We start from the raw sequence: 72,089 nt of genomic DNA on the forward strand, positions 1-72,089 counted from the left end.
GTAGCAATAGCAAGACTAAATACACACACACACACACACACACACACACTTTATAGCTTAATTGACTCACACTATCTCAGAACCATTAAGTTCATTTAAAACTAGAAATCTTTAAAAAAAAAACTAATGGTCAATTGTTATCTTTCTATTATATGCAATTTGACACGCGTAAAAAAAAAGAAAGACCGCTCATTCCTTTCTTGACTTAAAATCTCTTTGTATTAGTTACATATTTATAAAACATTTAGAAAAATGTGAAAGGTTTTAATGATAAGCTTTATTCCTGAGTTTATGCTGCTGCTAGTGATAAGAATACCTACTTTGTGGTGAAGAGAAATAACATTTAAACTGTATATTTGGCAGAAGAACTGTTTAAAGTGTTTATGAGAGGAACTGTTACATTTCCATATAATTTCTTTTCTTTCCAGGCTGACAGCTACACATTTTAAGATATCTGGAAGAGAAGTATAACTGAGCATTCTACTGATTATAAATTCCAAACTTACATTACATTCTATATTTTTGTTAGAAAAGTACTTCAGAACCTATACATATACCTATAAATCAATAACAGTTTCAAAATACAACTACATTTTAATGGCACACAAAAAAAGCACTAATCAAAAGTGCAAGAGAAAACAAAAAGTGCAAGAAATCCCATACTGAATAACATTTGAGGAGAAGGAAAATACAACTTCACCAACCTGGTGCCATTTAGCATATAGAATGATGATCCAAATTTTTAAAACATTTATCAATCTTCCAATTACAAATAAAATTTAAAAATAAAGTTTCAGGAGATCCATCTGAAAAATATAATTATCTCTCACAGTAGTTAATAGCACTTACAAAGGTCACCAGTGCCTGCAATGTACCAATTCATAGGTTTCCTGTGTATAAGTCAGTGTGTCAGATGTGCTGACAGCAAATACATATTCAGAACATTACAGTTATTGCCAGTCCAAGAAATTCTTTTCTATAATTATACTCTCAAGAAATCCAAAATTCTACAACTCATCTCTCTTACAATATTGGATTTTAAATTCCAAACATAAATTGTCTAAAATACCTTGTGCATATTTCATAAAAACTTAAAAATATGGCCGAAACCGGTTTGGCTCAGTGGATAGAGCGTCGGCCTGTGGACTGAAGGGTCCCGGGTTCAATTCCGGTCAAGGGCATGTACGTTGGTTGCGGGCACATCCCCAGTAGGGGGTGTGCAGGAGGCAGCTGATCGATGTTTCTCTCTCATCGATGTTTCTAACTCTCTATCCCTCTCCCTTCCTCTCTGTAAAAAATCAATAAAATATATTTAAAAAAAAAATATGATAGGGAGTTGCCAAGTGAACAACTACCAGTACCTCCTCTTGTATGTGCTCTTTTACAGTAACAATCATTGACAACTGAAATCTCCTTTATAAGTATATTTTTTAAAAAACAAAAACTGGGTATGCTTTGTGAATGAGCATTGCAAATGCTTGCAATCAAATGTATCCTGTTCTACAAAATCCTGATGTGTCTGATAACTTAAGTTATATTCAAAATATAAAGCAATTAAGTCTACTAGCACCAACAACCATTTAGGAAATAGTAATGAGGGTTGTTTGAAAGCAGCGTGACCCAGGGGTCCTAAAGTACTTAGCATAAAATTCCAGGCCTTTCAAAATCAGCCACAAGATAATACTTTTTATTTCTTTACCACTATACATTTTCACATCTCAGTGATTATACATTTAGCTAGCTCTACCAGAAATAATTCCCTCTCCTACTAGAGTACATCTATATATATAAAATGCTAATATGCTAAGTGTCCCTCCAACCAGTTGCTATGATGTGCACTGACCACCAGGAGGCAGACACTCAACACAAGAGCTGCTGTGATGCATACTGGCCATTTACAAAGAAACGGCACCACAGATCTGGCGCCGACAAAGCAACACTTGGCTTCCCCCAAGTGGGACACAGGCCCCACCACTACCCTGGAGTGACAGCCCACCAAATTGCAGCCAATGCTGCCAGGACCCCATGGCGTAAAATGCGGCCCACAGCCCAGTCCAGCCCAGAAACGGTGGCTATGGGCACCGGGTAATGACATCACGTAGCAACGCCCGGCTTCCTCTCCCTAGCAACTAGCCTCCTTACAGTTTCTTCAGCCCAGGAACACGACTTGCTTTATAGCCAAGTGCAAAAATTTTACACTGTAACCAAATTTCTATGAAGCGTTTTCATGTGCCTCATCTCATTTGATCCTCACAGAGTCCTGGAGTAGGTAGATAGGAGACTCAGTAGAATCCTATTTTCTTTCATTAGCCAGAAAATAGAGATTTAGCAAGTTTATAAACTTGACCTGACTGAAAAGAAGAAATGGTGGAACTTGAAAATGACTTCAGGTTTTCTCAGTGTACAGAATATAGTCAAACACTGCTGCAGTTTAATATTTTACCCTTTGTTCTCCCTGCGTGATCTACAATAATAATCTTTGTGTTGATATTTACTGCTGTGTTGCTGACAATTACCTGAAAGAGAAGTTGGGGTGCTTCACTGGGCTGGAAAAAGTTTAGCTAAATCAGAAAACAGGTCTAATTAAGCAAGTTTATCTATATAGACTAGAGGCCCGGTGCACGAAATTCGTGCATGGGGGGAGGGGGATGCCCCTCAGCCTACCCTGCACCCTCTCCAATATGGGACCCCTCTCACAATCCAGGAATGCTGGCTCCCAACCACTCGCCTACCTGCCTGCATGATTGCTCCTAACCGCTTCTGCCTGCCAGCCTGATCACCCCCTAACTACTCCTTTGCTAGCCTGATCGAAGCCTAACTGCTCCCCTGCCGGCCCGATTGCCCCTAACTGCCCTCCCCTGCAGCTGGTTGCCCCCAACTGCTCTCCCCTGCAGGCCTGGTCCCCCCCAACTGCCCTCCCCTGCAGGCCTGGGTCCCCCCCACCTGCCCTCCCCTGCAGGCCTGGTTGCCCCCAACTGCTCTCCCCTGCAGGCCTGGTCCCCCCCAACTGCTCTCCCCTGCAGGCCTGGGTCCCCCCCAACTGTCCTCCCCTGCAGGCCTGGTTGCTCCCAACTGCCCTTCTCTGCCTGCCTGGTCACCCCTAACTGCCCTCCCCTGCAGGCCGGGTCCCTCCCAGCTGACCTCCCCTGCCAGCCATCTTGTGGCAGCCATCTTGTGTCCACATGGGGGCAGCCATCTTGTGTGTTGGAGTGACAGTCAATTTGCATATTACTCTTTTATTAGATAGGATAAAGCTCTCACTGGGACCAATCGCACATGTGTATTTCCATCTGTCATTGTCCATCGTGAATTTGGTTGACATTTCTATTATAGAGAAAGAGTGAATAGTGATATTAAAATATTTCTTCTAATTAATTTCCTTTCAATGTGCACAAATTTGTGCACCGGGCCACTAGTCCTTATATATTGGGACTTACCATGTGGGAATGCAAATTATATGTTTGAATGGCTATCTGTCCCAGTAGACAACTATATGAATTATGAATTGCTTGAAGGCCAGGAAATGAGTTGATTTTTTTTTTACATCCCCGATACCTGAAAACTAGTACATGACAAACAACATGATGCATTTGAAGTCTAAAAATCATTATGAAGAACTGTGTTTTAATTCTAGGCTCAATCACTTAACTTTTCAGTTTCCTTATATGGAAATAAGTAATAATACACCTTTCAGGATTGTTGCAAACCTGAAGGCTCCTATAAAGTGATTAGCCCAGTACCTGGCATATAGGAGGTACTGCTACCTGTGCTCAATAAATTTTAGTTAAATTGATCTTTCCATATAGCTCTTTCCATTTGAGTATTAACTCAAAATCTTTCCAGATTTCTCAAAATTTAAACAACTGTCTTGTTCCTTTTTACTGTTTCTCATATACCATAATTTAAACATAACCATAGCTATAAAAATAAAGAATTTTACTGTGTATTCAGGCAGTTTAGGCATTTGAGGGCAGTAAGTTCAATTTTTTCCTAAAATAAAATATCCTAAGAAATGTGAACTAAAGTTCAGGGTATTCAGCTTTATTTTTCCCTTCTATTTCTCACCAAATGAGAAAAAAATGTTTCAATATTTATAAGTAAGAATAATGGATGTGCATAATTTTGCCTTACCATACATTCCTGCCTTTTAAACCCAGTTTAAACTCAGTGAAAGGCCAAGAACATAGACCTAATTATGCAGAAAAAGAAAAGATGCTTTAACTGCAGTGCACATTCAATAGACAAAATCCAAAGAAAGCAGTCCTGTCTGAAACGTTTACAAATCAATTCATTATATTGATTTGGAATGAGTTGTGTTGTAATTTAAAACACAGATTACCACAGGCCAAACTTGATAAAGTTTTATTTTTAAGGCACTTTCACTTGGCTATATACACTTGACCCGAGAATTTTCAAGAAACACTGATTTGCCTAACCTTAAAAAAAAAAAAAAAAGCTACTGTATGTAAATAACAGGTTCTAAAGTGGTAATAGATTAAGCATTTAATCATAATAAAATTTCAAAAGTATAAAAAATTGTGTATTAGAGTTAATAGCTTCAATAAATCACTGATATTTTATTGAGGACAGGCAATGTGTTTCTATTTGAAAATGATTTAACCCACATACCATGTATAGAATGTTTCCACTTCATTTCCTAGTTCTAATGTAATCTTGGAAGAAAATTTCAAGGTTTGGTTCTGTTTTGTTTGTTTTTCATGGAAAAAGCTGCTCCTTGGGGAATCAGTAATTACACCTAGGAGTCCTTTTGTACTACAAGTCTCCTGATCACTTACTGTTTTATCCTAATAAAACTTAAATATTTTGTCATTTTTATCACTTATGAATCTTAAAGTGTGGGAATAATAAGAGCTGTCACTACATAGGATAGCTCTTAAAAAGCACAGAAACTAGGGATTCAGAAAGACTCATCTAATTTTAATTACACATCAAACAAATGGGGTCATGAAGTCAACTATTCAGTTCATTAAGTGCTACAACACATGCTTCTTGGAGAAGATAGAATATCTGTTAAAATAATTTTCTTCGTAATAAAATATCGGACCTAGTGGGTTGACATTCCCCATTCTCCACACAACACTGCTGTCGCGCCCCCCACCCCAAAATGTGCAGGAGTCCAGAGAATATAAGTAAATAAAATAATAAATTGCAACTGAGTCATTCCTGAGTCTACCTGAGAAGCAAGATCCAGTGCAGCAAGGTCTTGTCATAACATTAAGTCTCCTTCAATGAAATCTCTCCTGGGCCTCAGTTTCTTCACCTGAACAATGACCACATGAATTCTCAATTCTACTGTAATTTTAAGTACTCTGAGCTCTTAATAACTTAAATTAAATTAATAACAGATATCAATTATTCTGCTGTTAGCTAATGTCTAGATGACACATGAACATATTAATATATGAATGTTTAAATAAGCAATATGTAAGTAATTCAAACACATGTATAGATTATTAAAATCCAAGAAACATTAGACAGTTTTATTTATTGTTTTGTTTTTAAAAATGTTTTTATTGATTTTTTTTTTTTTTTTTTGAGAGAGAGAGAGAGGGGAAGGGAGAGGAAGACATAGAAACATTGATTGGCTGCCTCCTACACACACCCTACTGGGGACTGATGGAACTAGCAAGCCCAGGTATGTGCCCTGACAGGGAATTCCTGCAAATTTTAACAGGATTCAAACTACTTAATCTTTCTATTATAAGTATTCAGTTATAGAATAAGCAAAAACTAAGGGTAAAAAAAAGCTGGCTTTCCTCAGTTAAAACAAAATTCAGTCTCTACACCAGTATTTTTATTTTAAAAATAATCTTACAGTCCTAACCAGTTTGGCTCAGTGGATAGAGCGTCAGCCTGAGGACTGAAGGGTTCCAGGTTCGATTCTGGTCAAAGGCTTGTACCTTGATTGCAGGCACATCCCCAGTAGGGGGTGTGCATGAGGCAGCTGATCAATGTTTCTCTCTCATCGATGTTTCTAACTCTCTATCCCTCTCCCTTCCTCTCTGTAAAAAATCAATAAAATATGTTTTTTTAAAAGTTTTAAAAAAATAATAATCTTACAATTTCAAACTGATTCCTCAAATTTTTCTTGATAAAATTAATCGGCAAAAGTGTAAGTCTCTATTTAAAGATTCCTTACTAATTGCATTATTTGTGTAGATTTGAAAGATGTATTCCTTTCCAAGCTGATTACATACCAAAAGTCACAACCTTTGCTAGCACTGCCACCTGCTGTTGACTCATTCATTTTCCTGCACATAGAAATAGAAAGAAAAATAAATGGAATAGCATGAACAAATTGGTCTGGAAAAGAAACAGTGATACAGATTTTTAAAGAGAATTTGTGTGCAAGCCATGATAAAGTTATGTGGGCTCTTTATGGCAACAGAGAAAGTTATATCTATATCATAATAAGCCTCTGACTATAAAAGAGGATATAATGGGTCACTAAGAAGGCCCTTGAGACTTTTTGGTTATTCACATTTGATTGAGGCATATTTTTTACAAGAGTATTATTTATGTGACAAAAAAAAGTGGTTGCAATACCCCACCTCACCCCCCCCCAAAAAAAATTGGAAGTATTAAAGTTCTTCTAAGAGGAATTAAGTAATTTCCTTTTAATTGATAAATCATGTCTAATAAGTGAGGGAAGATATAAGCATACATGTATGAAGATAATAAGCAAATGTGGAAAAATATGTAAATCCATCTGAAGGATATATGGGCAATAATTTTTCTATCCTCTCAATCTTCCTTAGATTTACAAATTTTCTAAATAAAATGTTGGAAGGAAAATTATAATGCACTGATATTTTAATCTACTTTACCAGCGAAGCTAAACTTCACAGAATTTAAGATAACACTGAAATTATATGACATCAATTTTATATGTAATTTAGATTCTGACCCAAAAAATTGAAATACTTTTATTTAAACAATATTGAGGCTTTTTCCCCTCTCTGCCCTCCCCCCACCCCAATTCTATTGGAACATGATTTACAGCAGCTGTAAGTCTTATGGGAGATGGCTAGTCACATAGTTGAAGCACAGACCTAACACTGCTTCTTGGGTAAGGAAAGAATTAAGTGTATAAAAGAACATGAGTATATCCAATACTTTTTTCTTTTACAATTTAACAGCGTCAAAGCTGACCTGTTAGGCCACATGCAAAAGAATGACACTAGACCATTATCTTACAGCCTACAAAAAATTAGCTCAAAATGGGATTAAAAACTTGAGTGTAAGACCTGAAACCATAAAGTACATAGAAGAAAACATAGGCAGTAAGTTTCTGGACATTGGTCTTAGTGATGTTTTTATGAATTTGATTCCAATGGCAAGGGAAATAGAAACACACAAATGGGACTACATCAAACTAAAAGTCTTCTGCACAGCAAAGGAAATCATCAACAAAACAAACAAACAAAAACAATCAACCAAATGGGAGAAGATATTTGAAAATGATACTTCCCATAAGGGGTTAATAACCAAACTATATACAGAAATCATACAACTCAACAACAACATCAAAAAAAAAAACAACCTGATTAAAAAATGGGTAATCTAGTCATTTTTCCAAAGGAAAATATACAGATGGCCAACAGACACATGAAAAGATGTTCAACATCACCAATTATTAGGGAAATGCAAATCAAAACCACAATGAGGTATCACCTCACAGCTGTTAGAATGGCTATCATCCAAAAGACAAGAATTATGTGTTGGAAAGATTGTGGAGAAAAGGAAACATTTGTACACTGTTGGTGGGATTATAAATTGGTGCAGCTACCACAAAAAAAAAAACAGTGTGAAGGTTCCTCAAAAAATTAAGAATAAAACCACCATATGATCCAGCAATTCATATTCTGGGTAATGAATTCTAATAATATAAAAACACTAATTCAGAAAGTTATATTCACCTCTATGTTCACTACAACAATATTTACAAAGCCACGGTATGAAAATGACCTAAGTGTCCATTGATAAATGAATGGATAAAGAACATGAGTACATAGACAATGGAATACTACTCAGCCATAAAAAGATGAACGTTTGCCATATATGACAACATGAATAAACCTTGAAGGTATTACGCTAAATGACATAAGTAAGACAGAAAAAAACAAAACCATATGATTTCACTCATATGTGGAACATAAAACAAATACAACAGATTGGTGGAGGAGAAGGGAGGTAGAGGGAAGGCAAATAGGTAAAGGGCAGTCGAATATACAATGATGGGGGAAAACTCAACTTTTGGTGGAGAGCATGTTATAGTGTATAAAGATATCAAATTATAATGTTATATACCTGAAATGTAATATAGAAATCATTTTATTATATTAATATTAAATTATAAATTATTATAAATTATGCTAATATTTATATACTATATAAATGTTATTAACCAATGTTACCTCAATTTTTTAAAACTGACATGTTAGCTGCCTTGAAAGCTTGATTGGTGTGCTTTCATTTGCCTATCAAACATCTGAGAACTTCTTTAAAACATATTAATGAGCATTTTATTAACTGCTTTGTTATAAAGAAAATTTATTTTAAAGCTGCTTACTTTTTATCAAGAAGTAAAGCATAGTAGTTTTGGAGTTGTCTGTCTAACCCTCTTTCTGTGGATTTTCCCTCCCACCTCACCTGTCCACGAAGATTTAAAGTCCATGACCCGGCCTAGCTCGTCACAACCTACCAGACAACACTTCTCTCTTGTGGTAGTTCAGAACTGGGATTCAAAAAGGATAGTTCAGTCTCAGTGTTTTGAAGTGGTGACAGATAAACTCAAGCATTATGGGGTTGCCATTGAGAACAAAAGGCATGGAAAAACAGAGAGAAATGCCCCTATACAAAGAGAAAACGAGGAAAAATATGCACGGGAGGAAAAGGAGAGAAGAAAATACAGAGAGAGATGGAATAATGCCTGACAGCCTTCCAGTCCCACACAAGCCCAGCAGTGCTTCCGCCCACGGGTACCATGACATTCCACTGTATCCACACAGCCTCCATCCCCCATTGCAGTCACACTAATTTGCTGTGGAATTCTGTTTCTTGAAACTAAAAGCCTTAATTCCAACAATCTGCTGACACAGGATAAACAGAGAAAACTTTGATACAAAAAGATTAGAACTCCCATCTAATGACAAAAACACTGAATGATGTAGATATTGCCCATGAAATACAATTTTAGAGATAAGCACCCTCCACAGAAAACTGCCATATTTTATCCTGAACAGAGTCCATGCCAGGGACTTTTCATGGCACCTATGGTAGATTGTATTATTTATTTAAAACATTCATTCTTCCTCCTTATAAATTTCATCTCTAGTGACTCTCTATATGAAAGAATTATATTCTCTACCACCACAGTCTGAAGTTTGGCCACATGACTTTGGCCTAACCTTAACCCTAATGCTAACCCTAACCCTACCACAGTAAGCCCAAGTCACTTGTGCCATTGCCAAACACGAGCTTAAAGGCCATCTTGTCATTTCACAGAGGTTTTCCTTTCTGACTACACGAGAAAGAACAACAAGGTGATGTTGTTTCAATAATGTGAGGATGTGTTTCATGTCAACGTGCAATAGACTTATAACATAAATTAAAAATAAATCCATATTCTTGAGAATCACTGAAATTTAGAAGTTGGTTGGTACTATATATAACCTGACAAAAACTGGTGCATTCTCATGATAAAAAGGCCAGTGGGGGAAAAAAGTCAATATTTAATTCTGGAGTTGATTTAAATATTGCTAATAACTTTATATCTTAAATAAATCCTTCTCATTTTTAAAGTTATCCCACTGTTGATTATTTTAAGGATCTTTAAACATAATACCTATCAAAGGATAGATTTACTGCTTCTTCCATGTTTCTAAGAATTGCCAACAGATTCATCTAAAAGACATATTTCTTTTTAAAATATTTTTTAAAGACATTCCAATGTTAGCATCTGCACTTTACTGGAAAACTGTGACTACATAAGACTTTTTAAAACAATAACTCAATTGAGAAAAGGTTCATAACAAATCTTATATTCTCCTTCTATACTACAAAAACAACCTGATACCAAGTATTCTTTCAAATAGTACAAACCAAAAGCAACTGTTAACACCACTCCTATTTTCTTGGTCATTTTATAACACCAACTGCTTTAAATCTTATGTGATCCAGATATAAATTTTGCTTTTTGTTTAAGTCTCTTTTCCTGAGAACAATATGTCATATTTCATAGAGAATTTTGATGACTAGGTAATATGATTAAGTATGAGCCTAACTCTATACAATCTGCCACTAAGAATAGATGTGTGACCTTAGAGAAGTCATTCAATTTCTCTAAGCTGGTAGAGAGGCTTAGAAAAATTAGGGTTATAGTCAATGCCTATGGCATGGAGTACAAACCAACTAACACTATGATTCTTTCCCTAACATAAAAATATGGGCCACATGGTCACAATAGAAAAAGCAGAATAGTTGGTTACATATAGTTTCCATAAACTTTATTATGAAGATTAAATTGTTGAAGAATCAAGTAGTGTTGGAGATTACTTCTATTTCTTTACTAAGCCCACCACTAAAACCACAATAAACTGTATTAATGACAGAATTTTTTCATGCAATTCACTTTTTTATTCTAGGTCATTGGCTGAAAGTCTCCATTTCAAGAAGAAAATACCTTAGTTTAATGGCTTTAACAATAAAGAGATTAAGAAGTAACCTCAATTGTTTTAAGTTATATATTAAACTGGTTTTCTAAGCTTTTTTCTTGTATTTACTCATTTAATCCTTTAACAATTCTACAAGAAAGTTACTACATATTAATTAGTCCATTATTCAGATAAGAAAACTGACATAGATTAAGGAACTGGTCCAAAGTCACAGCTCGTAATTAGCAGTCAGGTTTTGAATCCAGGCAGGCAGTATTAAAACTCCATATCAACCAAATGTTATCATACTGATACAAGTGAAGCAACCAGAATTTGGGGAAGAAATGATATGCCAAGAAAATAATAAACTATTATTGCACACATATATACACCTAAAAAATGTCTTTCAAAAAATTCCATTTACTTAAATTATTGAAGTTTCAAATGGATAGAAATTATGTGAATGCATCTACTAATGTAAATGTTGGTCTAAATGTATTACTTCCATTGCAGCAATTTCTTTCTTTCACTGTTATTGATGAATCAACTTTGAAAAGCAGATTTTTATTTCAACAGGGCTGAGAAATTTTACTCTGTGAGCTAGATTGTGTCCTTGGTAATGAAAAGGTAAAGTTGGAAAAAGCTACATAAAGATGACAATGTAAAAAAAAAGTCCCTAGCAATGTCCTGTGTAAATGTATAATAACTCTCTGCAAATATTAGTGTAAAACACACACACACACATACACACACACACACACACACACACATCTTAGATTGATATTTGAATGTTAAGGACAATTTTTTGTGAGCTATCACTTTTATAAAGATACCAGAAGCCTGATGCATGAAATTCGTGCACAGGTAGGGTCCCTAGGCCTGGCTGGTGATCAGGGCCGAGCGGGGCCCTTCCAGCTGCCAGTGGGGGCCTCCCTTCGCCGTCTGCTAGCCAAGGCCTTCCTTCATTCCATGTCACCCCCTGATGGTCAGCACATGCATAGTGAGTGATAGAACTCCCAGTCTCCTGGTCAAACTCCTGCAGGGACACTTTGCATATTAGCCTTTTATATATATAGATGCCATTGAGAAATTTCAACGTGATTTGAGAAATCACTGAATACCTGAAAAATATTTTCCCAAACTTAAATTGTATTCAAAATCATCAAGAAAGAATTACAAGATTCAGTTTAATTTAAATAACTTAAATTTGACATGTTCAAATAACTTAGAGCTTTTAACTTAAAAGAAATTTTTAAAAATCCTAGCCCCAATATCAAGGAAAGGTGACAAAAAAGGTCATTACTTTCAGGAAAGAAGAGGCTATTTAACTCCTTAAAATAACTAATTTGCTATAGTGAGCCCTGCTTTTATAATGGTCCATTATGAAAAAGTAGATCTTAGGTTCTTCATTCCAATTTTTCAAATAAGAAAATTCCAATAGATTGAATACGAAAGAACCCTACATTTTTACATCTAAATTTGCACAAAGACAAGTTATCAATAGAACAGAAATTTGGTTATATTTTAGTGTCACAGAATAATGATTACTATAGTGAGTCAAATAGATAAATACCAGTTTCTATAAATTCTCAACTTTGCGGGGGGGCACAATAAACCGCATAAAACTAAAACTACTGGGAAATTACTACATTTTAGCTTTTAAGAGGTTTGGTGAGGATCATATTTTTTCCCAGAATGTACCTGTTGCTTTTCTAAGGATATCAATAAGCCCAAGAGCTCATCTACACACATTTCCAAGTTCCAATAATAGCCAAAGTATTAAATAACTAATCCAATATAATGCACTATTCCAAAATACAGTGTTTGGCCAATATCTTCAGAGAGATACTGTAATTGTTTCACTCTATTTTCAATGAATGATCTATAATGAAAGTTGTTTTTTAGGCTTAACCTAGAGCAGCTGTGCCCTGTGGGAAATGGAGAGTCTTTGTAAAATGTGTTACAGTTTACTAATAAGGATGAAGAAGAAGCACAACTGATGAACCAGCAAATCTGCTCTGACTTACTTGGTCTTTGCTGAATGAATTTGAATATCATCAAAATACATTATCCTTATATATAACCTGCTTTCTATGATTCACTGTACCCTCATACTCATTACAAAAGGAATTTTAAGCATTTACATATTTTATATATTTGTGTTGGGCCTATGGCAATACATAAAACAATATATTTTCTAAAGGACAAAAATTAAGTTTTCAATAAGAAAAGGTTACCAGGTGAGTATTTAGGATCTGGAAAAAAAAAAAAAAAACAGAGAACATTTACATAGCAGTATTTATATTTGATACTGACATATAATAAACAGAATTTCTCACCTAAAAATAATGCAAAATTACTTTCTCTGAATATTTATTTACCAATAGGCCATTGGGGAACCATGGAGGTGTGAATTAAAATTCTACTTATACCAGTAACAGACTGTTTTATCTGGAACGCACTTGTTAATTTCTCTCTCCCTCTCCACCTCCCTCCTTTCCATCCTTCTTTCCTTCCTTCCTGATTCACTCACGAATTCATTTAACTTTTATAACATGTGCTGGGCATTATGGTTGCCTCTAAAGATGAACAAGATAGTTGTTTCCCAAAGGAACTCTTAATCTTTTGAGTAATAGAAACATATATGTAAAATATATACTATAAAATATTATGAGAAAGGTTTATGTAGAGTGCTCTGGGAGCAGAAAGGGGAATATAATCCAGTTTCTCTGAGATGGTGATACATGAATATAGTTTTGAAAAATAGGAATTAGTCAAGAAGTTCTGTGGGTAAAGGGGCAAAGCGAGGCAGGTATTTCTACCAGAAGAAATAGGAGTTCACATGCCACAGGCTCTGCAATTATTTAGTTACAGGTCTAGGGTAATAGCAAATAGAGGAATGATAGCATTTTCCAAAGTTGGGTTTATATACTCAAGGGTACAGAAGACAATCATAAGAGAACAGGAAGAAAATATTAAAACTTTTTTACAATTATTCTTACAACCTCGTTTTTAAAAATTCTAATCTATACCTATTACATAATGTACATAATATTTTAGTATTTTAAGCCTTGTACATGTGTATAATTTATAAACAAATAAATATGTACTGGGTATATTTCCTCCAAAATTTTTAATTAATGGTATTATAACTTTACAAAAAAAAAACAACAACATATTCTATATTATCCTAAAGGTGATGCATAGTAATAAAAGATTTTAAGCAAATGAACAACAATTGGATTTTAACACTCTGGCTATATTCTAGGAGGTAAATCAGAAAATGCGATTTGAGACTAGTAAAGCAATTGTGAAGCCACTGTAGTAATTGTAGTGAGAAGATCCTAAGCAATGATAGTGGCACAGTGGGAATGCCAAGGAGGAGCAGAGGCAGCCTGTAAGAAAATAAGATTATAGCCCTAGCCAGTTTGGCTCAGAGGAGAGAGCATTGGCCTGTGGACCGAAGGGTCCCAGGTTCAATTCCAGTCAAGGGCACATGCCAGGGTTGTGGGCTCAATCCCTAGTAGGGGGCATGCAGGAGAAGGCCAATCAATGGTTCTCTCTCATCATTGATGCTTCTATCTCTCCCTCTTCCTTCCTCTCTGAGATCAATAAAAATATATTTTTTAAAAAGATTATAAACTATAAATCAGATTGACTTAGAGCATTTATTACATTCCTTTAAAGTTTTCTTTTATTGGTTGATTGATTGATTTTATTGATTTCTAGGGAGGGAGGGAAAGAGGAAGGAAGGAAGGAAGGAAGGGAGGGAGGGAGGGAGGGAGGGGGGGAGGGAGGGAGGGAAGGAGGGAGGTTGATTGTTTCATTTATTTATGCATTCACTGGTTGATTCTTGTATGTGCCCCGACAGAGATTCATTACATTTTGATCCTACCCAATTCCACAAAAATAATTTATACATCCTTCCAAAAGTAGGCTTACAAATCAAGATCTAATGTATTATCATCCTATTTGAGATCATTAAAACTCAAAGATAAAATGATATTCTGATTTCATGACTAGGACCAATATTTGAAAAACAAGGCAATCACTCTCCCAATTACATCAATCTAGTTTTTCTTATGTAAGCTAAATTAAAATCTTGATCACAGGTGAGGGTAAAAGTTACTGGCCGATATATAGCTAAGATGCTAGGATGACTATCTAATTATTCCATGCCATCATAATGGTGATGGAACAAAGATTGTATTGTTTCTGCCTTCCCTCTCTATTTTATGAGACTCCATAGGCCAGGGAATTTTTAAATAAATTTGCATCCAATATAGCATAGATTGCCTTTGCTAAGAAAAACAGAAACCAAGCAAAAGAGAATGAATATTAAGATATAACTTTGCTTTATATTAAGATATAAGTTATGCTTTATCCCCTGGAACTTCAACAATTGGACTTAACAAAATTAGATATGTACATTTTGCATAACTGACCTCCACTAAGCTTAAATTCAGGAGAAGGAAAAGATTTGATAATAGAATTTGACTAATTCAAGTACTATTCTCCATTAGCATTTTAAGAACTCTTTACCTGTTTTTGAAGGAATGAATAAGTGAATGTTCAAATTTTATTTCATATCAAAGTACTTGATCCTACATAAGAAATATCCCATTTATGGTCTTGTTGCCAGAAAAGCTCCAGCTAATTTAAATTTCAAATGTTTTCATCCATAGCAGGTAACTTTTTAACTAGGACAAAATGGACTGTTACATAAGATATCCCTAGTGGCATTTTGTAATAGTTCCTCATCTTGTTTTTTAAGTATTTCACATGGCCTTCAGTGGCATAGCTCCTCTCTTAAGCTACTCTAGTTTTCCCACAATTCTGTCGGCCAGATTTATATTGAAACTGGCTAAAGAGCATAGTGGCAATAAGTGGATTCTCAAGGATATTTCACAAGAACTTAAAATACATACAGCATTTTTAACATCAATGTTAACAAGTATCACATATAATATTAAAAATCAGTTTTTTAATCTTTGAAATATATAAATACCTTTTGAAATAAAGTGTCTTGTAATGTTTCAAAACTAAAAATTTATTGGATTCAGACTGACAGTTCAAAGAATAAAAACAAAATGCCAGCCCAGTTTCAAAAAGTGTTTATTAATCATTCTAAATTTCATTCATCTGGTATTCTGAGAATATCATAGCAATCAGCAATATATTATTGTTGCAATGATAGCTTTGGAGGCAACAGAAATCCTCTGTGGGATACTGAAATCAGACAAGATGGGGACAGCTGATAGAGCACTTTTGGGGCATTATGTTTGGAAATAACAGTTAAGGTGCCCTCTAATCATAGAAAAGTCATATGTTTTTCATTCCAAAATTTTAGATTTACTTCTGAACTAATCCTCTAAGGGGCTCAAATACAGACTACATTCACCTCCAACAGTAAATTAACTGACATGTGAGCACATAACATGTGGCTTTAAATACAGTACTAAATTATCCATCCTCCATAGAAATAGAACGGACTCTGATTCGTAGAGCAGGTAACAAACCTAAGGCTCTCAATCACGGCTGAAGGAATTTACGTGCACTGCAGACATCCACTCTCGGTAGAAGGTCATCCTTCACAGCCTTGGAAATAATCCCTGCCAACTGCCTTGCAAAGTGCCTGAGGCATCGCTCCTGAGAGGCATAACTCCTCTTCTTTCAAGGCTAGAGGTCAGAGCCATGATCACAGCTCAGTCAAATTTAAAGGAAAAAGTATCTGGGGTCAAAAATATCCTAAGGAAAAATACAAGACTAAGGCTAAAAAAATAGATATTGTGCTCCTCTGGGCTTCAGCATGGTGATGAAAAAAACCTGTTGCAGAATATTAAATTTAGATTTTATTTTCATCAGATAGCTTCAAAATAACTGAACTAAAACTGAATACAGAACGTGACAGATGTCATGCTGCAATCAGTTTTGAGGACATTTTTAAATGCTACAAATCCATTTATATCCTCATCAGCCTAGACATTCTACAAAAGAAAAAAAAAATCAAGTTTAAGTGACTTAAACACGAAACATGAGCAGCAGCTCGTGATTAAATTACTGAGTCGGTTAACCTGAGTACACAGAAAGAAGGCTGCTCTTTTAAGCATCGTTCCTTCTGCCTCTGATCAGACAGACTAGACTCCCTCTCACATCATGGCTGCTGCTTCACAGAACATACATAGAGCCAAGGGGGAAGATAATTTGTAAATAGGGATAAACCGCTATTTGGGAACTCTTTATAAAATACATAAACTAAATTGATGTTTGTGTGAAAAACACAGTCATTTCATATACTTCTAAAAGTGAAAAACTCTGAAAATTGTTTTTGAAAATCTTAAGACAGATGAAATTACCATTAAACTCAACAAAAGTGGCTTAGGCCCCATAAAAATCATAAAGGAGCGTATTTAAAAGTTATAAGCATTTCTGGATGTACACAATGCAAAGGGTAAAGTGTTTTATTTTGGTCGTCTCTGACAACTGCTGTTACATGCTGTCATTTTCAGCAAGGGGAAATGAATTTGCAAAAGAGTGGGCACAACAGGCCTTAAATCAGACAAGATGGGGACAACTGACAGAGCGCTGTCCACGCTCTGCCTACCAGGCCCCTAGAATATCAGGATTTATGGTCTATTTTTCTGACATATCTGTAACTTAGTAGAATCTACAACCTCCTGATCTACTAATCTACTTTTAGCTCTACCTTGGTCCTACCCTAGCAAAAAGAAAAGGAAATGCCCCCCCAAAAACAGATATTGTCCTGTCATTGTTCCTGGCTTTTCAAAACTCATTGCAGAGGTTATTGTTGTTCCTTGTGTCACTCCGAATGGATTAAGTCATGGCAAGGTGGTAAGTTAACCCCGAGATCTCAGTGGTATACACCAAAAGGTTTATTTCTTGCTCATGCAAGTCCATTGCGACCCTGGCAGCTCCCCATGGCAGCTTCCTCCCAAGAATGAATGCCAGTCCTATCTCCTGGTGACCTGGTCATCTTCACATTCCAAACCTAGACTGCCTTACAGGGAATAAAGACCTAGAGGGCATTTACTCTCTCCTGACTGCTTTGGCCCAGAAGAGCACCCCTTGTGTCCACAGTGCACTGCCTAGCTGTAAAGAAGCTCTGGAAAGAGCGGGAATAACACATTGGTAAGCACTTTACTAAGTCTCCACTACACCTTTTTTCTAACCCTGGCCTGTAAATGTGTCTTCATTTGTCTTCACTCTATTATAGAGGATGTAATTGTTTATCATCTATTTTACTTCACTAGACAATGAGGCTAGGGAACAACTAGATCAATTATTTTCCTGACTAAATTCCATAAACACACAAATAAACGTGACCACAGAAAGTTAGATGCATGCCTGCTCAATGTTAGGGAGAAATCCTAACTCCCAGGTATGGCAGCAACCTCAAAAATATATTTAACTTCATATGAAAAACCACCATTTATTCAACATCAACAAATATTCACTTAATGTTTCCCATATACCAATCAAAATTCCAGATACTGAGAAAACAGCAGTAATTGAGAAAAACTCAGGCCTTCTCATGTAGTAGTTCACATTCTAGTAGGGAAAAACAATAAGCATCAGAAACAAGAATTATCAAAAAGAATAATGCCAAAAATAAGAAAATATCAGTAGGAGAGTTACTGTAAACTGGGTGATCAGATAAGTCCTCTAAAAATATTTGAGTGATATAGGAATAGCAAGAAGGGAGACTGCATTAGAAAATCTAAGGGAAGAGTATTTTTTTTAGATATCTCCATTTTATTTACTTTTTTATCACTTACATACAATAAAGTGCATAAATCTAAATTTATAACACATAAATCTTTAAGTGTACCACACAAAAAAATTACGTATATCTATAGCCAGATTAAACCATTCAGGTCAAAATATGGAATTTTTCTAGTGCTCTCAACGAAGTGGGTATAGAGGGAATGTACCTCAACATAATAAAGTCCATATATGACAAGCCTACAGTTAACATCTAAAATAAAAAATCCAAGTTCATAGATACAGAGAACATATTGGTGGTTGCCAGAAGTGAGGGGTGGGCAAAATCAGTGAAGGGAATAAAAAGGTACAAATTTTTATCTATAAAGTAAGTCATGGGGTTGTAATGTACAGTATGATGATAGTTAATAATACTGTATTGCATAATAGAAAATTAATAAGAGAATAGATCTTAAAAGTTGTCATTACAAAAAAATAAAATTCTATAACTAGGTATAGTAGCAGATGTTAACTAAACTTACTGTAGTGATCATTTCACAATATATACAACTATCAAATCATTATGTATGCACCTAAAACTAATAAAATGTTGTATGTCAATTATACCTAAATTTAAAAAAAAAACTGACAAAGCTAATTTATGGATATAGAAATCAGAAGGGCAGTTATCTAGGGAGGAGGGTACTCTTGAGAGGGGCCCAGGAAATCTGCCAGAAGAGTGTTTTAAAAGGAGGGAATAGATAGTCCAAAGTCCAGAGCAAACTTGGTGTATTCAAAAATGTAGAATTTTTGTATGATATCTCTAAATTATAAATTCCCCTATATCTAGTTACATGTGAAATTATCTTCTATCAAGGACCATATGTGGAGCTCAAGATCTCCTCACTTTTATTGAACTCACCTCTACATTGTGTAGAGTTAAAGCATAGTTCCCAGCATACCTCACCTTATCAATCACCAACTGTTAAATGCCTTAAATGTGAAAGAAAAGCAGCTATTACTGTAGGTTTTTAAAATATCTGACACTCTTAATTTTAAATTTTATAATTTATTAGAGAAAAAGGCAAAAATATATAAAGTGTTAATACAAAAATTTAAAAGCAATGTGTGGCAAGAATAATACATACCTCAAAACAGTATAAGATTAATTACCAAGTAAAATTATCTACATAAACTTTTATTTATATATTGCCATAAAATCAAGTTTCTTTCTGGTTAAGGGAAAGTGATAATGAATTTTCACTATATTTGCAGGATAAAATGGTATATTTATTTACACTATGGAACATTACTTGACAGTAAAGAAGAAGGAGAAGAAGAGGAAGAAGAAGAAGAAGAGGAAGAAGAAGATGAAGAGGAAGAAGAAGAAGAAGAAGAAGAAGAAGAAGAAGAAGAAGAAGAAGAAAATTATACCTTTTGCAACAGTATGGATGGATCTGAAGACTATTCTTCTAAGTGAAATAAGCCAGTCAGAGAAAGACAAATACCATATGACTTCACTTATCCGTAAAATCTAATGAACAAAATATATAAACAAAATAGAAACACACTCATAGATATAGAAAACAGACTGACAGCTTTCAGAGGGAAGGGAAGTTGGGGAGCTAGAAGAAAAAGGTGAAGGGATTAACAAAAACAAAAAAAACAAAACAAAAAACCTCGTAGACACAGATAACAGCATGGCGATTACCAGAGGGAAAGGAGAGTGGGGGGCGGTAGAAGAGGGTAAAGAGTGGATAAATGAACTTGCCTTGGGTGGTGAACACACAATACAATATACAGATGATGTATTATAGAAGTGCACATTTGAAAACTATATAATTTTATTAACCAACTAGAGGCCCGATGCATGAAAATTCGTGCAAGAGTAGGCCTTCCTTCCCCTGGCTGCTGGCACCAGCTTCCCTCTGGCACTCAGGACCCTGGCTGCTGCCCTCCTCCAGCCACCCGCAGGCACCCGGGACCCAAGCTGGCTTCCCTCAGGCCTTGGCTTGGTCAGGAAGGATGCCCGGAATGACTGATGTCTGGTCTAATTAGCATATTACCCTTTTATTATTATAGATAGATGTCACCCCAATAAATTCCATAAAACTGAAAAAAAAATTTTTTTATCCTTACCCAAGAATATTTTTTCCATTGATTTTTGGAAAGACTAGAAGGGAGGAAGAGAGGGAGGAAGGGAGAGAAAGAGGGGGAGAGAAAGTGGGGGAAGAGAGAGAGAGAGAGAGAGAGAGAGAGAGAAAGAGAGAGAGAGAGAGAGAGAGAGAGAGAGAGAGAGAGAGAGAGAGAGAGAGAAGTCAATGTGTGAGAGAGAGACATCCATTGGTTGCCTCCTGCACATGCCCCACCAGGGCTGGGGATCAAGCCTGCAACCAAGGTATTGACCTGAATTGAACCCAAGACCCTTCAGTCTGAGGACTGACATTCTAACCACTGAGCAAAACTGGCTAGGGCCAGAATATTTTTAAAAATATGTTTTTAATGATTTTTGAGAGAGAGGAAGGGAAAGGGAAAGAGAGATAAAAACTTCAATAAGGAGAAACATTCATCACTGTCTCCTGTACCCTCCCCGCTCCTACTGGAGATTGAGCCCACAACCTGGGCATGTGCCCTGAACAGAAATCAAACCCACGACCTCTTCGTGCATGGGACAATGTTCAACGAGCCACAATGGCCAGGCAGGGTATTTACAAGATGAGTGTAAAATATGTTTTCATGTCAGAAAGGAAGTAAGCTATCAAACACTATAATAGCATGGTCATAAGAATTTAGCCCACTTGAGGGATTCCCACTAGCCAAAGAAGAAACAATTTGAGCATCAAAATAATAAATATTATTAAAATACTTTTTAAATAATATCTTCAATGACATAAAATATACTTAAAATTTTAACATCCATGAGTTCATAAACATACTTAAAAACTTGAAGGACATTAGAACACTAACTCATTATTCTGAAAACTAGGAAATAAAGGAGAAAACTATACATTTACCCTAATCTTCTTGTACAGATATTTAATGAGGCAACGTTATTATAAAAGAACTTCTGTTAGTAAATGTAGAATGAATAATCAAATTAGAATATCACCATTTTCAAACTCTAAATGAAATAATGAACCTATGTGATAATCATCAATGGCTGCTAAAACCATTAGCTGAAAAATCCATGAAAAAAAATTATCACCAACTTTATCAGTTTGATAACATCTGAACTCAATAACCAATTATAACATGACAAAAAGAGACAACCAGACAGTATTTGCCTCTTAATGTAATACAACAGGAAGGAAATAATAACACCTATGAAATGTTTTTGGGAAAAAAAGGTTTAATCTGGATAGTCCTGTAGATTTAACTACCAATTTACAAGAAATACAGAAAAAGGACATCATAGGTATACAATTTTCAAAATTCAGAATGTGGGAAATTCTATAAAGCAAAAGATGATCAAATCATCAAATGTAATGTGGAGATTTTGAATAGGTTCTGATTTGAGTAAAACATGTAAAATAAAATTTATGAGATGACAAAATTTGATACTGAATGTCTCATATTACAGAATTATTGTAAAATTTAAGTTGCATTAATGATATTGTAGTAATGTTTTTTAAATACCTTTTATATTATAGGTATCTATAATAATAAAAGCGTAATATGCTAATTAGACCAGACAGCGGAACGACCTTCAGGACAACCTTCTGGGACGAAGCTGGGGTTGCAAGGCCCCTTGCACGAATTTCATGCATCAGGCGTCTAGTATATTCATAATCCCAAAAGTTTTATTCTTAAATATTAGTAAAATAACATGGTATCTAGAAATTACTTCAAAAGAATCTAAAGGACTGGAAGATTATATATTAATAATTATTTATGCTACATTACTAATATATTAACTTCTTTACTATTTACTTTAACATATGTTGGAATAGCAAGATTAGATATTCCAAGTGAATTAACTAAAACTTAGTATTTCTAACCTCTTGCCTAATCACTGAAATCATTAAGGACTGAAGACAACTATTAAGGGACAGAAGCATAAATAAAGCTAAAAAGAGCAGTTATGAAAGTACAATGTTGATGGGAACATAAAACTTCACTGTGATAAGCTTCTAATTGAGATATTGGGTAGTTAGACAGACAAGAGCAGAGTAGAAAGGATAGGCCAGGTACAGAAGGTCACCAGGGCCAAAGCTCTGGGTGCCTAGCAACAGACAAAACCGGAAACACCATATTGTAGGGTGGGACCTTGCCCCCAGGGTGACTGTTCCTCTCCTTGAATATCGCTGGCCATGTGGTTTAGAACTCCTGACTCCTTAATTGTTGCTGATTGCCCAAGATACAACTTAGTAAAGAAAAAATCTGGAAGTTAGAAGACTGCCAACACCTACCTTTGTAATCTCGGACTCACATAACTTCTGTAGGTTTTGGAGCATAATAAACAACGGCGGCAATAATAATAATTGTGTCGAGGGTACTAGCTATAGACTTAGCACTGCATGCATTATCCAATTTAAACCTCACAGCAACCCACGAAGGTGTGTTGTGGGCACTTGGTATGTACTTTCTACTGAATGAGGTGGGCATCAACACATGGCACCATTTTTCACATGAGGAGGTTGAGGTTCAGAGGCCAACAACTTACTTAAGGTCATGTACTGTAAAGTCTTGGTCCAAGTCATATTCCAATTTTCTTTAACATGAAAAAAAGAATACTTTGAACACTCCATTGCATTGGACTCTATCGACTGGTGCAAATTACTGGAAAACTTAAGTTCATTCCACAGACCTCGAGATTTCCAAGCCAGCACCACACTCTACACATCTCACCTGGAAGAATCACCAATCCTTCACTCACCTCCTGGAAGCCCGTTGTCCTAGCCTGGAACTCTTGTGCAATATGACTGTCTTCCCCCAAAACCCCACCCCTTCTAGGGTGGTGCACAGCCTTGGACCTTCAAACTACATCTCCCATAAAGCTGTGCGAGGTCACCGGCCCTTTACCGGAAGTCAGGAAGGTTCTATAGGGCTCTGAGAAGAGTAAGTATGGGGTTCTCCTTGTCCCCTGACCACGTCCGGGTTTCCGCTGTTCTGGTCTTCACTTGGTTAGTAGCGGCAGTGGCGAGTCAGTCATCGCCCGGTCAGGGGCCGGGGACCCGTCTCCATGCCTTCGGCCGCTTCCCCCCTGCCCACCCCCGCGCCTTCGCCGGGCCTGCGGGTCCTGGGGCGCAGCCTCGCCCTGGGAGCGGGCGAAGGAGCGGTGACCCCACCACCTGGCCCGGGAGGGAGCGCAGCGCCGCGGGGGCCCCCGGGGGCCTTCCCAGCCCGGTCTCTGAAGTGGTGAAAGGAAAGGCTGCCTCGGATTTGGTTTCACATTAAAAGAAGGACTCATAGTAGTGGCAAGAAAATAAACTGTTTCGGGCATTTGACCCTTTGAAGAGACCGGCGTGGGTGGCGCCTGATTGGTTAAAGGACCATCCTGAGTGCCCAGGGAAGGGGGTTCCTTAGGTAACGGTGGGTGACTTTGGGGACGGAGCCCCATTCAAGGTCTGCCCTGCCTCCCCTGGGCAAGCCATGGCCCCGAGTTACCAGCATCAGTAAAAGTGGACGTTGGTTTGGATAAAATCTAAGATTCTGTTAAATGAACCCTCAGAATAGGGGTCATTGGAAAGCAATGTCTTGGAAAGCAAGGGCAGCATTTAGGTAACTGAATCACCCCATCCTGCCTTCCAGTCCTTACCCCATGGAGGACCTGTCAGGGAGAGACGAAAAGTAAATGGAGCCCTAGAGCCGGATTCAGAGTTGGCCCTGCTTCTCTGGAATGAATAATGGTTCTATTTCTAGATAGCTTTTATGCTGAGAAAGCTAAGGGGGGAAGTGAGCATTTTAAAAACCTTTCTCCTGAAAATACTGTGCTGTCATGAGCCTCGCACGGGGGCTGCTGAATGGTACTGTGTTTTGGAGGACAGTTTTGCAGACACCTGGAGTGGCCTGTGGGGATGGTGAGGAAGTGACCATGACTTCATAAATGAGGCAGTGAAATATTGCTTACAATAAACCTAACTAAAGGACCTATATGCTGAGATTTTATAGCAAATAAATTTAAGAGAAAGGCAATTTAGAAGGGAGACTACACATGAGTCTGTATATAGCAGTGCTTCAAAACAAAGTCCTTAAAAGTTGTGTATTATAATATTTTTAAAGCATTTAGAAAGCTCAATATGAAGACAATGATCAGGTAAGTTTTAAAGTAAATCTAAAGAAAAATATTGTTTTCTAATACAGAAGTCACTTTTAATTACGTTATAAACATATTCATTATTAGGTCTTATTCAAATGTTTATATTCCTGTGAATATATTTCCCCTACTTATAGTTTTTACCCACTTACTTATAAGTAGTAGAAAGATATAAACAGAAAAGGTAAACAAAAATAAAGTTACTCTCTTGCCCATTTTCCCCCTACTCATACTATAAAATTAATCTGCCAAATTTGTAGTGTCAGAACCGTAAAGACAACTGCTTTCAAAAAATATGGATTGTAACCTTTCCTTCTTTTTAGCATAAATATCTATTGCTTAGAATAGTAGAAACCCAAATATTTTCTTAACTGCATTCATAGAAAAAAAATTATACATTAAAAAAAGGTACTTTGAGGAATTCATAGACAACTGAAACATGAACCATTTCCACCAAAAATAGTTCAGTTTTTGCCCTACTGCATTTAACCCATGTTTAGGCAACATTTATTAAGAGACATGAAACAATTATTTCCTGTATTTTTTTTCTTACTCAAACAGCACAGTATGACAAAGCAGACCAAGTTAAGGGTTTAAAAAGTTTCTGTGATTCAAGGGTAGACAAAGTGACCATTAGAACAGTGTCTAATAGATAAAAAAAATATGGTCATCTGATTTATGACAAAGATAATGCTACAGTGCAAAAGGACAAGATAGTAATTTCAAGAATGATGCCAAGTCATATGGATTACTCTATAAGATAAAAATGTATGTTGACCCTTACCTCTCACCTTGAAAAAAATCAATTCCAGATAGATTGCAGAGTTGTGCAAGGAAAAGCAATACATGGTTTTCATGAGAAACTTAGCTTTTTAATAATTTATTAAAGGTTCTTAATTTCTCTGAGGACAGGGACCTGTTTCTGATACTGCATATCTAAGGGAAATACTCCTTGTCATCTGCTAAAAACTTCTGCCTTTACTTCTATCTGCTTTAAACCCTCCTCCCATTGAAGTATGTCTGGTCTACTTCAAATACCTGCTTCTCTTTGTAAAGCTGTTACCTGGTCCCTCTCCCAAGAATATGGCCCCCTCATCTGTATTACCAAATATCTGTATGTTATGTATATATCCCTCATGTTGAATTATATTTAAAATTCCCAACTGATGACAATTTTGAAATGTATGCTGTGATGACAGTTGACTGCTAATTACCTTTTGCTAATTATGTTTTAGAAACCATAATTATTCTAATTATATCAGCACTCAGATAATGTTCAATCATTGATATGAAGAGCAATTGCAAATGAGTTTTTTTCTATTTTCTTTTTTTTTTAAGGACGAAATGTCTTCTATAAAAAGAAATCCAAAGCAAGAAATAGTTTCCCAGTTTCACTATTCAGCTGCAGAAGGAGATATTGCCAGGTTAACAGTAATACTGAGTCATTCTCCATCTCTCCTCAATGAAACTTCTGAAAATGGCTGGACTGCTTTAATGTATGCTGCAAGGAATGGGCATCCAGATGTTGTCCAATTTCTACTTGAGAAAGGGTAAACATTTGAGGCTATACCACCTGAAGGATTATATGGTTTAATTTCTGGGTTACATCTTTTCTTTTCAAACTTTTCTTGTAGCCATATTTATATCATTGGACTTGTAAATAACTCATTGACCAGTTTTGTGATACAAAAATGTAGCATAATTTCTAACTAGAAGCTTGTAACTTTTTTTACTCCGGAATTAATTTTTCATTCTTAATAGCAAAGCAAAATTACGAGTTAGTCTAATATTTTTATCCAAAAGATAAAATGTAAGTTTACCCACTGTAACTACCATGAATCCCTTGTAGAATTTTAATTTCTCATAGTACATACTGCTTTTTAATTTTATAATTCTCCAGGAAATTGAAATGGCCACTATCTATAACTTTTCATGATTTATGATTATTTCTTTTAACCTTCCCACTTGTAAATTATGTACTAAATGAAGAAAAATCTATGTAAGCATTAAATAAAGAAACTATAATATGCATCTGAAAATATTAACTACTGAAGAAAACATTTGTTTCCTATTATATTTTTCCTTTTATCTATAGGTGTGACAGATCCATTGTCAACAAATCAAGGCAGACTGCACTGGATATTGCTAAATTTTGGGGTTACAAGCATATAGCTAACTTACTAGCTAATAATAAAGGTGGGAAGAAGCCTTGGTTCCTAACCAATGAAGTAGAAGAATGTGAAAATTATTTTGGCAAAACGCTGTTGGACCGGAAAAGTGAAAAAAGAAATAATTCTGACTGGCTACTAGCTAAAGAAAGCCACCCAGCCACAGTTTATATACTTTTCTCAGATTTAAATCCCTTGGTTACTCTGGGTGGCAACAAAGAAAGGTCCCAACAGCCAGAAGTCAGGCTTTGTCAGCTGAACTACACAGATATAAAGGATTATTTGGCTCAGCCTGAAAAGATCACCTTGATTTTCCTTGGAGTAGAACTTGAAATGAAAAAAGAGTTACTTAATTATACTGGGGAAGTCCCAAGAGAAGAAGAAGATGGGTTGGTTGCCTGGTTTGCTCTAGGTATAGATCCTGTTGCTGCTGAAGAATTTAAGCAAAGACATGAAAATTGTTATTTTCTTCATCCTCCAATGCCAGCTCTTCTGCAATTGAAAGAAAATGAAGCTGGTAAGAAGTGAACACTATACTTGTATTGATAATAATCTGGTCTTTGGAACTCTATTGGAGTTGTATGTATCTACAGTTTCTAGGGGCATGCTTTTTTCAGTAAGCAATGAATTTAAGCTATATCTTCATTAGAAACTTTATAAAGCTCTCACCCTAGGGGACTACTCTCCTGGGCAGTTACAGCAATTTTAATCAGCTAAGACAAATTTCCCCAGAATTAACCCTAAAGCATGATGGTTTCATTTGATTCTTCAGTGAATAATGATTGAGCGCCTGCTGTACAATGAACATGATGGCAAAGACTTGGACTATTTCGTTTTTTTCTGTTGCTGGGTATGCCAGTTCATGTGGGGCCTTTCAAGTCATGATAAGCAACTAGGGGTGTTAGTCTAAATTCCATTTAAATATTATAACCTGACCTATGTTTAAGAAAAATAAACAAAAGCCGTCACTTTGGCTGTTTTGTAGATCATGAATTATAGGCAATTAAATATGGAAGTCAGGAGTCTTGTTGTGAGGTGATTAGAAATTACTGTATCCCAGGTAAGATATTTTATTGGCTTAGATTAGTGGTGGAGTGGCAGGAAAGAGAGAGTTTGAGATATTATGGAGGTAGGACTGATAGGGCTTGATCAGTATGTTGAGACTATTATAAGTGAGAGGGAGATGATAGTAACCTGGACTAAAACCTAAACTAAGGTGATAATACTAGAAATGGTGAAAAGGAGGTACATTCAAGATATATTTTTGAGAGAAAATTGACAGTACTTGATGGAATGAGGATAGAGTATATAATAATGAAGGGAAAGGAATGACTGCTAGGCTTGAGACTTTAGTAATTTGGTAAGTAATGATACTATTTTTTAAATAAAATAATATAGGGTGATGAGTAGAGCAAGGGAAGCAGGAAAGAGTAAAGTAAGTAAATCAAGATACTAGTTAAAGTAAGTAAATCAAGATACTAGTTTTGGGCATGCTAAATTTCAGAGGATATTAGAATCTGGAGAGAGGAGAGGAGAGGTCTGAACTGGTGATACCCATATGGGAGTCATCAACACAAAGATGGTTTTTGAATCCCAGGAAACTGCTGAGATTACTTCAAATTGAGAGCAAGTAAGAAAGAGAATCTCAGAATCATACCTCAGTCCCTCTCAATTTAAAGGTCACGTAGAAAGAGAGGAGCCATCAAAAGTGATGTTGACAGTGTGGCCAAGAAAGGGGGAAGAAAACAGGAGACATGGAAACCATGAGAGCAGAGTATTTTTTGGAGGTACTGGTCAAATGCATTGAATGCCGTTGAGAATATAAGTAAGACAAAGACAAAGTTTCGTGGGTTTTTTTAAAGCTCTTTGGTTTGGAGAGTATGAAGGTTTTGGTGAATTTGACAAGAGGAGTACCAGTGGAATGGAAGAAAAGAAGCTCGGTTATGATAGATTGAGGAGTTAATGGGAGGTGATGAAGGGGTCACTTGTCAGTGTTCCCCTTCCCTTAGGTAATGGGGAAGGCCCTTCCAAGGATATGAATGTTGTAACAGCATTATTTTTTTAATATTATGTGCAGTTCCCAGTTGTAAACAGGATAGGTTCCACAGTGACATGGACCAGTAGTGGCTTAGCCAGTCACCAAGGTAGAGATGGGTACCAACAGTTTGTAATATTGCCTTTTTTAGTTCAAGTCCAAGTTAGGAACAACCTTTGTAACATATTTTTAGAAAAGTTTCCATTATAAAGTCACTATTTGTAGAGTCACTATACACCTTGTATGTCCAAAATTTCAAAATCACCTGCAGTAAAAGTCTGAGCTAATACAGTGTGTAAGATGGATAGTAACCTGGACTGAAACCTAAACTAAGGTGATAATACTAGAAATGTCTTAGATGAGTTATATTTTATTAGTTCAAATTAAAGTTAAATCTAATTTCATTTGTCATATGTAGAATTAAATCTTTTACTTTTAAAAAATGTACACATCATAAAAATAGGAATACTAAACTCTTGATCACACTGCTATTCAGAAGTATATTATATGACTTAAAAACATTTATACCATATGTCTTTATTATGATTCAAGAATATTTACTTATATATTAATTTGTTTATAATTTGTCACAGAATTAAAACTTTTTGTTTTTCTCAAAAAGGAGTTGTAGCTCAAGCAAGATCTGTTCTTGCCTGGCACAGTCGATATAAGTTCTGCCCAACCTGTGGAAGTGCAACTAAAATTGAAGAAGGTGGCTATAAAAGAGTATGCTTAAAAGAAGACTGCCCTAGCCTCCATGGCGTTCACAATACATCATATCCAAGAGTTGGTAAGCCTTTTCTTTTCTTTTTTTTCTTTTACAGTGAAATCTCAGCCATCTGGAATCTTGAGAAATAAGACATTCTAGAAAGACAAGATTTTCAGTTGCTGAGAGGTTGACCTTTTTGTTAAGAGCATGTTTAATTTAACCGTTAAGTCTATAAGTATTAAGTTATTACATACTTGCATGAATTTTAAGTAAAGGACATTGTACATAATTAGCCATTTCTTAACTCTGGGTTAATCAATATGAATTTGATGTGTTGAGATACATGATTTCAAAAGCCCACCAATCTGGGTCCACTTAGTTCAGAGACACCAAAAAAGAAGCCCCAACAATTTAGTGCCTGTTTGAGGCATCACCCAAGCAGTACAGCCTGGAGCTAGCTTCTCATAACTGCTGGCATCTGCCTATACTTTCTCTGCTCCTAATTGCTTTGAGACTACTGTTGATTTAGAAATCTGATAACCCAGCCCTTTCAAACTGTGAAAAAGAATAGACAGACTAAGTAAGCAACACTTGAAGAGGTCTCCTATGAGTAAGTAAAGTGCATGGCTTAGTGACATGTATTTTTACTGCTCAGGAACCTTTTACATCTGATTCCTGGATCTCAGTCATGATATAGAGAGGATAATTCACTAGATTAGTGACATCTGGAGACATGAACTGTATTTAATTTATATGTATATGTATTTTTTAATAGCTTAAACATAATCACAAAGCCACCTTAGCTTTTAAAAACATTTTATTACGGATTAGGATGGAAGGGAAAGAAAAATCCACTACATTTACTATGGTAAAATTAGAATTTTATTCATGCCATGTATTATCTACTCATATTTTTTTCTTATAAAAAAAAAAAAAACTAGTGACCCAGTGCACGAAATTCATGCACATTAAGAGGGGATTAATTAGAGGAAATAATTTAATATTGCTATTTGCCCTTTCTCTATAATAGAAGTGTCAGAGATGAAAGCAAATTAGTAAAATGTATATGAAAACCTTCCTCCTATCAGAGTCTGGGGTTCACCACAGGACCCAGAGTCAAGTCCCCACCCACCCACAGGCGCCTCAAAATTGTGTGAGACCCAGACCCAGCCAGCCCCCACCCACATTGGGCTAGATTCAGACCTGGCCATTCCCACCCTTGTCAAGCCCCACCAGGCAGGGGACATAGCCTCAGGTCCTCTGCCCCGGTGCCAGGACGGGGAGGGGGGCGTGGCCTAAGGTCCCCTAGCCCAGACCAGGGTGGGGGGTATGCCTTGAGGTCCCCTGTCAAGCCCTGCCAGGTGGGGAACATGGCCTGAGATCCCCTGTCAAGCCCCGCTGGGTGGGGGGCATGACCTGAGGTCCCCTGTCAAGCCTCGCCAGGCAGGGTGGGGCGCAGCCTCAGGTCCCCCGGCCCAGCACCGGGAGTGGGGCACAGCCTCAGGTCCCCCGTCAAGCCTCACCAGCATGGGGGTGCAGCCTCAGGTCCCCCATCAAGCCCCACTGGGCGGGGGGCACGGCCTGAGTTCCCCCAACCAAGCACTGGGGGTGCACCTTGAGGTCCCTTGTCAAGCCCCGCTGAGTGGGGAGCATGGCCTGAGGTCCCCTGTCAAGCCCTGCCAGGCAGGAGAGTGCAGCCTCAGGTCCCCTGGCCCGGTGCTGGGGTGGGGGCGTGGCCTGAAGTCCCCTATCAAGCCCCACCTGGTGGGGGGCACGGGCTGAGGTCCCCCGGCCTAGCGCTGGGGCGGGGGGAGCAACCTGAGGTCCCCTAGCCCAGCACCAGGATGGGAAGCGCACCTTGAGGTCCCCCATCAAGCCCCGCCAGGCGGGGGGCATGGCCTCAGGACCCCTGGCCTGGCGCTGGGGCGGGGGTCATGGCCTGAGGTCCCCCGGCCTGGTGCCAAGGTGGGAGGTGCGGCCAGAGGTCCCCTGTCAAGCCCAGCCAGGCAGGGGGGTGCAGCCTCAGGTCCCCTGGCCCAGAGCTGGAGCGGGGGGTGCGGTCTGAGGTCCCCCAACCCAGCACTGGGGGTGCACCTTGAGGTCCCCTGTCAAGCCCAGCCAGGCAGGGGGGCGCAGCCTCAGGTCCCCCGGCCTGGTGCTGGGGTGGGGGACGCAGCCTGAGGTCCCCTGTCAAGCCCTATGGGGGTGGGAGAGGGTGTAGCCTCAGGTCCCTGCTGATTGCTCGTTAAGGCTCCTTATGGGAACTTGGCTTCAGCTGTGGGTGCAGCCATCTTTGTGATGGAGTGATGGTCAATTAGCATATTCCCTCTTTATTAGATAGGATAAGAGCCCTACCTGGTTTGGCTCAGAGGTTAGAGCAGGGGTGGGCAAACTTTTTGACTCGAGGGCCACAATGGGTTCTTAAACTGGACCGGAGAGCCGGAACAAAAGCATGGATGGAGTGTTTGTGTGAACTAATATAAATTCAAAGTAAAGGAGCGGAGGGGAGAGCAAGAGAACCCTCCGCTCTTTCGGCTCCGCGGGCCGGATAGAACAGCTGAACAGGCCGTAGTTTGCCCACGGCTGGGTTAGAGTGTCAGCCTGTGGACTGAAGGGAGCCCAGGTTCGATTCCCGTCAAGGGCACATGCCTGGGTTGTGGGCTCAATCCCTAGAAGGAGGCATGCAGGAGGCAGCCAATCAATGATTCTCTCTCATCATTGATGTTTCTATCTCTCTCTCCCTCTCCCTTCCTCTCTGAAATCAATAAAAATACATTTTTTAAAAAAGGATATGCCTAGCATACCATAAGTACACAATAAATGTTATTAAAATGAGGACAAAAATGATCTTTTAGCTTACTGACAGTATTCTATATAACTTCCCTAAAATACTGTCATTAGGCAGAAAGAAACAATCTCTTGTAACTAGACAAGTCTTGTTCGTACAGTAGATATACCTTTTAATTATCCTACTAGACAGTGACTGTATATACAGAATGAGTGGAAATTATTTTTCCTGTTATTCATACATATGATTTTTTTTTTAATAGACCCAGTAGTAATCATGCAAGTTATTCATCCAGATGGGACGAAATGTCTTTTAGGCAGGCAGAAAAGATTTCCTCCAGGCATGTTTACTTGCCTTGCTGGATTTATTGAACCTGGTAAGCTTTTTAAAAATAATGTTTCTAATAATTTTTATTTAACGTATAATAACTTACAAATAAATATTTTAGGCAGCATTTGAGAAATAATCTTTGATAAATTATTAAATAAAACCATTACTTTTACATATTTTCTGTGTATTTTAAATGATACAACTTTTGTTTTTACTAATGGAATAATTTTGTGTTTTAAAAATTCAATACTTGCTCTTTCATGTATCTTTCATATATTGCTGTTATCCAAGATATCAGCATGATTTACACCTCACTTCCTTCTGTGCTAGACTCAGCTGTCATCTTTTCAAATAGACCTTCCCTGATAGCCCCAAATACATCCGTTAGCCCCATAGCCTGCATTCACAATCCCTGTTATCCTGCCAGGTTTTTTTTTTTTTGCTATAGCACTCATCACCACCTAACATGGTATGTATGTATGTATGTATGTATGTATTTTTGTATGTATCTATTTGTCTATCTCTATTTATCTGCTTTTATCAGAAAGTAAGTCCATAAGGGCAGGGACTTTGTTTTATTCATTGGTGTGTCCCAAACCCTTAAAACAGTGCCTCTTACATAGTAGGAGTTCAATAAATATTTGCAGAATAAATGAATGAATATATCTAATTAATACATGTTTAACCTCAAACTTCCAATATTAATCTGCATTACTAGATAATAATAGTAATAAATATATATTAGAGCCACACTCTGTTCTCAAGGCTTTGCATGTATTAAATCATATGATCCTCAGCAGTTTTATAGATGGGGCACAAAGGCATAAGGGCTGAGTAACTTGCCCCAAATCAAGCAGGTAGTAAGTGATAGGGCAGGGACTTAAACCTGGGCTGTTGTCTCTGAGTCCATGATCTTAATCACTCTGCTGCTTCTTGTAGCTCTGGATTACTTTTTTCACTGCTGTATAGTATTCCATTTATGAATATCCTGCAATTTATTTATTCTGCTATTGAACATTTATTTCAAAGTTCTTGCTATTGCAAGCAACACTGCAATGAATATTTTTATACCATTCCTTGTACACATTTGCAAGAGTTATCTAGAGTATATATACCTGAGAGTATCATTGTTAGATCATAGGATATGAGCATCTTAACCTTTTTAGTTATTGCCAAGTTGCTCTCTAAAGTGTCCCTGCCAATTTACATTCCTTCTGGCAGTACATGAAATGTTCAGTTATTCCAAATCTACACCAAGTTAGAGTTTTCAAATTTTTAATTTGTCATTCTGGTGGATATGAAAGTGTCACTGTATTTTTCATTTTTATTTCCCTGCTGATGGAGTATCTTTTCCAAATGTGTAATAGGCATCCAATTTTCTTTACCCCTGAGTTGTACATGTTTATGTTCTTTGCCTGTTTTTGTTTTTAGTTGTCTATCCTTTTTTCTTATTGATTTTAGGAGTTTTAAAATATGTATTGTATGCTAATCTTTATTTTGTTATGATCTTGCAAATATCTTATGCTAGTCAATGACTCATCTTTTCACTGTTTTTTGTGAATATAAGTTGTTAATTTCAATATAGGAAATATATTAATCTATTTGAAAAAGAAAGCTATATTTAAAAAGCACAATATTTCTAAACTTCCAGATAAACTTAACTTAGAAATCATTCCCTCTATCCTAATTCTCAATTCCAAAAATTCAAAATATAAAGTACATTTATAGGCATCATTTTATTTTATTAAAGCTGACTCAGCAGTCATCTAGAGCCACTTTCAGCCTTTTTCATCTCATGGCACACATAAACTAATTACTAAAATTCTGCAGCCCACACAAAATATATTTTTTGCCAATCTGACAAATAAAATATGTATAATCTTGATTGATTTACAAAAATATAATAGTAACTACCTCTCCTTTTTGTTCCTAAGTGACTTTTTAAAAAATCAGGTACCTTATACTTGTATATAAGGATTTCTGGTACAAAGAATTAACCAATCAGGCTGAACCTTATTATGCAGCATGACCAATAAGATGCACCTCTGTTATATGACATATGTTTATTGTTCAAGACAGGCATTCACATCGGTCAGTTATTGTTGTGTTGGCTGTTGTCGTGTTTCACTTGACAGCCTAAGGGAAAAGAGGTCAGTGCCCCTAACTAAATAGTCATGTATTGCATGTTTTAAAAATTCTTGCAGCACACCGGTTGAAAATTGCTGATACAGAGGAAAATAAAAGAAAAACGCTGAATTTCACTTACTGTGGTTTTTAAACTTTTAGTGTTATATGCTTTCTAACTATTTTGAAAACAGTTATCTGTAATAATTGACAACATAAGAAAAAAAAGTTTGAAGATCTTAGTGAGGAAAAGACTAGCCATTAAAAAATAGTTATAATTTATAACTATTTAGTGATAATATATTAATGAAATAATATATAAAGTATTTACAGTGTTTAGCCAAAGGTAGGTGCTAGATAGTTGTATATGTTATTTTTTTTAATGTAACTAAAAATTTGGACCTTTAAGACATGAGAAGTTTGTTGCTGTTTTGATTTTGTATGTGGTCATAAACTTTAAGAAATAATGTTTTCTTGAATTCCAATCTAGTTTTAGGCTTCTGCTTTCTGATTCTTTGAACTGGGTTTCTGTCCAAAGTGATTGCCAATGTTTGAACCATTCCTAGCACAATATGTACAGGGCATGTTCATCAGCTACTTGTTCTTTTGCCCCATTTGATTAGGGGAGACTATAGAAGATGCTGTTCGGAGAGAAGTAGAAGAGGAAAGTGGTGTCAAAGTTGGCCATGTTCAGTATGTCTCTTGTCAACCATGGCCAATGCCCTCTTCCTTAATGATTGGTTGCTTAGCTGTGGCAGTGTCTACAGAAATTAAAGTTGACAAGAATGAAATAGAGGATGCCCACTGGTTCACTAGAGAACAGGTAAAGTTCAATTTAATTTCCTTCTTCTATTGATTTTTCTCTGACTGTATCAGTTTAAGCATGCAGCAAAGATACTTGTTTTCAGCAAGTTGAATGAATAGCTATGGCCTCTCATCATGCATGGATTACAGTGTAATTGATGTGTTAAGTCATTCTCTGAGATTCTTCTAGTAATGCTGATTCTGTGCCATTTTCTAATATCAAATGCCATTCCTTTAGGTTAATACCTTTTAATGGACTTAAAATAGGTAACCATTATATCAGAGATGAAAAACAGAAATATTGTTTTTAGACAATTTATATTTTAATATATAGCTTTAAAACAGTTTTCTCTAAAAAAAATCTATAATAATAAAAGTGTAATATGTTAATTAGACCAGACGTCCTTCCACACGACCTTCCTTCCGGACAAAGCCACAGCAGGCGGGGGCTGAGGCAGAGGCCCCTGGTCGCAGTGGCAGAGGGAAGGGGCCAGGGCCAATGCCCGTGCATGAATTTCGTGCATCGGGTCTCTAGTATCAGTATAAAAAGCTTAAAATTTGTGAAAAGTTCTTACTCAATTTAAAATATATTTAAGGATAAGAAGACAAAACTCACAAGAACTTTTTGAAACATCATTAAGTATTATAATGAGAGATAAATTACTTGTCTGTATTTTGTATAACCCAGAGTATTTGTGTAGAAAACAAATGGATACACTGCAGTATTGAACACCTGAAATCCTTCTGACTATGTCTAAATAAAATTAATTTTATTTTATGCTCAAACTCCAAAAGTAGAAATTAGATTTTTTCCCAGAATTTTTTAAAATGGAACCTATCCCAGAAGTTGACTTTACTTTGAAAATAAGTGTGGAGCATATACTTAGCTTTTTCATGACCTTATTTTCTCGAATATTTTAAAAATTGAATCACAAACTCATTGAAGCAACTAAAGATGCTGTACTAAATTTTGCATGTTGAATATGGATGTTAATCACTTTTTACTGTTGTCATTCACTATAAAAGTTCTCACATTTAAGTTGAATTGTATAAGCATAGAAATAATATTTAAGTATGAGAGTGTTGAAATCCTAATACATTTTATTATGTGTATTTTAGGTTGTGGATGTTCTGACCAAAGGGAAGCAGCAGGCATTCTTCGTGCCACCAAGCCGAGCGATTGCACATCAGTTAATCAAACACTGGATTGGAATGAACCCCAATCTCTAAATCAATAACTAGACTTTGACTGAGTACTAATTGATTTCTAATACTACTTATTTCCTCACATGATATTAGAAATGTTCACTGCTCTTTAGAATGTCACAACACAAAATACCATATTAGGTGTTTAAAAATATTTTCAAGTATACTTTTCATCTTAACCACAGAATTCTTAACTTTATAAATTACAACATTGCCTCAGATTTTGTTAAATCTGGATCAGCCTTCTGTAAACAGTCGTTTTTTGGGTTTTTTTTGGTTGTGCTCCATAATTTTATCTCACAAAAGCATATTGCTAATAAGAGATACCATGTTGTAAAGAAGTAAGTTCTAAAAATGTAAGTAACCTAAATTCCAGCACCTTTTGTAAGCATTAGACCAGACATTAAAGACCCAATACTGAAATTAAACATATTCAAAAGGAATTCTCAAGTAGCAGATTTAAATCTCAAGATGTACATCTATATATATAAAATCCTAATATGCAAATAGACCGAACGATAGAACAACCGAACATGAAGTGAGCTGACCACCAGGGGGCGCACGTGGAACATGGCGGGCATCAGCAGCAAGTGGCAGAGCGCAGAACATGGCCACGGTGGTATGGTGGAGCAGGTGAGCGGGGGAGCCAGACCAAGGCGGGGCGCCAGTCGCTGTCATTGGGGTGAGCCTATGGTGGTTGCTGAAAATTCTTTGTTCCCGTGCACTGCAGTCCCGCCCAGTGCTTGCACCCACTGCCGGCACCCGGTACCAGCCCCGATCACTCAGTGCGGTCAGTGGATGCAAGTGGTGGCTGCCAGCCCCGATTGCCCCTGAGGGCTTCTCCACCTCCCCCTGCTCCTGAGGGGCGATTGGGACAGCATCTGCCACTCACACCCGCTGATGGTGCCAGCCCCGCTTGCACCCGCTGCTGGCGCCAGCCCCAGTCGCTCTGCACTGTCAATGGGTGTGAGCAGGGCTGGCGCCTTCAGCGCATGGGAGCAGCGGCTGCAGGAGTGGGCCTGCCAGCAGATGGAACCAGGGGCCACAGTGGGAGGGGCGGGTGGGAGTGCAGAGGATGGGCCGAGACCTGCCCCTGTGCCCAACACAACCTCACGGCCCACAGTTCCTTTCAACATGCATGAATTTGTGCACTGGGCCCCTAATATTTAATAAAAACCGTGACTATGTCATATCTTTTTTGAGAAATTAGACAAAATAATTTTAATGAATTTTGAGCTTGCTTTTTTAATCTTTCCATTACAATAAAGTTTCAGTTATCAGTAGCTAATTTTTTTCTCATCTTCCCACTGTAGTAAACTTTTTTCTCCTGGTTCCATTGTTCTAGCAGAGGTACAGTTACAGTGCTGCTACTAGTCTGTTTCATCAGTGTTAAGAATTTTCTATTTTGATAACTCTACTAGTGATCAGAATAAGTGGGAGCATACTATTTTATCTAGGACCTCCTCTTTAAACCTAAAATTAACCTATCAATCTGTTAGTTCTACTCAAAGTCTTAAGACAAATCGGGATTCTATGCTTTTTCACTGAAATTAAACATATTTGAAATGAATTTTCCTCAAAGGTCAGATGGTATATAAATCCCAGATAGCTTTACATATTTTTTAAAAACACTGGCTTTATGGCAGTTTCTGATATGGGTTGTATCTGCATTAACAAAAAATTGTATAACCATTACTCATTTTATTAAACTCAAATATAACATTTTGATTTTAGCCTTAAATCATCACATTCTAAGAAGTCTTTGTAAAATAAATATATCTTAGAAATGAATCAGTAAGATTCTAGAGAAAGTAAATTGTAGTAATTCACAATTTTGCAACAAAGAACTATCACATTTTACAAGGCTGTTTTGAGATTGCCTTAAAAGCTAATGGTTAAATATATAAATTTATATAATTTGGCTCTATACTATAGTATGTTAGACTGGAAGAGAGTTTAAGGATAATATAGATAGTTCATTGCCCTTCTTTTATGGATTAGTTAAGGTAAAGGAAATCCTAAAAAGTGAATTTAATTCATTAAAGGTGAATTCAAATAATTTATGATGAAAGTTACACAATTACACTTTATAATTTTTAATACAATTAATTGTAATTACAATTAAGTAACTTAATTACAACAGTCTCTACTGTGTAATCTAGTGCAGGATTCTCCCTCTCATAGGAAGTAGAAACTATTACTAAAAGTATTTGCAGGATAAATCAAAGTAACAGATGATAACAATAAATTTAGTTTACCAAATATTGTTAATTAACATTTTAGATACTAAAATTTATTAACTTAAATAATTTTATTCGATAAAACTTTATTTTACTGATAAACAATGGTTTTCCTAATAATTGATGAAGACTTATTGATAGCAGGACTTTAGACAAAATTAAGACACAGGACATTCAGATACATAATAAAATCTGAACTATGTTCATATTTAGAAAATGATTTGCCTTGATTATTATGAAGTATAATGACGTAAGGTTCAGTTTTATTTCGAATGTACTTTTAATACTTATAGATCCCAAGATTACATAAAAAATTTCAGGTTTCCATAATGTTAGGATAGCAAAGTAAAATACAAAGTATCAACAAAATGTAGTTATAAATTTAGTTTTGATATTTAATCCTGTACTCAGGGAAAATCAGTATCTAAGTAAGTTATTGTTTTAAGAATTATTCTTATATTGCTAACCTCTGAGAGGTGAATAGCTACATTAAGTAGAAGGAATAGCCAAAAAATGGTAGCGGTTCAAGTGCCATGAATGTATTCTAATGGAAATGAATGTAACAATAAATTAAAAATTTTATCTGTTTTCTGTTTTGTGTGTTATGTGTGTTCTTTAATGTTTTGATAAATGTCTTCTAAAAAAAATGGAATAAAACAAATTTTAGTCATTATCTATTTAATATGTAAATAAAAAGTACAAAAGCCTTTTTAAAAGTTATTATATTGGAAGACTTAAATTTTTTGTTTAAGTCTTTTTAATTGCATAATTTTGGGTCACATATATGTATGTATGTCTACATGTATAATATATATATGTGTGTGTATATATATATATATATATATGCTGTGTGTGTATATATATACACACTCTGACCTACATATACATGTCAATAATTTATTTCATATTTAAAGTTATGTATCTAGTCTAATGTCTGTTTTTATTACTTGTGCAATATTACCAATCTTTGCATTTTGAATTTCTCATTTGTTTACTGTTCAGAGAAGGACTAGAAGAATTAGAAGCCTACATATTTTATTTAGTTGGAAAAATAACTAACTCTTTTAAAGAGCAGGTAAAGAATATCGGTAAAGACAGAAAAGAATGGAACAACCAAGGTGAGACCATGAGATGGAAGGAAAAAGTATAAACTTCTTAATAAACTAAATTAAATATCATATGAAAACAGTAGATAGAACTGATCCTTGTTGTTAATGTGTATATAGCAAAACATTTAGGAGAAATGTTCTATAAAATAAATCTATTATTTAGAATAAAATTTCCACAATGCAAATTTTATTAGGGATGAGAAACAGTTATTAGGTTCTGAGTATTATATATATACTAGAGGCCCGGTGCATGAAATTCAAGCACGGGGGCAGGGGTGTCTCCCTCAGCCCAACCTGCTCCCTCTCCAATCTGGGACCCCTCAGGGAATGTCCGACTGCCTATTTTGGACCGATCCCTGTGGGATCGGGCCTAAACAGGCAGTCAGACATCCCTTTCAGAATCCAGGACTGCAGGCTCCCAACTGCTCACCTGCCTACCTGATTGCCCCTAACCGCTTCTGCCTGCCAGGCTGATCACCCCCTAACCACTCCCCTGCCAGCCTGATCGATGCCTAACTGCTCCCCTGCCAGCCCGATCTTCCCCAACTGCCCTCCCCTGACAACCTGGTCACCCCCAAATGCCCTCCCCTGCATATTCCCTCTTTATTAGATAGGCTTTTTCTTTAACATATTGGACAGCCCTAACTGGTTTGGCTCAGTGGATGGAGCATTGGCCTGCAGACTCAAGGGTCCCAGGTTCAATTCCAATCAAGGGCATGTACCTTGGTTGGGAGCACATACCCAGTGGGGAGTGTGCAGGAGGCAGCTGACCAATGTTTCTCTCTCATTGATGTTTCTAGCTCTCTATCCCTTTCCCTTCCTCTCTTTAAAAAAAAATCAATAAAATATCTTTTTTTTAAAAAAAGAAACATTTAAGATTCCTCCATATCTGCCTGGCTGGTGTTAAACAGTGGTTGAGACCCCAGGCTGCCACCACTGGGAGGGTATCGCGCCATGGGGGTGCGTGCCCCTGCCAGGCTGAGACCCCAGCCCAGTCAGCTGGCGCTGGCAGGGGATCGTGCCGTGGGGAGTGAATTTGTTGTTTTTTTAAAATTTAATAAATCTTTATTGTTCAGATTATTACAATTGTTTCTCCTTTTTCCCCCCATAGCTCCCCTCCACCCGGTTCCCACCCCACCCTCTGCCCTTACATCCCCCCCACTGTCCTCATCCATAGGTGTACGATTTTTGTTCAGTCTCTTCCTGCACCCCCACATACCCTTTCCCCCTGAGAATTATCAGTCCACTCCCTTTCTATGCCCTAATTCTATTCACCAGTTTATTTTGTTCCTCAGATTTTTAATTCACTTGATTTTTAGGTTCACTTGTTGATGGATATGTATTTGTTGTTCATAATTTTTATCTTTACTTTTTTCTTCTTCCTCTTCTTAAAGAATACCTTTCAGCATTTCATATAATACTGGTTTGGTGGTGATGAACTCCTTTAGCTTTTTCTTATCTGTGAAGCTCTTTATCTGCCCTTCAATTCTGAATGATAACTTTGCTGGGTAGAGTAATCTTAGTGTAGGTTCTTGCTTTTCATCACTTTGAATATTTCTTGCCACTCCTGTCTGGCCTGCATAGTTTCTGTTGAGAAATCAGCTGACAATTGTATGGGTGTTCCCTTGTAGGTAATTAACTGTTTTTCTCTTGCTGCTTTCAATATTCTCTCTTTGTCTTTTGCCCTTGGCATTTTAATTATGATGTGTCTTGGTGTGGTCCTCTTTGGATTCCTCTTGTTTGGGGTTCTGTGCGCTTCCTGGACCTGTAAGTCTATTTCTTTCACCAGGTAGGGGAAGTTTTCGGTCATTATTTCTTCAAATAGGTTTTCAGTATCTTGCTCTCTCTCTTCTTCTGGCACCCCCATAATTCTGATGTTGGTACGCTTGAAGTTGTCCCAGAGGCTTCTTACACTATCTTCAACTTTTTGGATTTTTTTTTTGCTTTTTGCTTTTCCGGTTGAGTGTTTTTTGCCTCTCCTTTTTTCAAATCTTTGACTTGATTCTTGTGTTCCTCTAGTCTGCTGTTGGGTCTCTTTATAATATTTTTTATTTCAGTCAGTGTATGTTTAATTTCTAGTTGGTCCTTTTTCATATCCTCGAGGGTCTTGCTGAGTTTATCAGCCTTTCCTAGAATATTCTTGAAAAGCCTTATAACCATGGTTTTGAATTCTATATCCAGTTCCTCCATTTCGTTTGTTTGTGATCTGTTTCTTTGCCTCCGCCTTTTCGCTGCTTCCCTGAGTTGGTAGGGTAGCTTTGTGTGCTAGGTTTCCTATATGGCCCAGTGGGTCGGCCTCCCCAGTTAACCTGAGGTGGACCCTCTTGGTGCACCCCTTTGTGGACTGTGTGTACAGCCTTGTTGTAGTTAAGTCTTGATTGTTGTTGGTATCACTAGGAGGAATAGACCTCCAGGCCACTTGGCTGTGAGGATCAGCTGTGTCTACGCTGGGAGAAGTTCGGTGCTGGAGACAGCCTTATAGGATTAGACTTGCAAAATTGCAAAAGCCTCTGTGCTCAGCTAGGATGGGGCGGAGTCTCAGGGCGTAGCAGACAGTCTTGGCTTCCCGTCAGCCCTGCCCTTGTGCGTGCGCCTCCAGACCTCTGCCTTCCGGGACTCCCCTGAGTTTCTGCCTGACAGTCCAGATTCCCCCTGTAAGAGCATGGGTCCCCAGGGGCTCGCCCGGAACTGGGGTTCAGTGCAGTTGGAACTAGGGTTCAGTGCAGTCAGGAGCTTCCAACTCCCTTCTGCTAGGGAATGCCTGCGGCAACCTCTGCATTCAGTCTTCTCTGCGAGCACTCGTGTGTGCGCGCGCGTACTCCTCCAGACCCACCGCAGCTCCCCTGGATCTCCGAGTCTCCGTGTGCCTTTCTCTCTGACAGTTCAGACTCCCCCTGTATGAGCCAGGGTCCACAGGGTTTCGCCCAAAACTGGGTTTCAGTGCAGTCAGAACTGGGGTTCAGTGCAGTCGGGGGCTTCCTTCCCCCTCCCGCCAGAGAAAGTCAGCCAGGCACTCAGTTGCCCTTCCTCTCTGTCTCCGTACCTCAGCCCTTTGCCACTCCTCTGATTCTCCGTGAGCTTTCCTCTTTCCTTCTAGTTGTAGAATTTCCACTCAGCCAGCCTTCCTGTGGTTCTGAATGATGTCCATTCTGTCTTTTAGTTGTAGTTTTGAAATTGTTGTGCGAGGCAGCAGTTTAGGTGCTTACCTATGCCGCCATCTTGGTTTCTCCTGTTTTTGTTTTTTATAAAGGGTCAGGAGGGCCTCTGGGCAGCATTCTGCCAGGCTACTAACTCCGCAGGCTCTCAGCGGCATCCCTCCCTGAGACTGGGGGACTCCGATGGGGCTGAGAGGTCTGGGCACCGCCATCTTGTGGCTATGGGCACCGCCATTTTGTCGCAGAGTGACGGTTAATTTGCATATTGCTCTCTTATTAGATAGGACTAGAGGCCCAATGCATGAAAGTTGTGTAAGAGTAGGCCTTTCTTCCCCTGGCTGCCGGCACCGGCTTCCCTCTGGCACCCAGGACCCAGGCTTCCCTTGGAGCCCCGGCTTCATTCAGAAGCTCGTCCGGTCTAATTAGCATATTACACTTTTATTATCCTGTATATACAAATCGACTGAACGGGCGGACAACCAGTCAGCGGAGGGTGGGGCCAGCATGCAGGCGGCGTCAGGCCAGCCAAGGCGAGTGCCAGCGGGCAGAGGGAGGAGACGGTGATGGGGGGGGAGGAAGTGGTGGCAACCAGCTGCGGCAGAGAGGCAGTGGGGGTACGGGGCCACACCGGATCAGCACTGTCCTCTGATGGGCCACCCGGTCGCCTCCCACAGAGGGAGGCCAGACTGCGGCTTAGGCACGCTCCCTGCTCCCTACGGCATCCCCTGAGGGCTCCTCCACTGTGAGAGGGTGCAGGCCTCTAGTTATAGATATATGTGCATGTATGTGAAGCATGAGTGAGGTGGGCGTTGAATGAAATTTGTGTGTGTGCTACACTTAAAAGGGCCAATTTTCTTAAGTAGAAAACTACGACAAAGTAATTCACAGTCCAAAATTAAAGAGTATCTATCTACAAATGTAAAAGATCTAGGTTGTGAGGCATTTACAAAGGGGTTGGAGAGTTTGACTTCAGTACAGATGGGAAAGGGTGCTCAATAAGGGGGCCAAATGCTTGGGAGCTTTGACACCACAATGGTAGATGAGAGACAGACACACAGTATATTTTGAGAACTCTTTTGAGGAGACAAATAATGTTGCCAAGAGCCTCCATCTTCATAAAGAGTCTCATTATAACCTACAGTAGATTTTCAAATAATTCAATTTATTTGCCCAAAGTAGAAATGGTCAAAGGAAAGTTAGTCAAGTAGTAAAGATGGCATGGGGGGAAATGGGTAATTAGAAGCCTGAGTTATTGTTCGAGAAAAAATAATTAACTATAAAATGAATATTTGGGTCTATTAATGGGGCAGGCAAGTTCCTCATTCTATTTTCACTAAATATATGCACATATAATTGTACTCGGTGGAAGTGCACTTAACTTTTCTTTATTCCTTCAGGAATACTACATTTCTCTTTCATTGTTAAGCAGACCGCACCACAGCATTGGACAATGGATATGTCTTCTTTTCACAACTCCCATTATAATGACGCTGTACAGAATAGTGGGGGCGGCTATGAAATTTTAAAACACATTTTAAGTTAAAAAAAAATAAACCTTTCTGCTAATGAAAACATTTTTTCTTTCTAACTAAAAGTCTGATAAGAAACAAGCTACATCATGGAGAATGAAAGCATATCCTGGTTTTCCATTCCTGGGCTCATGGGAACTATACCAGACCATCTCCTTGTCTCTCCCCTGATGGATTAAAAACATTCCTCTAATCACTTTTGAGGTGGCTTCCTACTTAGTAATGTGGAAGTTCCAGCCAAGAGTAGAAGTTGAAAATGGTACTACTTATATCTATTTTAGAATAGTGTAAGTGGACAAGTGATCCAGTCTGAAGTTTATTTTTGGTTACTTTTTACTCAGCCCATTTTACTCTAGCCCCAACTTGTAGTCAATTGGAGCAGTGTGAGGTTTTGAACACCTCAATAAAATACCTTATAAATATTTATTACTGCTTTCAGATAGCAGCAAGCTGAAGTCACCTCTATCATAGGGGTAAAAACGATTTAAAATGCCATTGATCCAACAGCTTTGCTGCTAAGAGTTATTTTGCTTTTGTTGCTGGGCTTACTTGTTATGAAACAAGTTTGAAAACTCTAGTGCCAAACAGGCTGTATGGTTCGGAACTCCAAATAAGATGCCCTAACAATGGGTGCAGATTCAAACCTCAGGGGCTGCCATGGTCCTATCTGCTCTGCGTCTTAGGGCTTCAGTAGGATTGTAGCCATGACTGGGAAGCCAGTGGGAACGTGGTGTGGGAGATACGCCATCAGTACTAATAAATTGTAAATTTAATTCAACTTCAGATTTCTGAACCTTGTTAAAGTTACTTTTTGCTTGTTCTTTCCAATGTATTTCTAAGAACTAATAGATCTCTACTTAGAGTAAGCTCCTAAGAAAATAGAACTCTGGTTAGCTTATTCTCATAATATTAATACCATTTACACAGGACTTTATATATAGAATGTTGACAATTATTGCTTTTTTAATCCTTAAACAGTCCTATGAAATACTTATTAATACTGTATCATTATCTCCATTTTACAATTGGCACAGAGGAGTTAACTTTCTTAAAGTCAGATTGTTAATAATAGGAGAGCCAAAACTTGAACCCAAGTCTTGCACTCCACATCCTTACACTTACCAGCTATTTTATTTTTTTTTTCGTTTTTTTTTTTTTTTAAATAAATCTTTATTCAGATTATTACAATTATTTCTCCTTTTTCCCCCCATAGCTCCCCTCCACCCCTTTCCCACCCCACCTTCTGCCCTTACCTCCCCCCCACTGTCCTCATCCATAGGTGTATGATTTTTGTCCATTCTCTTCATGAACCCCCCCATACCCCTTTCCCCCTGAGAATTATCAGCCCACTCCCTTTCTATGCCCCTGATTCTATTATATTCACCAGATTATTCTGCTCCTCAGGTTTTTAATTCACTTGATTTTTAGGTTGGCTTGTTGATAGATATGTATTTGTTGTTCATAATTTTTTCTCTTTACTTTTTTCTTCTTCCTCTTCTTTAAGAATACCTTTCAGCATTTCATATAGTACTGGTTTGGTGGTGATGAACTCCTTCAGCTTTTTCTTATCTGTGAAGCTCTTTATCTGCCCTTCAATTCTGAATGATAGCTTTGCTGGGTAGAGTAATCTTGGTTGTAGGTTCTTGCTATTCATCACATTGAAAATTTCTTGCCACTCCCGTCTGGCCTGCATAGTTTCTGTTGAGAAGTCAGCTGACAGTCGTATGGGTGCTCCCTTGTAGGTAATTAACTGTTTTTCTCTTGCTGCTTTTAATATTCTCTCTTTGTCTTTTGCTCTTGGCATTTTAATTATGATGTGTCTTGGTGTGGTCCTCTTTGGATTCCTTTTGTTTGGGGTTCTGTGCGCTTCCTGGACCTGTAAGTCTATTTCTTTCACCAGGTGGGGGAAGTTTTCGGTCATTATTTCTTCACATAGGTTTTCAGTATCTTGCTCTCTCTCTTCTTCTGGCACCCCCATAATTCTGATGTTGGTACGCTTGAAGTTGTCCCAGAGTCTTCTTACATTATCTTCAACTTTTTGGATTTTTTTTTTTGCTTTTTGTTTTTCCGGTTGAGTGTTTTTTGCTTCTTTGTATTTCAATTCTTTGACTTGATTCTTGTGTTCCTCTATTCTGTTTCTGGGTCTCTGTATAATATTTTTTATTTCAGTCAGTGTATGTTTAATTTCTAGTTGGTCCTTTTTCATATCTTCGAGGGTCTCGTTATATTTATCGGCCTTTTCTAGGATATTCTTAAAAAGTCTTATAACCGTGGTTTTGAATTCTATATCCAGTCGTTTGTTTTCCTCCATTTCTTTCGTTTGTGATCTGATTCTTTGACCCCGCATTTTCACTGAATCCCTGAGTTGGTAAGGTAGATATTTGTGCTAGGTTTCCAATATGGCCCAGTGGGTCTGCTTCCCCAGTTAACCTGAGGTGGACACTCTTGGTGCACCCCTTTGTGGACTGTGTGTACAGCCTTGTTGTAATTAAGTCTTTATTGTTGTTGGTATCACTGGGAAGAATTGACCTCCAGGCCAGTTGGCTGTAAGGATCAGCTGTGTCTATGCTGGGAGAAGCCCGGTGCTGGAGACAGCCTTATAGGATTAGACTTGCCAAATTGCAATAGCCTCTGTGCTCAGCTTGGATGGGGTGGAGTCTCAGTCTTGGCTTCCTGTCAGCCCCGCCCCTGCGCGCATGTGCGCTTTCAGTCCTCCGCCTTCCCCAGCTCGAGTCTCCGCCTGAGAGTCCAGACTCCCCCCACAAGAGCGTGGGTCCCCAGGGGCTCGCCTGGAACCGGGGTTCACTGCAGTCAGAACTGGGGCTCAGTCAGGATCCTCTGACTCCCTTTCACTAGGGAAAGCCTATGGCTACCTCCGCAGCCTTTGTGCACACTGGCCCGTGTGCGCCTTCAGACTTCTGCCTTTCCCAGCTCGCGGTCCGAGGCTTCCTTCCCCCTTCCGCCAGAGGAAGTCAGCCAAGCTCTCAGCCGCCCTTCCTCTCTGCGCGCACAAAGCCCCTTTGCCGTACCTCCAATTCTCTGTGAGCTTTTCTCCTTCCTTCTAGTTGTAGAATTTTCACTCAGCCTGCTTTCCTGTGGTTCTGGATGGTGTCCGTTCTGTCTTTTAGTTGTAGTTTTGAAATTGTTGTGCGAGGCAGCAGTTTAGGTGTTTACCTATGCCGCCATCTTGGTTTCTCCCTTACCAGCTATTTTAGAGAAGTTCCTTAATAATGCTGCATTGGCGAAAGCACATCCAGTCGTAATATCCTCTTTCAATTCCTTAAGTTCTGGTCATTTTTCAGATTATAATTATTCTATTATTATTAGACTTGTTTTGTGTTTTTTTGTTTGTTTTTCACAACCTTCAACTACTTATTTGGTTCCCAAATTTCTATCTCCAACTGTCTGTTAGACATATTTGTTTGGACATTCAGAGCCTCCCATATACTACATGTGTAAAATTATCTTTTCTCCCAAGCATGTTCCTGTTTCTACATCCCTATCTCAGTGGTCTTGCAAGTTCATCATGGAACTTTGGATATTGAAATCTTTGTCTCTCACCCTACCCTATAGCCAACGCTTTTATGTTCGTTCTCTCTCTCTCTCTCTCTCTCTCTCTCTCTCTCTCTCTCTCTCTCTCTCTCTCTCTCCTCCCTTCCTCCCTCTCTCCCTCTCTCGTCCAATCGTCCAATTTCCTTAGCATAGCAATTTACCTCTAACTCTCTTTCTTCCAACCCCTTATATTTATATTTTTGAAAAAAAAAAGCCACAGACAAACCTTCTAAAATTTTATAATGCATTAATAACATTCATTAAGGATCATCTGAATAATTATAATCAATTTCATAAGCTACTAGGTTAAATAGAAGTGTTTCATTCATTTAAAAATTCTAAAATGGCCCTAACCAGTTTGGCTCAGTGGATAGAGCGTCGGCCTGCGGACTGAAGGGTCCCAGGTTCGATTCCAGTCAAGGGCATGTACCTTGGTTGCAGGCACATCCCCAGTTGGGGGTGTACAGGAGTCAGCTGATCGGTGATTCTCTCTCATCGATGTTTCTAACTCTCTATCCCTCTCCCTTCCTCTCTGTAAAAAAAATCAGTGAAATATATTTTAAAAAATTCTAAACTGAATTTCCAAACTATATTTTCATTTGCATACTTCAAAGTATTTCAAAAATTCTAGGTCAAGGTCTTTATTATTTATCCCAGTTTTAACAAATAAGCACTTGAGTCTAATAAGTCAAATGACTTCACCAAACAGGATATGGAAATAAAACTCAAATTTAAATCTTTCTAATGAAAGCCTACAACCTCCACTATACCATGCACCATACTGCTTCTACCCCTGTATGTACTACACAAAGATAAGTGAATTAGCTGATAAAGAGCCAAACTAGATCATTTAAGTTTTCATTTTTTTCTTGTTTCTTCCTCTTCATCTGCACCACGTGAACATCATAGCTATGTTTCATAAATGTCCCTATACCCAAGCTCCTAAGCCACAAGAGCACCATTGTGCACTAAAAATATATTTGAAAATAAACAGACTTTAGGAATGGTTAAGACAGATAATAATAGACCGATTAAAGGATGCTAGATCATTCCTGACACTGCATAAGATTAAATATGGTAATCAGATTTTGGATTTAGACAACCCCAGATAAATCCAAAGTAGAACAAGATGAGGTCTTCAAATCTCTACTTCATTTTCTTGACTTTCAAAATACATATTTGCATTTAATTCATGTCTCCTTCAGAGCTGAGGAATTTATGAAGGCTTTACCCAGGTGAGCTGATTATATGTTCTTTTTACTTTTTTCTTCTTTTCTATGCTGTTTTGAATGAAGTAGTCTCTATTTTAATCCTTGTTTTCCTAAATTAGTTGCTTAGCAAAGGGAAACTTATTTGAATTTATATGTGAGAACACTTTAACAATGTATTTCTTTACAGTCATAGAAGGTCCAACAGCTGTTTGTAACTGACTCTGTCATCAGAGACGATGGATGCATCCTAAAGAGTTCTCAATTGTCAATGTGTTTAGGCCTCTTTTATTTAGGCTAAGAAAGACATCATATGCACAGTTGAATAGCTACCAGCCATATCCTAATTTGGTTATTTGAAATAAATTGTGCATTTGGAAAGCAAGGAAAATGCAATTGACAAGCTAGGCTTCTAAGCATAATTGAAATTCATTCTGAATTCAAGGACGGTCAGTTTCATTTCAGAGCAGTAATGTTTGTTTTGAATTCCTATATTCTGCTTTGTTTCCATTGCAGCATTAATTTACTACCAAATGTAAATTTGATTTTAATAAATCACCAAATGATTTTCTCATCTGGTTGAGTTAGTAAATTTTTCTTCATTAACTTTACATTAATTTTACTTATATAAATGTTTTTACTTAATTTTTAAAATAAATTAATCACCCAAAACATTGTAATCTGATCTCAAGAAAGAAGACATCAAAGATTACTTTTTCCTATAACAGTAATTGCAATTACTCTGAGATTTAAACCAATTTAATAGGCAAATATTCTGGCTAATATTTTTGTGTAAATAATCTCAAATCAAATTTTGCAAAATGATCAGGAATTCAGACAGTCCTTGCCTTCCTCATTCTCACTCAGAATTTAAATATTAGATGGATATTAATCTCCCTTTTCTTCTTCCAGGATTTAAGCATTAGTTGTTTTTTATTCTACTGTCAGATTACCCTAATGTTAATAAGTATCCTCAAATTATTTATAAAGAAAACAAAAATAAATCTTTATAGTCTACTTATTATTTTACATATTCCCCCAGTTACTAACTATTCGCTTTTTACAACTTTTTATATGAAGGCATTTAACTTCTCAAACAAATCTGTAGTAAGCATGTGAGTAAATTAAAATGAGGAAATCAGCATGCTCATAAAATAGTCTTGGTGTGTTCTTTTCAAGAGGAAAATCATCCAATAACCAAATTTTTATTGCAATAGCAATAAAAATTCTCAATATGGCCCTAGCTGGTTTGGCTCAGTGGATAGAGCGTCGGCCTGCAGACTGAAGGGTCCTGGGTTCAATTCCGATCAAGGGCACAAGCCCGGGTTGCCGTCTCAATCCCCAGTAGGGGGCGTGCAAGAGGAAGCCAATCAATGATTCTCTCTCATCATTGATGTCTGTCGATTCTCTCTCATCATTGATGTCTGTCTCTCTCTCTCTCTCTCTGCCTTCCTCTTGAAAATCAATAAAAATATATTTTAAAAAATTCTCAATATGATCTGACTTGTGAAGGTATACAGTAATTACACAAAATACAATGGTATGTTACTCTTATTTCATGGGACTGCCCAGGCCTCAGTGAATTTGAGAGATGGGATGAAATGTTAGCACTGATTATCTGCCCAATATAAACCCAATCCTAATGTGATTAAATTAACCTGGCAGATTAAATCTAAGCATAATTTCTCATTCTAAGCATAATTCTCATCATTAGCCAGACTGCAATTTACACACTTTTTTATGATAATGGACAAAAATATAACACAGTAGTTCAAGCCATGTAAAAGGAAATCCAGAAAATATCAAGCATAGAATAATGTAAAGTGTCCTATGGAACTTGAGTGAATAGAAATGGATTTCCCAAGATCAATTCTGAAAGTCCCTGTGCTGGTCAAATCAGAGTAGGAGAAAACCATAATTACGGATTTCTCAGACATAGTAATTGAAAAAAAAATCCAGAGTAGCTAGGATTCTAATTGCAGTTGAATAGGGTTACTTCTCTTTCTATACTGACTAGAGGCCCGGTGCACGAAATTCATGCACGGGGTGGACGGGGGAGGGTAGTCCCCTCAGCCCGGCCTGCACCTTCTCGCAATCCAGGACCGCTGGCTCTGAACTGCTTGCCTGCCTGCCTACCTGATTGCCCCTAACCATTCTGCCTGCCTGCCTCATCACCCCTAACCACTCACCTGCCTGCCTGATCGCCCCTAACCATGCTGCCTACCTGTCTAATCACCCCTAACTGCTTCTGCCTCGGCCCCCGCCACCACAGCTCCATCCAGAATGATGTCCAGAAGGTCATTTGGCTGTCTGGTCTAATTAGCATATTATGCTTTTATTATTATAGATATTTAATTCCTACATCATTCTGCATGTGGGATTAGCTAACTTGCTAATACTCCTTCTAAAACCAAAGAGGAAATTAAGCAAAGCAAAATATACTTCTTCAGGGTTTTCTAGTCCAACAATGTCATGATAATAATACATAAAGTATGACTGTACCTTCTAAAGTGAGTGACACAGCCAAAACCGGTTTGGCTCAGTGGATAGAGCGTCGGCCTGCGGACTGAAAGGTCCCGGGTTCGATTCTGGTCAAGGGCATGTACCTTGGTTGCAGGCACATCCCCAGTGGGAGGTGTGCAGGAGGCAGCTGATCGATGTTTCTCTCTCATCGATGTTTCTAGCTCTCTATCCCTCTCCCTTCCTCTCTGTGAAATATCAATAAAATATATTTAAAAAATAAAAATAAAAAAAAATAAAGTGAGTGACACATACCACTGCTGATCTGCAAAATGGTTTTGGATGGTGCACAATGAAGATTATTTTTTAATTTGTTTTTGTTTTCATGAGTATTTGCTACACCCCAGATTTTCACATATAGTACTGTCTAGTATGAAGCTAGTGTAAAACATGTAATGAATCAATAAACTATTAAGCAAACAACAGCACAGCTATTTCATGGGAGTAGTAAGACTCATGAAAGTAGTACACAAATGACTGAAGTTGGGAAACAAAAAGTGCAAGTTGCATTCAGTCATTCATTCCTTCATCCAACAAATGTTTATTAACCACTGTGTTCTTTCACATGTATGGAACAGGAACACATCAAAGTATAAGACAAGATCTTTGTCCTTGTGGATCCTACACTTTGGTCCACATCTCTAGTGCTTCCTCAGAAGAGTAGGACAGTCTGAGGATGTATATACTGGGGTGTTTTCTCTTCCTTTGCTGGGCCTCAGAGTAAATTTCCTCTGGAGTTCTGTTGGCTCATCAAATCAGGTTAACAATGGAGCAGCCAGGGATCTGGTTTAATCCCAGGAAGATAGTCTCACTGGGGGTGCTTCATAAAGAACAATGCCCATAAATACTGGAGCTCTAAGAAGATGATGGATGCCCCATCATAAATAGGAAGGTCATGGTTTAGGTGCCTCACTCACCCCACCAGACATCCTCCTTCTGAACACTTCCACTACACTAATCCTCCATGTACTTGCCAACCATTTTAGCTTACAAAGTCAAGCCCAAAATACAGCATAGCAACCCTTTCACTCTGAGAAGCCCCAAGTGAGCACAGGGAGACAAGCAATGAAAATACGACCTGATATCTTCTTACTCTAGTGGCCTTGGCCTTCTTAGCTGACTTGCTAAGTTTTTACCTACTAGTAAGTCATGTTTAGGACAGATGAAAGAAAGATATTGAGGAATTAACACCTAAGATTGATTTAGGACACAATTTGGGTAGAGCCTCTACACTGGGCTGGGAAAAATAAAAGATTATCTCTCAAGAAGGTTTTTTCCCTGTAAGTTTGCTGATATAGAAAGAGAATCTTTTGTGCTTAAACCAAAATAATAATAATAAAATTTAAAAAAATAAAGTAAAAAATGTAAACCTCAGAGGTACCATCTGGGAAGGGAGGAATATGAAGTGGAGTGAAGTGAAATTGAATTCATTGCAGGTCTCCTCAAGACTGCCCTAGGCCATTAAATTATGTTCTGAATGAGGTTTCATTCCACCTATTCAAAATTATATCTGTTTCAACAGTGTTTCTGAAATCAGAATCACATGGGATTGGAGGTTGGGTGCTTATTTAATATGCCTATTCCTGGGCTCCACCTCAGAATCTGAATCTACATTTTTAGCAAGTTGCTCAGTGATGCTTAAGCACTCTCATGTTTGAGTAAATCCCTGTGCTAACCTGTAAATTCCTTTCAGGTTGTATTATATTTACATTTTTATGTTAAGTCCAGCTCAGAATCTTGAGCCCATAGCAAGCACAGCGGCAAATTCTTAAGGCTACCTCTGTGAGAAGTACGCTGGGGTTTCTCCATTAGAATTTTGCTCCTTTCCCTTGACTCATTCTATAAGAAAATGAGAGAGGAAAGGGAGAGTTCTGGAAGCATGTCAGGAAGAGCCTCTACATTTAACACAGTAAAGCAATAAAAGTTTTGCAAAAATCGTCAGCAAAAAACATTCCTCACTTTCAGAGGCTTGCTGTGATGGGGAAAGAAGTGAAGCCATATCTCAGCAGTATATTTCCTTGGGCAAGTCGCTACCATACATCACTCTCAGCTTCCTCTGATGAGAAGTGAGAGGTTGGGTAGATGACTTCATACCTACCTATCATGTCCAGCAAAGGGTAGACAATTTTGGAAGTGGAAGAGATTTTCACTTTTAGTTCATCCTTCCCTTCCTTTGCTGGTATTACTTAATGTATCAAACTTTATTAAATACTGAATTTAATTTTTTTCTGGTTTACAAATGTAAATTTTCACCTAGCTTTTAAAATGTTAATAATAATAGTAATAATAACAATAATAAATCCCCACTACACAATGCTCTTTTCTGTCTGCATTTTATTTCTGCAGGGATTCTGGTTTAACTTGTATAAGGTGGGCTTCTTGTTCTTCAAGGATTACCCTCATCTACTAAATTCTATTTGATCCATTATAGGTCAAATGGGGTGATGGCATTCTACCAAAGCTTATGTTTAAAGATAATTCTTTTGGCCCTGGCCAGTGTTTCTTAGTTGTTAGAGCATCAGGCCTGTGCACCAAAGGGTGTTGGGTTAGATTCCCAGTCAAGGGCATTTACCTGGGTTGCAGGTTCACTCCCTGCCCCAAGTCAGGGCGGGTGTGGGAGACAACCAGTCGATGTGTCTCACAATGATCTCTCTCTCTCTCTCTCTCTCTCTCTCTCTCCCTCCCTCCCTCCCTCCCTCTCTCTCTCTCTCTCTCTCTCCCCACCTCCCTTCCACTCTCTCTAAAAAGCAATGGAAAAAAATATCCTCAGGTGATATATATTATTATTATTATTGTAATAAATTACTTTTATATTTATTCTTACGAACTCTACACATTAACAGATTAATGCTACAATGATTACCAAGAATCTCTTTTGCAGATAGACATGAATATTCTCTGTGAGATTCAACAACTACCCATTGTATGCTCAGGGAGAGGAAAAGTTGCTTTCATTGGATATGAGATTTGGATGTTTCTATTTTAAAATTTTAACCTAATATATTCTAATATTTTACCAATATGAAAGTATATAAATATAGATATAAAAACAGTCTTCAATGTTTTCAACAGAGAGAAGGAAGTAAAGGTGTGAAGAACAACTTGCTTAAATGATCTTAACTAAAGCTGTTCAGTTTCCAGACACTGGAAAAGTTTTATTAATAACTACTGCCTAACAGCCAAGTTCATTAAGTTTGATCCTTGCATCCCCATAGTGCAAGTCTAAAGTGATGTATGGGTATTATAGAAACAGCTGTTTTTCAACATCACTCTTCTTAGGCTTATACATACTTTTAAAAATGTTTAGACAAAATAAGAGTAATTTAAAAATACATGCTATTCAAAATCAGGAATGACAATAGATAAGTTTGTACAGTTAAAACATACTTTCAAAAGTAATTAGAAAATTTACAATTTTCTTCTCTTCAAATATTTTTAAACTTGAACTTTTCATAATTTGTTTTTTTGTGTACAAATTTCTTTTAAACATTTAGTGCAAAGAACAAGGGCTTTGTGATAAAATCATGAAAGTGAAATTATAAAAAAAAGGCAAAAGTTGTTTTCAAATTCTACAGAAAATTGGAGCCAATGGACATTAAATGCTACCCTGGAAGTTAAGCATGTAACCTTCTGAATTAATTTTGTATTTGGTCTCCTCTAGAATTTTAATAGTGATTATTATTTATACTTTTATGAGTCTTTTTTATTGATAACAGAACAGTCCCTTTGAATGTTCCAAGGAAAACATTTCAGCTTAGCAATATAATAGAGAATTTTTAAGTAATTTGTCAAAAAAAGTGGCACTAGTAAAATTTCCTAATACCTTAAAAAAAAAAAAACCTTTACATTCTAACAGTTTTCTCAGAATAATGCTATCAATATGTAATTCTGCAGTGGAAGGATATTGTTAGTATTTCCTGTTTATATTTTTTTCTCATTCTTCTGTGAATTATAGTAATGAGTCAAAGCTCAGTTAGACAAAAAAAAATCCATAAAATCCAATATAAAGGTCTCAAATGTGATAGAATCTGGCTGATATATAACTGCAATTATGGTAACTCTCCTGAGCTTTATTGCCAATTTTGCACAGAACAAATAAACATTTATGAAAAATATAAATCTAGGGAATCTGTGGTGAAATTGGTACCTTAAAGTATATTCTAAGGCCTAGTGGTGATGTATTTTACTAGTGGATAAAATTATACTTTATACATATGTGTAAAAAAAGCTAAAGTGCTTAGAAGTTTGTCAAAGAGTAATGAGAGTTCATTAGAGAGAGGGTTATAAAAAGGGGATGGCATGATTTAATTTATATATTTTTAAAATCTGGCTCCTTTGTAAATAATCAAAGGATATAAATATAAAAGTAGAAAATCAGTTAGAAAGCCATTGCAGTTGTCCAGATTTAAAATATAAATGAATATATATTTAAACATTTATTTAAATATATTAACATATAAATATATTTTTTTAAAGTCTGGACTATCTATGTACATGTACCTGTACACACATGTATGTATATACACTGAGTGGCCAGATTATTATGACCACCTGATGTTTGTAGGCAAATTAGCCGTACACTGGAAGCCGAAGGCCTGTTCAAACACCTTTGCTGTCTGCAGTTACCAAGATAAAACGTCTCCAATTCGCAAAGGAACACAAGGATTGGACAGTCGAGCATTGGAAAAAAGTCATGTGGTCCAATGAATCACATTTCCAGTTGCATCATGCAGATGGCAGAGTGAGAATTTCACGGAAACAGCATGAAAGCATGCACCCCACATGCATGAGTACAACCCTTCAAGCTGGTGGGAGCCGTGTTATGGTTTGGGGCATGTTTTCCTGGCATGATTTGGGCCCTTTAATTCGTGTGGAACAATGTCTGAATAGCACAACATACCTAAGTATCATTGCTGATAAAGTTCATCCTATCATGTTGATGGCATATCCCAATGGAGATGGCTTCTTCCAACAAGACAATGCGCCATGCCACAGTGCTCGTATTGTGCAGGAGTGATTTCAAGAACATGAGGGAGACTTTACCTTGCTTAGGTGGCTCCCACAATCACCAGATCTCAATCCAATTGAGCATTTGTGAGACGAACTTAAAAGAGCCATCAGGCAGCTGGTTCCACAACCATCAAATCTCACAGAACTGGACAGTGCTATTCATCAGGCATGGTGTCAGATTCGTCACATCACCTTTCAACATCTCGTGGAGTCAATGCCAGGAAGAATCGCTGCAGTATTGAAGGCAAAAGGTGGCCCAACAAAGTACTGATGGGATGGTCATAATAATCTGGCCACTCAGTGTATGTAGAGGGAGAGACTTACAATGGGGTATTAGTAATGGAGGGGAAAAAAGTAGACATACTAAGGATAGATATTTAAAAACAGAACACGGAAAATTTGCTGATGGGTTTGATGAGGAAAGTAAGTTAAAGAAAAGCATCAAGAATGACATCTAGGTGTTTGATTTGAGTGAGATAGATGGTAAAACTGTCAATTGAGATTGGAAAGATTCTGGGGAATAAAGAATTGAAGAAGGCAAGGAATCTCAAGAGCTCCATTTGTGACACGATAATAGGAGATTACAATTAGACATCCAAGTAGATACGTCAACTTAGCAGTTGGATGTTTAAGCCTGGACTTTGGGGAGGAAGTCTGGGGTAGAATTATGAATTTAGAATAATTTGTAAAGATTACTTTAAAACCATGGAAATGAGTAGGGTTTCCTGGTGAGAGAGTTGATAAAGAAGCAAAAGGAACCCTGAAGATGTAAAAAAATTAGAGATTGAGCAAGAGAAGATCCAGCAAAAGCATTTAAGAGGGAAAGGCCAGGAGAGCAAGACAAAGAGCAGGAGAGATTGACTACAGAGAAGTGACTGTTGGCTTTGGCAATACAGATATCACTGTTGATTGGCGGCAAGAATGCTCTGAGTGGAGTGGTGAGGATAATAGACTTCATGGAGTGGGTTTGGGAAAAGGATGTGAGGAGAGAAGGTGGATTCAATATATACAGACAACTCCTTCAAGATGTGTTGCTGAAAAGGTGATCATAGGCATGTGATAATAGATGGAGGGGTCAAGAAATATTTATATGCCCTTATTAACTATAAACTAATTAATACACAGTAAAAGGGAAAATGCATTTAGAAATACAAGAGGGCACATTTTTGAAAACATAATTAGGTAGAGATTGGCGCTGCCTAACCATTTATTCGTGCATACTAGGTGTCAGACACTGTGCTAGATACCAGGTACATGTTCCACAGTACCGCCTATTTCCTAAAACAAAACTGTAGTGCTCTTTTGTAGGTAAAGTGCAAACTGATTTAAATTTGTTCTGTGTGATCAGAAACAGTCCCAGGGCATCAATATCAGATGTGTTGGTTCAAAGAGGAAGTTTGCTTAATTCCTAACAGCATGGGTTCTAGCCCCGAATTTGCTAATATTAGTGCAATACGGGAAGCTAGGACTCTCTGAGTATCAGCTTTTCTAAAAAGAGAACTTTGGATGAGCTGATCTCGAAAATGTCTAGATTTTTTTTGGGGGGGAGGGGAGAAGCGGGTGTCAAAAAGGTTATGGTTTGATTAGCTTTATCTAAGCACTCACTCACAGCTCTGATATGATGGATATTCTCCCAAAGTCAGGCATTGCTCAACTCTGTTTGCATGTATGCTAATAGATACATTATACTCTAACCCAAAGTAAGAGAACAGATGTCATTGACTAGAGTAATTTACAATATACTAGAGGCCCCGTGCATGAAATTTGTGCCCTGGGGAGGGGTCCCCTCAGCCCAACCTGCACCCTCTCGCAGTCCGGGAGGCCTCAGGGGATGTCTGACTAACAGCTTAGTGCCATCAGACAACCTTAGCGCTGCTGCAGATGTGGGAGAGGCTCCGCCACCTCCACTGTGCTCACCAGCCATGAGCCAGGCTTCTGGCTGAACAGTGCTCCCCCTGTGGGAGTGCACTGACCACCAGGGGCCAGCTCCTGCATTGAGAGTCTTCCCCCTGGTGGTCAGTGCACATCATAGTGACCGATTATTCCACAGTTAGGTCGATTTTCATATTAGCCTTTTATTATAGGATTGTCAGTTGTGTTTCTTCCAGGTGAATCTGTAAGGTGGAATTCATAATTGCCATCTCAGAGGCAAAGGCAATTCAGCTTACCAGAGACTACAATACTTGCCCAGTAAGCAGCAGAGCCAGAAAACAACCCAGAGCTTTTAAGTCAAATTCCAGGGTACTCTCCACTAAACACAGCAGAGCCAGAGACTGCATTTTGCTATTCAAACTATATGGGGCCACAGAGAAGCAATTGATAACTTAGTCAAGTGCCTTTGAACCATATGTCAAATTAGAAAATCCAATATGTGTTAAGACTGGGAATTAAGAAAAAAGTAAAATATTAATTATATGTTTGTAATCCTCTCCCCAACCCAACCCCCAAGTTGGCCTTCTAAGAAAATGGCTTATTACTTGCTTAACCAGCCATAGGAACTTAATGGTGCCTTTGGAGAAGTGAATAGAAAGGATAATTGGAAGATGCCAGAAGAGTGGCAATTGCTCTCAATAAGAAAGGTAGCCTAAAGAAAAAAACAATTTTCAGAAAGTTATGAGAATGAGAATTTATGGAGGAAAAATGACTTGAAATCAACACTTACTATAATGTAGGAGAGATGAGTTAAGAATTTACATATATTTTTGCAAAAACTGGCCACAAACCAGTCCATTTTATTTGATTTACAGTAAAACAGATAAAAGTTGAGCTTCTCTGCTGAGGTATGTAAAGGCACAGACTGCCAAAATGCACTTACAACAAACTATTTCAGTGGAAAGCATTCTCTTTGCATCTTTGTAGACAGTTCAATCATCAAAAAGTAAAGCAATGGAATCAGGCTTATCTCTAAGCGTGGGCAGGTCCCTACTTGATATGATACCTGGAAAGTTATGCCTTTCCCCTAAGTATCTCCCCCAAAATACTTTCTGTTGGCTAAGACATCATCAACAGAGAAAATAATCCTTTATTTTGCAATAAAAATAAAGAATTTGATCTTCTACAAGTAATAAGTCATGTGCATTTAATCCTATATTTAAATATAGTATATATGGTAATAATGTAATTAAGGCAACCTATCTCCCTGCTTTACTTAATTTAGCAGGGCCACAAATTTGATTCAACTTCATAAAAAAAATTAGGTATTTCTATTAGGCCAAGAAAAATTGCAATATAAATAATTAATTGGACAGAATATCATTTTATAATCTGCATCCTACATGTCTACGCATATGAAAATACATATGTTTGACTATTCATGTGGTATAAAATAATGTACTAAATAGTTTGGGGAGAGGGGGGAATTACACAAAAAGGGAAAGTATAATGATAAAATTTATTCAAAGCCAAACACTGTAGGGTACCAGAGAAAGGTACAATGCTGTCAAGCTGCAATGAGTTGAACTAGTAATTTTACTAAACCTAAATTTTGAGTGGAAAATAATTTCAAATTTTATGCTTTCAAAGGACAGTGAAAGCTGAAGACCCTCAGCTCCCAAAAATGAGGAGAAAAAGAAGAAAAGCCTATAGAAAATGGAAACTCTTGAATCCCACAAAATGTATGTCCAATTCATTGGTTTTATAAGTATGTAAATATGAATTACCCAACTTATGTACTTTCTTCTTTATCACAGGAATGTTTACAAAAGTAGGAAGATAAATGCATATAAATGTTATGAAACTATTTTAAATGTTATAAAACTATTTAGAAGTTTGGTCAATTGTTATTATGTATATACTTCTGCATTGATTATTAATGATATTAGTATTGTGAATAAAAATGTAAATAAAATATTTGAGACAAAGGCTATTAAGACCTCTATTCTTAGAATCTGTGTTTAGTACATTGCCATGTAACTATCTATCTTCTTACTTGCAAAAATTGACATGTCAATTGAAAAAGGCTATCTATACTAATAAGAGGGTAATATGCTAATTAGACCAGACAGACCAGGTATCTTCTGGACAAAGCTGCGGTGGTGGGGGCTGAGGCAGAGGCAGTTAGGGATGATCAGGCCAGCAGGGGAGCAGTTTTGGGTGATCAGGCTGGCAGGCAGAGGCGGTTAGGGGCGATCAGGAGGGCAAGAAAGCAGTTAGGGATGATCAGGCTGGCAGGGGAGCAGTTAGGGGTGATCAGGCAGGCAGGCAGAGGTGGTTAGGGGTGATCAGGCAGGCAGGCAGGCAGGCAGAAGCAGTTAGGGGTGATCAGGCAGGCAGGCAGAATGGTTAGGGGCAATCAGGCAGGCAGAGCAGTTAGGACACAGAGGTCCGGGATTGCGAGAGGGATGTCTGACTGCGGGATCGGGCCTAAACCAGCAATTGGACATCCCCCGAGGGGTCCCGGATTGGAGAGGGTACAGGCCAGGCTGAAAGACCCCCCACCACCCCTATGCACAAATTTCGTGCACCAGGCCTCTAGTAAATTATAAAACTGTAAAGGGCTACAAAGTGAACTGTTCTTGGCATGAGAGTGCCTTTTAAGAATATATTGTAATCTACAGTCTGGAAGGCAGTTCTATCAGTGTACATGCTCTCATGTACATGCTGTATTGTAAATGGGTTTTAGAGAAATATGTTTCCATGTCTTTTCTCCCAGAACTTCCACATGATAGCTCCAGGGTATAGCCAGACCTGCTGGAAACTTTCAGTATTTGTGGTGAAAAAGGCCATTCCCTCAGACTAGAAGAGCAGCAGATGGGAACGGTTCGACTCTTCACAGAGGTTCAGTATGCTTGGAGAGCACATGTGTCAAATCAGAAGTCTGTATACCTCTCCTGAAGTTGGGAAGTTATGATTCCTAAACCTATGATTCTTCATTTGATTCTGAAACAGCAATTTTTTTGTAGCCCATACTTCTATGTCACCTCTAGCCAAATTTTAATGGAATATTTTTCTTTCTGTTGAAGAGAATTTATGTATTTACTCTTTATATAAGTGTTTATATGTTTGTTTTTATATTTTATATTAAAAATATATAAGTATATATATATATATAATCACATTTAAATTAAGAACATTTCAAGTAAATTTATAAGTAATCCTTTATAATTTTCAGCTTAATCAATTTATTAAAACTACTAGAGGCCCAGTGCACGAATTCATGCACAGGTGAGGTCCCTCAGCCTGGCCTTCACCTTCTCGCAATCTGGGACCCCTCAGGGGATGTCGGACTGCCGGGTTTCGGCCCTACAGGGATAAGGCCGAAACCCGGCAGTCAGACATCCCCCTGTGGGATGTAGCAGTGCTGAAGCTGCAGGCGACCGGGGAGGAGCCCCAGCTGGGGCCGGACACAGTTCCCCTGCCACTCATCCCAACCCTGCTGTGCCTGCTGCTGCCGCTGGATAGTGCTGCCACAGAGGCGGGAGAGGTTCCTGCCTCTGCAGCTGCGCTCGCCAGCCGCTGTGGGAGCGCACTGACCACCAAGGGGCAGCTCCTGCATTGAGCATCTGCCCCCTGGTGGTCAGTGCCTGTCATAGCGACCGGTCAAACAATTGTTCAGTCGTAATGATCACTTAGGCTTTTATATATATAGATCCTTGTGGACACCTGGTTTATAGATTTAGCTGACATCATTATCTACTTGTCATCCTTCACAAATACTCTCTTCCAGATGTATTTTAAAATATAATTTGAGCCGAAACCGGTTTGGCTCAGTGGATAGAGCGTCGGCCTGCGGACTGAAAGGTCCCGGGTTCGATTCCGGTCAAGGGCATGTACCTTGGTTGCGGGCACATCCCCAGTGGGAGCTGTGCAGGAGGCAGCTGATCGATGTTTCTCTCTCATCGATGTTTCTAGCTCTCTATCCCTCTCCCTTCTTCTCTGTGAAATATCAATAAAATATATTTTTTTAAAAAAAAAAAAAGAAAAAAAAAATATAATTTGAGAACTTCATGTTTTAGCCACTGTTTTTTACACAAGGTCTGGTAGTTATGCTCAAGTTCATGAATTTCTCATAGCAAAATATTTTGACATTATAAAGCAGAGGAGTAAAGGCTGCAAATTGGAAGTTCTTATACCAAAGCTGGTGCCTAAATATATTGGTCTCCATCTATGGAGCGTTTTTAAAAATGTGTGCCAATCCCCAGAAACTGGAGGTTTTGTATACTAAATCCAGACTCTAGCTTACTTCTGGAAAATGAGAGGATCTAGTAACACCAGAACACCTACTCTGTTATAAAAAAAAAAAAAAAAAAAAAAAAGCCCTTACCCTGGGCAAAGGAAGCTACCGAACCTATTTAACAGGCTGTCTAGAAACCATTGTTAGGTATCTTCCATTCAGTTTACCCACATGTTTATTTGTTGTACCATCTCAAATTAGATACAGCTTGATTATAATTGGTATTATAATGCTATGTTCAAATACCTGATCATGACAACTTCCTCTTTATCAAGAAGTTTTTTTTAAATTTATGTGCATAAATGTGCTCTGAATTTTTTATTTCACTCATTTTGGAAGTCTCTTTTAATGTTAAGCTTAGTTAGATTCTTACTTCCTAAAACTACCAAGTGATATTTTGTATTCTAAGATAATAGATTTAAAATAAGAAGTTTATTAGAAATGCATGTTGTGGGGAATACCATGAAATGTTATTCAAAATATTTACAAAAGATATTCATTGAATAGAAACTTTTTCCCCCGCTTCATCTTTAGGTGAATCTCAGCCTGCTAATCAAGCATGCCAAAAAAATGTAAAAGGTCTTGAAAAGGTCAAAGGAGACACCGAAGAGGCTGTGTCTCATCAAACTAGGACATTAGGGAAATCTAAGGGAAATGGAGATGAGCATACATCTGCTTCTATGAATGGAAAGCAGAATTCCTCTTTTCTCCCTAAAGATAAGAAGCAACCTCCCTCAGCCAGCAAAAGAAGTAGGGAAAAGGAAAATGATGATTCTTCTCCATCCATTTCTCATCAACTAAAGAAAGTCTTACCAGTGATCATGTTTAATGACTGTGAAGGATCATTATCAGGAAAAATTACTCTACAGGATTTCCCAAACACAGTGGGAGGCTCTAAAGAAAAAGGCAAAATTATTACAGAAGTAAAATATGGGGATTTCAATGTTCAAGTGGCAAACAATAACAGATTTTTCTCTAAAACAGAAATACAGTTCCCAACAAAAAAGAGATGTCCCAAATGTCACCACTGTTACTCTGTCAGACATATTCCAAGATATTACTCTTCTCGAAGCTGCTCTTATAAGTACAGGAATATATTGATAGAAGAAATAAAACCAGAGGCTCCATCTAAATATGAAGGAGAAACCGCCAGAATTGAGAGCCCCTCACTGGAAGTTAGCATTGTAGGGAAAGGAATTAAAGTTAAATACATGAGTAAGAAACAGAATATAACAATTAATATCTCTCATCCTAAAAGAAGGGGGAAGACAGCTAAATACGGAGACATTTCCTCCAATCACACCACTAAAGAACCTTCCGGGTCTTCTGCACAGCCTGGTGTCAGGCTGCCTGAAACGGGGCGGCTTGGAAACAAGCATCGGAGTCCGGATCCTTTGCACGTCTCTCCTCCTGTTCTGTCTGCTGTCCAGGAGGAGGAGAATCCTGACACGGTGGTGGTTTCTCTGTGCTCAACCCCCGAGAGTAAGAATAAGCCTGACAGGCTATTTTCAGTCTTAGATGACTGCGAGTTAGAATCTGCCATCTCTCAGCAGAAGGACTCTAAAATTAGTCGGAACACCTCACAAAAGAAACATTTCTTTGAAGCTGAGGCTCTTCTCAAAAATGTTTTTCCTACTTCACATGATGTCCTAAAGACCACAAGTTTAAGTAACACAGACTTAAGGAAAATGCCTTTTGAGGTTCCTAAAGATGTAGCTGGAGATAGAAAAGTCAACTTCAATATCCCAGAAAATATCACAGCAGACTCATACATGCAGCAAAGCACAGGAGGAAGAAATTATTTGCCAAGTACCATTACTAACATCTCTGACTTTTATTCCCCCTCTTCTCTGAATGGGAAGTACACAGGAGCAAAGGCAGCCAGCATTTATGGCAAAGGCACCAAAATTCCACCCGCAGACTACGGTGAGAACTCACATTGCAAATCTTTCCCTCCCAGTGAAAATACTGTGAAATCTTCCATTCCATTCTGTCCATCAGATGGGGCCAGCGGACATTCAGAACCTACAGAAACCCCTGGGGATGCACTTCCCTTTGGTCACTGTGCTGAATGTGTGATAGACCATGAGGAAGAGCACGCTGATGGGACCGGCAGAGACCTCAAAAAAGCCACTTTACATAGCAACTCTCATACAAACATGCAGCAACTATTGGAAATGAAGAGTACTCAGTGTCCAAGTCTCAGCCCTGCGTCCTCTGGCGGGTTTGCTGCTGGGAGCCCACTCAACAGCAGTAGCCACAGCTCTGTGGAATGGAGTCAAACAGGGTCCCAGGCTAGTCATGCAGAGATGGCAGCCCCCAGCAATACAGAAATGTCAGCCGTGACTTCAATAACTGATGAGTTAGAGCAAAGATTAATTACTCAAAATGATAAAGAAAGCATGGTTGATTTTAATTGTCCTATGGGAATAAAACACCTTAAAGAGTCACCCAGCTTTTGGGGAAATGTTGAAAAAGACAAGTTCCTCATAAGGCCAGCGGTAAAGAATACATGCCACAAAGAATGTGAAGATCTATCAAATGAGAATCATGATGAAGCCTGTTTTCAAATGAAATTTCCACCGAACACTGCTGAGTTCAACTCTGCAGTGGGTGCTGCAGATAATCTGTTTCTTACTGAGAAACCACTGACCGGTGATGCAGACCAATACAGTACACAAGATGAAATAAACCTGGGACTAACCAGCTTTACACAGGAGGCAGCGGAGTGCCAAAGCATTGCATCCATAAGGCCAAATGCTGAAGGAGATAAAAAGGAAACTTACTATCACCAAATGGACATACTGCTTTCCCCTCGGAAGCAGAAGGCTTGGAAAGGTACAGTGCTACGCAGCATCCTTTACTTTCTTTATTTTTACACGTTTGAGCTTTGGAAAGTCTTAACATGAGGGCTTTTTTATTGCTTTGAATATTTATTTCTTTATTGCTGAAGATATATTGAGTATTTTAGAGTTAAATGAATATGGGCAAGCATATATCAACCACCCCACCCATAAAAGTGCATAACAAAATTACCAAGGCTACAGTTTAATATAAAGAAAAAAATCAATTTCTCTTTAAAAGGTTGATGTATTGCCAAATCAATTTTGGAGGAGGCATTAGCCTTTTGCCACTCTTTAACAAATCTACCATTTCTTTCCTTCTTGCAAGCTAAGCGTGTTTAGAAGAATAGGAAAAATGTGTTTGTGATAAAATGTGTTTTTAAGCCTTGCTGTGGTGTTGCAGAAGTGTGGTATACATGCCTCAGGAGGCCATGTGGAATAGTAATTGAAGCAAAGGACACAAACCAGAAATGGCTATGGCTAATCCTGACCCAGATGTCCCTGGGGCCTCTGAACTCCAGCAGACCTCTGACCTCCCTTGTGCATTGGTTGGCCCTGCTCAAACCATTGATAAAACCCAGAAACTCTCCAGGCCTCAAGAGGACTAAGATGGAAGCTCTTTCCTAAGTACACAATACCGCCTGTCTGCTTTCAATCTTGGGTCCATGCTATACCATTTCGGTCACTTCATTAAGAGCCCTTGTTGTTTTTCTCAGTAAGTCCAAAATATTTTATATTTAGTGTTAGCATTATGACACATTGTATATTAAATTATATCTTGAACAAATAAAAATTTTATACTGCCAGTAACATTCCTAACTTGTCCAAAATGGAATTTGGAATGATGGAACTTTGAGAAGCCATCTTTTCTTTGTTATTGTTCTATTCCCAATTTTTAAATAGAATTAAAAAACTTGAGAAGCTAAAGTAAAAATATAAAAAGGACAATTATATAAATGTTGGCATAAAATGTGAAGTTTATTGTATGGAGAATAAATGCCCTAAAACAACACAAAATCTATACAGTCACCAGCTTAAGATGAGCACCCTAAGGCAAAGATCCATCAGTTACATGACTGCTTCCCAGTGCCAACATACCTCCCGATACCAAGTGAATCGAGTTAATCCCAGCATTGGGTTCAGTCCCCAATTATTTAGGTCTTCAAGAAGCAGACCTGTAATAAGAGCACTTGTGTCTTCTAGAGCAGACACCTGCTCACCTAGATGTATATTCTTCCCGTATGCCTCTCCTTGGACTGCCTCCTCCAGCAAGGCATATTTCCTTAAGAAAATCAGTAATTCAAGTCAGGATCCTCCCAAAGCTGATATTGCACTTCAATGGGCTTTGAAATTGTCTCATCTGGTGAACAATTGCAGCTACAGGTTCCCTATGTTACTGTGATTCATCAAAAGGCTGTTTGTGCAACTCCTCTTCCCCCATTACTTTATCCAGCAACATTGACTTCCTTGAGTTGCTAGAATCTACCAGACAAGAGCCCTCATCAGTCCTTTGCTTGAGCTGCTCCCTCTTCAGGGGTCCTCAAACTACGGCCCACGGGCCACATGCGGCCCGCCGAGGACATTTATCCGGCCCGCTGGGTGCCGCTGCCTGTCCTGCTTAGCAGCCAACTTGTCCCGGGCCTGCAGTGCACATAGGACTTTGTTCATAGTTGTTGTTTTTTTTGTTTTTTTAAACTATAGTCCGGCCCTCCAACGGTCTGAGGGACAGTGAACTGGCCCCCTGTTTAAAAAGTTTGAGGACCCCTGCAACTGAACCACTTTCCCCCATATGCCCACGTGGTTCACTTTCATCTCTCCAAATTTTTGCTCGCATGGTACCTTCTCGGTGAAGCATTCTCAGCCCACTCAATTTAAAACTGCAATCTGAGCCCTCTCCATCACAACCCAAGCATCCGCTGTCTCTTTCCCATGTTTTAGCACTTCCCTACACATAGCACTTTTCACTTTCCAATATGCTATATTTACATTTTACTGGTTTTGTGTGGGGTTTTCTTGTTCTATCTTCTCCCACTAGAATGGATGTATGAAATTTTTCTGATTTAATCATTGCTTTAGCCATAGCACCAGAACAGTGCCTGTCCTGTAGTGGAGACAGTCAATGGATATTGATTGAATAAAAGAATGAATTTAGGGAAGTCGCATAGGCTTCTTAGTGCAGAATGCTGTTCACATACAAAACTAAAAAAGCATGAAAACGGTAGAGAAACTTAAGTATTTGTATGAAAAGATTTTTGAATCTATAAACTTCCATGGCTTTGACTCTCCTAGAGCTGTATTTTTATACTTTATTCAATACCATTTTCATCATACTATTGATACCTCAGGCCAAGATTTTCAAATATTTTCAGGGTATAGATTGCTTTGAGAAACTGGGACATCTTTGTATTGTTTCACCAGAAAATTATAAATTTGAGATAGGTATAAACTTATGCCCTGTATTTTCAAAGGGGTCCTCAAAGTCTAGCTGCATACCTCAGATTAAGAATCCCTGACATGAGTGCTGATTATAACGTTTACATAATTCCCTCCACCCATGTGTGTGCCCTTGGAAATTAACTAGATTAGAGGTCCCAATCTGGATTTGCCTACTGGGGCCAGGGACATAAGGCAAATGAGTAAAGCAGGCTGCCTGTGAGAAATAATGAAGTGATGGTAAACTAGAGGGAGCACTGTCCTGAAGGAATAAGAATGCAGGTCCAGTACAGCCAAGCTTTTTGCTTTTTCAAGATAGCTGGAGATCTGGATTTTTAATATATATAAACCTCTATAGTGTATGACTTAGAAGACGGTGCAGACTAAAAAAAATCTATGACATCTGAACTAGATAAACAAGAGAGGGTAGGGATGGGCATGTGGTGGAAGGTAGAAAAGCCAGTGGCAAAAGGAAAGGGATACCAGCTTGGACCCCTCAAAACTAAATTCTGGGTTTTCCTCTGTCAGGTCAGAGGAAAAGAAGTTTCTTAGGGACCCGTTTCTTCAACTTTAAGTGGACTGAAATATATCTTTAAAATCTCGGCCCCCCAAAACCCAGAAATTCTGTCATAAAAAATTTTAATGAGAAAACCAACACTAGGCTACTCTGAGAGAATAACAGATAACGAGAAGGATTATATGATATTTTACATGGCATAGAAATACTTATAATAGCCCTTTGTATGTAACATGGCACAAAACTTGTATGTGTTGTGTAAGATATTCTATTTCCCTGTGCCCCCTAAGGAAGTAGTGATTCCAAAAGCCCACAACAAGGCAAAAAGGTGCAGCATTGCAGCTCTGAGAAAGGTTGTGGTCCCAAAGTCTGCACCAAGCCCTAGGGATAGAAAGATGAATTTTAAAATGATTTCTTTTTAAGTAGCAGAATACAACTGTTGAGATAATTTTCATTATGTTGACTTCTGGTGAAACTGGGAACTTTCCACACTCATGCTCATTTCAACATTTCTCAGCTGATGAGCAAGGCCAGCGTCCAAGGCCCAGGGTCCAGCTGCAATGCCCGTGCTGTTTTCCAAGTCAGGCCCCTCCCAGATCTGCATTTTCCTCTCCTTGGCTTCCAACTCACTTTCCAGGCCTACCTCTGGCTTTCAAAGTGGTAGCTTTCTACTTTCTCACTCATCCTTGATAAGATATTAGTGTGTTCTTTAATGGATTAGCGTATTATTTCTACAAAGTGACAGTGTATATTTTAACAGAGTCCTTCAAGAAACTTGAGTGTCTTCATTCTAGCCCCAAGCAAACTGCCTGATTCTTAGAATGGCTAAATAAACATCTATTGGATATTTATGGAATGAGGGAGAGAGTTGCATGTGAATGTAGGTTACTAAGATATGGAGTCAATTCACTATCAGCTTGAAGTATTCAAGGGTTATGCCAATTCAAGTAGTAAACAGATAGCAAATTTGAGTCTGGGAAGTGTTCAAGCTTAGACTGAATGACTAATTGTTCAAAATCTTGTAGAAGTTTTAAGCATATAAAGGGTGTTTGGACCAAATTGCCTTCTACATTTTTGCAAACCTGAGATTCTACAACGAACAAGCAGGACAATGGGAGTGCTTTGCACTCAGTGGGCATTACAAGTGGTTCTCAAATCAAACTGTGAGACACACTGCAGGCACATATTTTCTTCTCAAGTGAGTATATAAGAAGATATCCTAGATCTGTGGTCGGCAAACTGCGGCTCACAAGCCACATGCGGCTCTTTGGCCCCTTGAGTGTGGCTCTTCCACAAAATACCACGGCCTGGGCGAGTCTATTTTGAAGAAGTGGCGTTAGAAGAAGTTTAAGCTTAAAAAATTTGGCTCTCAAAAGAAATTTCAATCGTTGTGCTGTTGATATTTGGCTCTGTTGACGAATGAGTTTGCCGACCACTGTCCTAGACAAAAGCTTTCCCACCACATCCCAGGGCCGTATTTCCATCACACACTTTCCTAGGCCCATCAGGCTTCTTTTTTCTCCAGCAATTTCAGAAAACAATCCATTTTAAATGTAAAATATTTGACATTAGAAAAATATTTTTCTCATGGATGCCTTCAGAATCAATCTGGACTCTATCTCTACAAATAGGGGAACTATAGGAACATTGGCAAAAATGGCCAGAGGCCAGTTCTGTGGCATTTTTTAAAGTTTCACCACTCTGTAAAGTTCCAGAGGATAAAAAGTCATCTTGTTCACAGCTGTAGACCAAGTAACCAGCACAGTAGAAACTAGATATAGATTCAATTCACTATCAGATTGAAGTATTCAATTACAGTGGAAACAGTAATAACTATTACAGAATAAATGTCATTTTTCTGTCACCCTATTTCTTTCTAGGGAAGAGGTAGGAGTCAACAGCAGAGTTTTGGAAAATTAGAAGACTGGATAATGACTTTCCCTCCCTTCTGTGTCTTTAGCCCTGACAAGTGAAATTTAAATTATTATGCAAATGGATCACTAATAGTTACACATTAAAATAAAGAAGATGATTTATTCATGGATATATCCTATTTATTATTTAAATAGTTCTGGGAACAAACTTTGATACTGATAAGTTAGAGCTTAATTTATAAAGATCCAGTTTTAAAAACTCCTCTCCTCCTGGAAATAGAATAAAAGTAAAGGTTAAGAATTGGTCTTTTTTTTTTTTTTTTAATTGAAGCTTACCTTTTCATATAGTACCAAAAAGTTAAAGCAAGTAAAATTTTAACCAATCCTAACCTATCAAATTATTTTCTGGGTATAACACGCTCCACTATTTGAGTACTTTTATTTTACTCTTTTAGTTATTTTCTTAAAATTTGCTTGTATTACAATTAGTTTATTTGTAATTTTCTTTCTATTAATACACAGCCTCTCAGCCCTAACCGGTTTGGCTCAGTGGATAGAGTGTCAGCCTGCGGACTGAAGGGTCCCAGGTTCGATTCCGGTCAAGGTCATGTACCTTGGTTTTGGCACATCCCCAGTGGGGAGTGTGCAGGAGGCAGCTGATTGATGTTTCTCTCATCGATGTTTCTAACTTTCTATCCCTCTCCCTTCCTCCCTGTAAAAAAAATCAATATATTTTTTTAAAAAATACACAGCCTCTCAGCTTATGAGGACCGAAGGCAGAAGTTTTAAAGTTATAATTGATATTTAAAAGTTATTAAGTTATTTATTCAAATATAAACTTGTCAAGACTTTCATGTACTCTGGCTTTTTTCCCTCTTTTTCTCAATTTTGAACCAACACATGCAGCAAGGAAAGTATCATGAAATTTTTATTCGTGTGATTCATGGAAGTCAAACCATAAAGGACTGGAGTTTAATAGTAAACTTATCATAGATTATAATATAACTAATTCAGGTAATAATATCTTGTCTTCTTATTGAGAATTCAGAGGGCATAATTAACAATTTATTTGCACTTTGCTCCTCTGGAGTAACTAACTAATATAGTAT

At 38.0% G+C, this 72,089-nt stretch overlaps 1 protein-coding gene across 1 annotated transcript; it reads left to right on the forward strand.

Moving 5' to 3' along the window:
• Nucleotides 1-23,405: 23,405 nt before the first annotated feature.
• Nucleotides 23,406-39,651, forward strand: NUDT12 (nudix hydrolase 12). The gene is made up of 7 exons (XM_080682461.1): nt 23,406-23,456; nt 25,993-26,204; nt 26,750-27,339; nt 29,480-29,647; nt 32,617-32,730; nt 35,432-35,631; nt 36,732-39,651. Exons 2-7 carry the CDS (start codon nt 25,999-26,001, stop codon nt 36,840-36,842), a joined length of 1,389 nt encoding a protein of 462 aa, XP_080538587.1. The 5' UTR covers nt 23,406-23,456; nt 25,993-25,998; the 3' UTR covers nt 36,843-39,651.
• Nucleotides 39,652-72,089: the final 32,438 nt, after the last annotated feature.

Source organism: Plecotus auritus (assembly GCF_963455305.1).
Source record: "Plecotus auritus genome assembly, chromosome: 7".
NCBI classification, from domain to species: Eukaryota; Metazoa; Chordata; class Mammalia; order Chiroptera; family Vespertilionidae; genus Plecotus; species Plecotus auritus.

What these genes read in the sequence shown, in the direction of transcription:
- NUDT12 (XM_080682461.1), top strand. Translation starts at nt 25,999, where the DNA reads ATGTCTTCTATAAAAAGAAATCCAAAGCAAGAAATAGTTTCCCAGTTT. An exon ending in CAATTTCTACTTGAGAAAGG is followed by an intron (nt 26,205 to 26,749) that starts GTAAACATTTGA and finishes TTTTATCTATAG; the next exon opens with GTGTGACAGATCCATTGTCA. An exon ending in ATTGAAAGAAAATGAAGCTG is followed by an intron (nt 27,340 to 29,479) that starts GTAAGAAGTGAA and finishes TTTCTCAAAAAG; the next exon opens with GAGTTGTAGCTCAAGCAAGA.